Source organism: Papaver somniferum, chromosome 7 (genome assembly GCF_003573695.1).
Source record: "Papaver somniferum cultivar HN1 chromosome 7, ASM357369v1, whole genome shotgun sequence".
Classification (NCBI taxonomy): Eukaryota; Viridiplantae; Streptophyta; class Magnoliopsida; order Ranunculales; family Papaveraceae; genus Papaver; species Papaver somniferum.
In genome coordinates, this window is record NC_039364.1 from 104,967,949 (window position 1) to 105,040,037 (window position 72,089).

The 72,089-nt window shown below is 36.3% G+C and overlaps 1 protein-coding gene and 1 long non-coding RNA gene across 2 annotated transcripts; both read left to right on the forward strand.

Moving 5' to 3' along the window:
- Positions 1–20,814: 20,814 nt before the first annotated feature.
- On the forward strand, positions 20,815–22,726 carry LOC113295038 (sister chromatid cohesion 1 protein 3-like). Its single transcript, XM_026543398.1, has 8 exons — positions 20,815–21,023; positions 21,130–21,176; positions 21,289–21,338; positions 21,450–21,523; positions 21,617–21,825; positions 21,900–22,011; positions 22,088–22,224; positions 22,323–22,726. Exons 1-8 carry the CDS (start codon positions 20,815–20,817, stop codon positions 22,724–22,726), a joined length of 1,242 nt encoding a protein of 413 aa, XP_026399183.1.
- Positions 22,727–22,755: 29 nt separating this feature from the next.
- LOC113296955 lies at positions 22,756–24,427 on the forward strand. Its single transcript, XR_003333214.1, has 5 exons — positions 22,756–22,831; positions 23,034–23,070; positions 23,699–23,874; positions 24,003–24,124; positions 24,213–24,427. It is a non-coding gene; the product is annotated as an uncharacterized LOC113296955 (long non-coding RNA).
- Positions 24,428–72,089: the final 47,662 nt, after the last annotated feature.

The following is a 72,089-nucleotide window of genomic DNA, read 5'->3' on the forward strand; positions in this document are numbered from 1 at the left end:
TTTGAGAAATAGATAAGCGAGATAAACTCGGCTCGAAATAACAAATGTGTATAATTGAAGTCTATATAGCAATACGACTTTTGTCTCAAAATAGGAGATAGAATAGATAGACTTTTGAGTGATAGATAAGTTCAAATCTCCACATACCTTTTGTCGATGAAGTTCCACAATTTCCCTTGAGTAGTTCTTCGTGTTTATTCGATGAACGCCATGGAGTCTAAATCTCAACTACACTTACTATCCTTATCCGAGACTTAGCTATAAGAAGACTAAAAATCAAGACTTATAGTTTTGGCAACTAAACTTGAGAAACAAGCTTGAGATGGAAAAACTTGTGAGTTCGACCGAGCAATGCTCTAACAATCTCCCCCTTTTTCAATTTTAGTGACAAAACTATCAATACATATAGAATACAAAATAAATAAACTTTGTAGCTTCTCATCCAAATGCTTGATCTCCTTGAATCTTCAACATTACTCGGAATCTTCGTCACTTCCAAGTACTCCAATGATTTTAAAGATGTTTAGTTCAGCATCATCGTTGTTGAAGATCCGTAGCTATAACTATGAGAAAACAATAGCTCCCAGTCATTGTTTTACAGTGTCATAGTATTATTACATAGCATCAAAGTTCAATTGTATCACAACTTTGACAACAATACTATGGTGATATGTATCACTCCGGCTTAGTCAATACTTCATCTCACATGAAAACCACTCCCCCTTACATAATGATCCGAAAACCATATGTATTTGTAGTGTGAACTACACATTAATTCTCCCCCTTTTTGTCAATAAAATTGACAAAGGTACGAAAATTAGTGGGATCCTAATGAAATTTCCATAAAGATACTTCATGCCCAAAAGAAAAGCACATATCAACTTTTTTAGATGCAATCATATAGCCGAAACTAAATGCACTCATCAAGGAGTTTATAAAGTTACAAGATAACCCCTATAATATTCCACAGCCGCTCTCCCCACAAAGATTTAGCAATGAAGCACAAGTTCAAAAATAACTCTCCCCCATAGAATGTCATTCCCGAAAGACCAACAAGAGCGACCTTACTTTCACAAGAAAAGAAGGATTTTCAGCGAAAAACTTTGATGCGGAACAAAGTTGTTATCTAGGTAGAAACAAATACGAAATTGAAACAACACTAGACTGGCGTTCGAAACCTTGATTGCCCAAAGGATATAGATGAGTCCAGGGGTAGAGAACTAATGAGCCAAAACAACACCTATAGACTGTCGTAAGTGTTGAAACGTAGCAGTGTATAAAGGTTTGGTGAGGATATCATCCAATTGTTGTTCTGAAGGCACAAATTCCATATTGATGATATCATTTTCATAAAGATCTCTAGTAAAATGATACTTTATATCAATGTGCTTAGTTCTTGAGTGCTCAACAGTATTCTCAGTGATGCGAATCGCACTTGAGTTATCACAAAAGATCTTCATTATTCCAGTGTCAATTCCATAATCAGCAAGCATTTGTTTCATCCATAGAAGTTGAGTACAACATGAACCTGCAGCAATGTATTCTGCTTCGCATGTAGACATGGATTGTGAGTTTTGTTTCTTGTTGTGCCAAGCCACAAGATTCAACCCAACATAGTAAAATCCCCTTGAAGTACTTTTTCTGTCTTTCACACATCCCGCCCAATATGCATCTGAATAGGCAATAAGATCAGTGTTAGTACCAAAAGTATAGGATAGACCATACCCGCTAGTATGTTGAATATATCGTATGATCCTCTTCGCAGCTGCAAGATGAGATTCCTTTGGATTAGCCTGAAATCTAGCACAACAACCAACACTAAATGCAATATCAGGTCTAGTAGCTGTAAGATATAAAAGGCTACCAATGATAGATCGATAAAGTTTTTGATCCACATTTAATCCTTTCTCATATCTATGTAGTTTACCAGTGGGCATAGGTGTCATTTTTGGAGTTGACTTATCCAGACCGAACCTTGAGACAAGATCCTTAACATATTTTTTTGGGGATAAGTAAATTCCATCCTTATGTTGCTGAATTTGTAATCCTAAAGAGAACTTTAATTCACCAACATTGCTCATTTCAAATTCTTTGCCAAGAGAGACTTGAAAATCTTTTGCAAGTTTCTCATAAGTTGAACCATAGATGATATCATCTACACTACATATACTTGAGCAATGACAACATCTTTCCCATTCAATTTGGTAAACAAGGTTTTATCAACTCCGCCTCTCGAAAAACCTTTCCTAAGAAGAGAAGTAGTTAGTTTTTCGAACCAGGCACGAGGTGCTTGTTTTAACCCGTATAATGCCTTTTTAAGCTTAAGGACATGATCTGGGAAATCAGGATTTTCAAAACCCTTAGGTTGAGCGACATAGACCTCTTCCTTCAAATTTACGTTTAGGAAACCAGATTTTATGTCCATTTGAATCATATTAACCTTGAGAAAACAAGCATGATCTAATAACAACCGAATGGACTCAAGGCGTGCGACATGAGAAAAGGTTTCGTCAAATTCGATACCCTCAATCTGTGAATATCCTTGAGCGATAAATCTGGCTTTATTTCTGACAATTGTGCCAAATTCATCAGACTTATTCTTGAATATCCATTTGGTACCAACAATATTTATATTTGAGGGACAAGGTACTAGCTCCCATACATCTTGTCTTTGAAATTGATTTAACTCTTCATGCATTGCATTCACCCAAAAGGGATCGCTAAGAGATTCATCAATATTTCTCGTATCTACTTGAGAAAGATAACAACCGAAATTGCAAATATTTTGAAGTTGTCCTCTTGTCTTAGTAGTAGAATCTTTTCCTCCAATAATACTGTTGGGATCATGATTCCTTTGAACCAGAGGTGTCGTGGAGGGACACGTTCTTGTTAAACAGGAGTAGCCTGATCAGAGCTCTTCTCCTCGTCACTAGAATTATCAGGATCAGTAATAGTAGGGACAACTTCAAATGATTCTAGATTTTCTTTGACTTTCTCAATTGTCTCAGTTGGAAGCAATTCAGCAGAAGGATTATCATGTTGAAAATTACTAATATTATCAATGATAAAATTAGCAGACTCCATCATAACTTGGGTTTTGAGATTAAAAACTCGAAAACCACAACTATCAAAAGCATAGCCAAAGAAGATACCTTCATCACTTTTAGTATCAAATTTCCCTCTCTGTTCTCGATCTTTTAGAATGTAACACTTACTTAAGAACACTCTGAGATAGTGTAAGTTGGGTTTCCTACCATACCACAACTCATAAGGAGTGTTTAGGGTTTTAGACCGTAGGTAGACAAGGTTGATCAAATAACATGTTGTGAAAAAAGCTTCTCCCCAAAACCTTAAAGATAAGTTTTTGTAATGGAGCATTACCCTAGACATTTCCTGAATGTTCATATTCTTTCAATCTGCAACTCCATTAGCTTGAGGAGTAATGGATGGTGAGTATTGTTGAATAATCCCCAGTTTGTCACAAAATTCAAACACCTTAGTATCCTTGACTTCAGTTGCACGGTCGCTCCTAATTTTCTTTAGTTTGCGACCTTGTTCATTCTGGATTCTATTAACAATAATCTTGAATTCATCAAGGGTTTCATTCTTATGAGCTATAAATGTTACCCAAGTGAATCTGATGTAATCATCTACCATAACTGAAGCATACTTCTTACCCGCAACCGTAGATTGTTGAATAGGTCCGAAGAGATCCATATGAATTAAATCAAGTGGAGCTTTAGTGAGAATATCTCGAGATGATTTATGGAACACTTTTGTTTGTTTAACCTTTTGACAGGCACCACATACACCATCAATATTTGCATTTGGGAACGCCTCTAACAAGTTCTTTGTTAATGATCTTAGTTAGAAGACGATAATTGATGTGACCAAAATGCTCATGCCAAAGATGCGTAGATTCCACCTTAGTCAAATTGCAACCGTTGCTAAACTGAGTATCAAGAAGATAACAACTATTTTTACCACGAGTTCCCTGAAAAGTTACTTTCCCAGTTTTGTCTACAATGTCACATCCATTCGCATTGAAGACAACTCTATGGCCTTTGTCACAGATTTGACCAATAGAAAGAAGGTTTGCAGTCATGCCTTTAATGTATACTACATCATGGATTTCAGGAACGCTGGGAAGTTTGATCGTCCCCTTCTTGCTTATGTAGCAACACCTCCCATCTCCGAATATCACCGGCCCTCCTTCAAATTCGCTTGAAGTTACAAACCACGAGAGATCACCAGTCATATGTCGGCTACATCCACTGTCAAGAAACCATTGAAAGGGCGATGTTGATTTTAAAACAAAAGATCCCATACTAACAATATTATCCCGTCTAGGATTTCTTGTTAGTTTTGTACACCTTTTTAGAGAAGCAAACAGTTGTTCAGCTTTCTTATGAATATTACTCGCAACTTTTAAACTTTTCCGGAAAGATATACATGTATGTTAAAAGTGATTGTTAGAGTCATAGAATATACATGGACCAACATCTTTAATCTTGTTTGAGTAGTTTTCAGTCCCATCAGATTTCACAAAGGCTAAACCTCGTTTATCACCTGACTTGCGGCCATTCTTCGGAGAAAAATTAAAGGAGTTATTCAAATCCATTTAAGGAATTTTTACAGACTTCAAATCCATATACATTGCAATTTCTGCAACAAGATCAGAGTTGATCCGGATTTGTTCATCCAACTTTTTCTGGAGAATAACAAGTTTTTCAGAACTTTCCCTAAGATCAGAATTCACTCAAATGAAGCGTTTATAGATACTTTACTAACCATAGAGTCAGATCGCTATAAACACAGACTTATGAGGTCTTAAACGTGTTTGCCTACTCTGATACCAATTGAAAAAGCGGGGGTATAATAACCTCACCCAATATTTCTCTTAGCAATCTGTATGGACTAACTCCAATATACTTTTAAGAGAATCAACTAGACAGTCAAACTCAATCTTAATAAAAAGTTTATCAAAGAGTTATATCTCAATTTCTCTATTCAATCCACAATCAAACAAATAAAGATTTGCGAGCCTAATTGAATATAAGAGAAATAACTTGAACGGTACCAAATACAATATTCAAGGATCAATCAATTTCAATCAACAACCAAAGGTTGGGTTTACCAATTGATCGATACAACACACAACCTGTGATATTTCAATTATATAACAAAATATAATGCTGAAAAAAAATAACACAGACACCAGAAGTTTTGTTAACGAGGAAACCGCAAATGCAGAAAACCCCGAGACCTAGTCTAGATTTGAACACCATATTGTATTAAGCCGCTACAGACACTAGCATACTACAAATTAACTTCGGTCTGAAATGTAGTTGAGCCCTAACCAATCTCACACTGATCAAGGTACAGTCGTGTTCCTTACGTCTCTAATCCTAGCAGGATACTACGCACTTGATTCCCTTAGCTGATCTCACCCACAACTAAGAGTTGCTACGACCCAAAGTCGAAGACTTGATAAACAAATCTGTATCACATAGAAAAGTCTATAGGAATAGATAAATCTGTCTCCCACAGAAATACTTACGAGTTTTGTTTCGTCTTTTGATAAATCAAGGTGAACAGAAACCACTCGATAACTCAGACTTATATTCCCGAAGAACAGCCTAGTATTATCAATCACCTCACAATAATCTTAATCGATTAACGAAACAAGATATTGTGGAATCACAAACGATGAGACGAATATGTTTGTGACTACTTTTCTATCTTGCCTATCGGAGATATAAATCTCAAGACAATCTTACGATTGTACTCACACATGATAGAAAACAGCAAGATCGGATCACACAACTACATAGAAAATAGTTGGGTCTGGCTTCACAATCCCAATAAGTCTTTAAGTCGTTAACCTACAGGGTTTCATGAAAAACCTAAGGTTAAAGGAGAATCGACTCTAGCTTATACAACTAGTATTACACATAAGGTGTGAGGATTAGGTTTCCCAGTTGCTAGAGTTCTCCTTTATATAGATTTCAAATCAGGGTTTGCAATCTAAGTTACCTTGGTAACAAAGCATTCAATATTCACCGTTAGATGAGAACCTGATTAGATTTAAGCTAATATCTTTCAACCGTTAGATCAAACTTAGCTTGTTATACACAAATGAAATGCACCTTCATTTAGGTTTGAGTAACCGTACCTAAACGTGTACACTTAGTCGGTTCAACAATAGTTAACCAATGGTTAGCCATATGAGCACTTTCATATCAACCTTATTCATCTTCACCATAACTAGTTCAAATGACTCAAATGAACTAGTTTGAGAGTTGTTCAATTGCTTAGATCTCATAGAAGTATACAAGACACAATCGAAGCAAAATCGATTTTGATTCACTCGAATCAATTCATGAACATTATATACATGGTTTCCAATGATTGCATTCCTTATTATATAAATGTTTTAGTTCATGAATAAATCGATTTTAGAAAGTAACCTACTGAAGTATGCCAACGGGTACACATACCTAAGTAGCCGGACCGAGTTTGGTTACGCCAGTACGCGTACGAGAGCGTATACCTATTCACACTTCCAAACTCCAACATAAATTCACGGACGTGAAACTTACGCATACTTGCCCAGATTTCCAATAACCGCTGGTACGCGTACGGGTACGCATACTTTAGGTTCCCGTTTATGGACTTTTACACAAATGTGAGAACACACTATGTTTATATCCAAATATGGTTACTTTATCTAAACTCTAATTTCAATCATTGAAACTTTCTTAGAGGATGTTAAAATAGTTGTTATCCACAAACTATTTTCATCAAAGCGATTTTCAAGTTATTGAAATACTCTCCATGACTTTCGTCACGAGTAAAGATGAACTTGGCCAAAGCGAAAGCTCACATATTTTAAGAAATAGATAAGCGAGATAAACTCCGCTCGGAATAGCAAATGTGTATAATTGAAGTCTATATATCAATACGACTTTTGTCTCAAAATAGGAGATAGAATAGATAGACTTTTGAGTGATAGATAAGTTCAAGTCTCCACATACCTTTTGTTGATGAAGTTCCACAATTTCCCTTGAGTAGTTCTTTGTATTCATTTGATGAACGTCGTGGAGTCTAAAGCTCAACTACACTTACTATCATAATCCGAGACTTAGTTATAAGTAGTCTAGAAATCAAGACTTATAGTTTTGGCAACTAAACTTGACAAAGAATCTTGAGATAACAATGCTTACGAGTTCGACCGAGCAATGCTCTAACAATAGTGGGTACCCATAAAAATCGTCTACGCATAAGATTCAAGACCATACTAAGTAGATTAGATATTAAGTAAGCATTTATATTAAGATTAAGCAAATATAAGAAAAATAAGCTACGTGCATAAATATATAGTAAAACTTTGACAAATTAATAATTTCTCTACTTGCTAAATGTTATTAATTTAGTGAAGTGATTACTTTGTTGATAGATTAAGAAATTATTAAATCAGTGAAATATAATAAATTTAAATGTCACATCTAAAATAAAATATCGAAGTAAACTTTGATCGCAAGAGAGCGGATATGTATAAATTGTTCAAGATGAGGGTATCGATATACTTGAATTGGTTATTACCGCAAATTAGTAAAATATAATTTGGATTTGAATTACCGTAATTAAATAAATGTCGATATTTCGCTAGATTATTTAGGTGAAAATGACACCATTAGGTAAGTTTTGACAAACAAAAGGATTTTTTTGAGAGTGTTATATCAAACCCCTAAAAAGAGGAACTAGAAGATAATAGTTGTGTTATGGAGCCGCTTCCTCGTAAAGAACCAATACTTCTCCTAAAATATGGGAAAACACTCTATAACTTTCCTAGTGACTACAAAAAATTAGAGAATTCCAATGTTGTACAAATGTGAACAAGAAACAAAAAAAATTAGATAATCCATACAAATCGATGAGATTTGTCTCTACAAAATCTCTCAAGAAATTCACCGAAAGTCTATCAAATTTTATGACTTTACAAAGACTCTCTTAGATTCTCTCAAATCACAAGTCTCTTGTAATCTCCATGAATCCTAATCCCTATGTAAAACCCTCTCCGATGGTGATTCTAGACATCCTTTTGATGTATGCTTTCCATATAGGGTGATAAGTATCTTACGTATAAGGAGTAGGAAATAATCCTCTCCGACCAATAAGATGTAAATATTTTTTAAAATATAAGTATCATTCGATGATTAATTAAAATCATTTTTCAGTTTTCTTTTGAATCGATTTTTGGAAAAATGATGAGTTAGATGGGAAACCATCCTCTATATGGACTTCTAGATCAGTTCACGTATAGGTTGTCTACCCAGAAACTATGACACGCCATCTTAACATTAGTTGTAGAGGTTTGGGTTGGAGAAACATTTTAAGGAAAATTAATATGCATAGTATGTGGATTAAGACTTTCTTCTTCACACACATCCTATCGGAGAAGCTATCAAGGAAGCATTTAGATAAGGCTTATCTACAAAACAATATTGCGATTTATTTCCCTTTTTTGTCTGGAGGGAAAACTTACATATTCATTTAGACCGTAATACACCTTGAACCATGTTTGATATAAAATCAGATAACAATATATTTTTTAATGATAATAAAAATTACAATAAAGGCTATCTGGAGGTGACAGTATCAAATGCTGCCCTAGACAGAGATCCCTATTGGTTACCCGTTTTAGTTTACCTAGAGTTGAAACGTATATAAAAGAGATATTGCATGAAAAGAAATATAAACAAGCACACAAAAGACAATAAATAGTAAAACCTCTGATATCCCCAAAAAAGGATATGATACGGTGTTGGACATGCGTATGTTGCCTCGTTAGAACCTTGATAAGACAAATCTATAGGGATAAAATTTTGACGATAGAAGAAAAAAAAAGGTACAACACGATAAGTCATAAAGAAAATTCGAAAACTAAAAATAAAAATATAACCAACACATTTATAACTCTTCAGTAACCTACGAGGTATTCTTTCTCCACTGATACCCTATGAGTAGTCTTCTAATACTGGAAGCATGCACATGTTCACATGCAAGTTGTGAGATTTGAGCGTCTGTTCTCGTGATAGAAATATCAAATGGATTACGAATCCCTTTTATAATAACAAGAGTCGAGACTGATAGAAGTGTCACGCCATCCCATCCAGGAAATGGGGTGTCCTATTAATGATTGTGGATGACGGTTGAACCATTACCACAATCGAGAATTCATTTGGTGAGAGTTGAGGTTGCCTCTTCGAAAAACACACAAGCATTCGGATTACCAGTCCTTGAGATTAATGCACTAAAAGAAGACAAAATAGCATAACGAGTATTGATTTCAACTTTATGTAATTGCACGCGCAGGAGTTCACTTGGAACGGGTTGTCTCTGGTGCTCGTGCTTCCCTGCCTTTAATTAGATTGAGTTGGTAGTTCTATCATAGACGGTTGTTTCTTAATGGATAATACATGGTTTTTGTGTGTTGGTTGGCTCTCTACTCTGCAGTCAAACGACAAGCTCGATTACCTCTTATCAAGAGGGCCACAACCCGCAAACTCGTGAATTCAAGATCCGGTCAGGGAGTTGGTTAACCCCCTCCCCATGCCGAAAAAGTGAACCCAATGTGTGAAAAACACCAAGGTTTAGCTGCGCATTGTAGTTTCTTCCGGCATACCCTGTACTCATCTAGGATAAAAGGATAAAGTAGTGACAGATTTGGTGAGCCGATGTAAAAATCCATATTATCATGGGATGAAACCAAGATATAATATTGGGTCGTTGGGCATCACTCTCTCTGCGAAGCGTTATGCTAAAAAAAAGCGAGACCAACCATCTTCTTGATTTATATTATGGCTTTCATTTCTAGCCTACCATGGGACTTAAAGGCTTAATTCTCGGATCTTGGTTGTTTCACAGGAACTTTCATTTCCTTATTCAAAGAAAAGGAACTAATAGAGATTTACACACTGACCTTAAATACGGACATAACACTATACTTCAAGGGGTACATTAATTATATACCGTTACTTTTGACATCATACAAATATACCCTTTTACAAAATAATTATACCATTCCTCTTTCTAGAAGCCAAAAACCCAAAATGTTACATTACACTACTACCCCTCTATATATTACCAATTATAACTTTACAGACATACTAAGTTCATTTAGACGTTTCGTTCTTTCTCTCTCTCTTCAATTTTCTTCTCTCCACTGCTTTGCAAAACCACGATCTGAAACTGGCAAAATAAAATAAATAAAATAAATTGTCGATCTAAAAAGGAGAAGCAGATTTAATACAAACCATAACATTAAGATCATTTGAAGGTTGAAGAACATCAGAAATCGTCACCGAATTCATCAAAATTAGGTTTCACAAAAATCATTTAAAGTTCACTATGATTTTAATAGTTTGAAGATTAAAAGCTAGATTCAAAAGGTAAAGCACAGATTTCCTCTTCTATTTACTGTTATCTTCATAGTCGATTTACTAATTTTGTTTAAAAACTAGTTTGATTTTGATTTTTTATTATTTGTTTTAGAGCCTAGCTCGGTTGAACCCACCAAGCATTGGTATGTCAAGTTTGGTTATCATATTTTGGTGAATCAAAACTCATTTAAAGAGTCGCTTGATTATTTACTAGAGTCAACTTCGTATAGGTTAGATAGAAAGTTACTAGGATATGAGACTTACAAGTATTACGTGAAGACTTGAAGAATGTGAAGAAGTAAGGAGCTACATCGACGACATCATCCTTCCACTTGAGGTTAGTAATATTTGACTTGAACTGTTTCATCCCTAACATATCTTTCAAGTCGTGCATATTGATAACATAACTGCGAAGCTGTGAATGATTATACTCTAGTTAGACATAGTATTAAGGAATTACAATACGGAGTATAACGTCTATCTTTTGAACTTCGTATATAAGACATCGACATAATCGTATGAATGCTATTGTGATTATGTATGGGTATGGGTGAAGATTTCGTCCTACGAAACAATGTTTTACATTCGTTTAAAGGAAGTACAATTCATAAACTTGTTTTGTGAATCGAAAGGGAAATCGCTAGGCTTATCGGTATTGCTATTCATTGCAAATCTTTGGATTACCAATATGTGTGTTTAGTATAACCGCTCATAAATTGTTTATGTATCTTGGTAAAACTATTCACAATGACTTTTGTATTGGTATGACTTTTATTAGTGAAACCGATCTTAAGTAATCACCTGAGATGGTATGATCGATATGTTGTAATTGGTATGACCAACTCTAGACATTGGGGAACCGATCCTAGTAAGAGGTGCAACCGATCACAAGTTTGTGGAATAGATCCTTGTAAGAGGTACAACAAGTCTTAGTAATTGGTAACCGATCCTATGACTTGTGCAACCGATTACAAGTAAATGCCATAATTATGTGGTAACCGATCCTAGTACCTAGTCAACCAATTTTTAGAAAGCTAATGTGACCGATTCTAGTACCCACATGGAGGTAGAACCAAAGCTTTGTGTTTTGGTAGAACAGTGAAACCCATTAATGGTGATTTGATAGGATAATCAATCACATAGTTCTTGGAAGTTAGATGAACCAATTCTAAACTCGTTTAGAAGTGTGGCAAATCGGTTCCAAGATTGTAAATATGAAAAATAATTTACAAAGTAAAGATGTCGACATACTTTGAACATGTGCAGTAATTCTTATCTTTTATTGTTCAAAGATATTCCTTAATAACTAAAGGAGAATCCCGGATCGGAATAAATTGAGAATTTTTTAATTTAGGTTTTTAGTTTTTATATGCTTTTACTTTCCAGCAAATAAATGCATATCTTTAGAAAATAAAATTAGTAATGTGCATTTACTAATCAGATATTTTCTACTGAGATTTCGGTCAATATTTGGACAGAGCATTTCCAGGAATTATGAAAACCGATTTTGGCGTTTATTGCATATCTTTGAGAATATTCGGTTTTGGAAATTCCTTGGTGTCCAAACTTCCTTGGTCTTTAAATATTGAAGTTTGCATCTCTAGCAAACTAATCCTCAGAGCCAGCAAAACTACCTAGTTGTGGTGTTACTGGTGGAGCCGTCTATTCGGAGAGGAAAGTACTCTAATTAGGCGAAATCTCTTACGACCGCTCGTTCTAAAGACTTCTTTGGGATTGGGAAGATCTATGAGTACCGTTGGTGGGAAGCTAGATAATTGTAGTTTATTATTAGTTTTCGATTGATTTGATTAACTAACGGTTTTTGAACTTTGATTGCACCTAGTTTGTTTATGCTTGAGAATCTTCTCTTCTGATATAAGATTCACTCAAAGATCGAAGTATCGACGGGGATCTTTAGAACTGTTTGTAGATCTAAAGACGTCTTGTGATAATCCATCGTTAACATACTCCGTTCTGTGTGTGATTGATCATATGAGATTCAAGTTGGTTGTGTGCATGTGTTTATTGAAGATCTAAGAAGATCTGAAAACAAAGAAGATTTCTTATTTGAGTTCATAATCTTTGGTGTGCACAAAACTTGATTGGCTAGGGATCTAACTATAATCGGTTTATCTTTGTGATAATCTTGATTGATTAGTTGAGTAGATCGGCATCAATACAATGCTTTGTGATTCAAAGTATTGATTGCATAGTCTAAACAATTACTTTGGTAGTTGTTGAATAGATAAATCTAAGAACCTGACAAAGGAGTTTATTAGGATAAACGGAAGAGCCTTTTGTCAAACTCATATCACGTTATTTGAAAAGAGTTGTTACCGAACAGATTTGTTGTTCCTTTACTGTTTGGAATACGAACCAAAGGAATTGTTCCAAGTGCATGCCTTATTACAAGTTGGAGGCGCATGGATACTGACGAAACTAGATGAACTATATGTTTAGTTGTGTTGTCTCAACTATACAAAGTTGGTTTAGATTTTGTATACCGACTTAATTCCGAGAGTATTCAATTCTGAACAAGCTCCCGGGGTTTTTCTGCATTTGCGGTTTCCTCGTTAACAAAATGTTGATGTGTCTTTTACTTTTCTATTTCCGCAGTTATAATTGTTTTATTATAATTAGAAGTAAAATACACAAACGTTAATTCATAATTACTTGATATCAATCCTATTGTGTTTGGTTAAGTCCGAACCTATTATCAAGTAATCATATTTCGTTGTTGCATTGTCTCGATCTTGTATCCATAGTCAATCACGCAAGTTATCTTGTTGTCGTATTGTCTCGATCTCGTATCCATAGACGATCACACAAAGTGTGAACCAATTAGTTGTATTGTCTCGACTCAGTCCATAGAAATCACTTTCGAATAAAGGACTTATAGGTGGAAAAGTTTTAGATTGAGGTATATTTCGGTACCCTCGTCTTTTAAATTGGATTTTAAATTCAGTTTTAATTTCTGATTTCAAAATCAGAAATACATCTATGATCTGAAATTGATGCATGTTAATTTATTGATTTGATTTAGTGTAACTAATACAAATGCATAATTAATTTGATAAGATCCGATAAAATTTTTGTTTAGTGAATCGATTTTGGAGGTATTTGTTTAAATTTTCTACAAGTTTTATTTAAATTTTCTACAAGTTTTGTCTAAATGATATACGATTATGAAAATAGTCTCTCTGTGGTTGAATTTCAGATAATAGATGATGTTGAAAATAACATATAGGTTGAATTTCATATGATAGATGGTTTAGATTTGCTACAAGTTTCATTTAAATGTTAAGGAATGAGACAACTCACACTGTTAGTTATATATTTGTTGTTGTTGAATGAATCCAAATGTTCTTTGATGAAAAATACATCTGACAGTGTCCTTTACATACTTGGTACCTAATGCATTATATGGAAAGCTGAATCCAGGGACATGTTTTGCCAGTAAATGGTGTCAACAACCAAAGTTGAACCCAATAGATGGGTCAACAATAGAAGTTGATCCCAAAAAACTGAGATTCAGGGACATATTTTCTAGTAAATGGTATCAACAACCAAAGTTGACACCAATAGATGGGATAAACAACAGTAGTTGATCCCATAAAACTGAAATATTGACCCAAAATAAGTTGGATCAACAACCTAAGTTGATACAAAAAATTACTTGTTAAGCTGAGAATATGAACGCTCACTATAATTGTTGTTGAATTCAGGTTGAGAAAAGATAATGTTGAGGAGATCACCAAGAAAGAAAAAAAGCATCAAGAAGAAGATGTCCCGCACGAGATTAAGAAAGTTAAAGAAAGATAATGAATTGGGTACGTGCATGGAAGCCGAAACAACTTCCTGATTAAGTTACTGAGTTTATTCAAGAAATAATCCAATTGCAAGACGGAGTTGAACAATTAGACTAGTGCAAGCCTTTAAGTGCTAGCTAACATAGTCTGTTCATGGTTTGAATCTTAGTGTAGTTTGAAGAATACCTTAGTAAGTAAATGTAAGTCTGTCTATGGTCTGAACAATTTAATTGCTTTGTTAGAAATGGTTTTGTTTATGTTCTGGACAATTTTGTTTGCTTTGTTAGTAATGGTTTGTTACGAGTTATTGGTTTACAAAAAAAAAAAAAAAAACTTACATCGATTGTTATCTATTATGAATGATTGTATTATTGGTATTGGATTCTTATGAAGTGAATGAATGTTGATATTGAAGATTCCAGGTATGTATAGCTAGAGGAGTTAATTTATGTATACAGATACAACCACGCAATTTTATTTTATTTTGAGTATCAACAATAGAAGTTGATTCCATTAAGTGGGATCAACAATGGAAGTTGACCCAAAAAGATGGAACCCAAGAACTATGTCTCCAGATTATAGTGTCAACAACAACAATTGATCCCTTTGAGTGGGATCAACAATTAAAGTTGATCCCATTAAGTGGGATCAACAATTGAAGTTGATCCACAAAAAATGGGATCAAACAGCTGGAGTTGACACCATTTACATAAGTTTGTTTCCTGTAAAACCCAATAAACCTGGAACTTGAAAACTGACATATCTTTAAGAAACACAAGAATAAACATTCGCAAAAATAAATTAGAATGTATATCATTAAAAGACATAACAAGTCCAAATCAAAAAGCACCAAAAAAAAGAAGAAACATCCAACACCAGAACCACCAGAAGATAACACCATTGTGCTACCAATCTCTAACTCAATCATCACCTATAACTTCATAAACAACAACAACTTCAAGTCCAAGCTCTCCATATGAAGCTAAACACAAATCTGACTCCAACCCCTCTGTAATCTTCTCAGCTCCTATAGCAACCATCAGAGCCCATCTATAAACAGTCAACAACATCTTCTCAGCTTCTAATCCAGTACCTCCACCAATAGATGCACCCCTTCCTACACCTTCAAATATACAACACAACCAATTTCAATCTATATTTTTTTTTAACAAACATGATTTAAACTACAAGCATGACTATACTAATCCAAGGAAATGATGTTAATAAATAGGAGTTGATCCCATAAATGAGATCAAAAACTGTAGTTGATCCATAAAAACCGAAGACTGTTACAACTATGCCTGCCACAATCACCACCACCACCACTACAACAAAATCCACTACCACAAGTACAACACCAAATAAACAAAAATCACCTAAATCATTCGTTGATAACAAGCACCATTGCTACTGCTAGCTGCAACAAAACACCTACTACCACCACCACCACATCAATAACAACAAACTATTATTCTTGATTATCCTGATCTTAATGTCGATTAACCAATTAGAATAAAAATTAGAAAATTGCTTTTAAAATCTAGCACCACCAACATAAACCAGTCGCAAGAACTTTAATATGACTTACTAAATCAACAATTCCAAAAACGAAGACGAAAAACAACTTAATCCAATTCAAACATAAAACCTAGAAATCATTTTTAACACATAAATCAACTCAATTAAAATAAAAAAATCACGATTTTGATCAATTAAAAATCAACTCAAGTAAACTTAGATAATACTCATCTTTTGATTCATTTTTTGTCGGTGAATCTTCGTTTGCAGTTGTTGTTAGATGAATTTCATTGACTTTTCTTCATCGATCCGACACAAATCTTTTAAAAATGTCGTTTTTGATGGATATGAGAATTAAAAATCTGAACTGGATCTGAGATATGAATTTGAATCAACAGATACATCCGAGTTTTAGGGTTATCGATTCATGAATCTATTTGCAGCGGCGAAGGTGATAACAGAGGAGGTGTTCCTGAATCTGTTTGGAGCTGCAAAGGTGATGGGAGAGGAGGTGGTAATGGTGGTGGTGGATGTCGTTGGAGAGACAGAAAGAGAAAAGATCTCAAAATAGAATTTGTTTAATTTGTGTAGGGAGGATAAATATGGAATGAAAAAAAGCGTTAGTAGACCCCTGATGGGCTTTAGATTGACAAGGGTATATTTATTGTATGATAAGGAATAAGGATATTTATGAAACCCATCAAAACAACAAGGAACAATTATATACTATTTATTTGATTGCCCAATAAACACTATTTACCACTATTTACCAAATAAACACTAATCACCTAAATCATTCGTTGATAACAAGCACCATTGCTACTGCAAGCTGCAACAAGATACCTACTACCACCACCACCACAACAATAAAAACAAACTATTATTCTTGATTATCCTGATCTTAATGTCGATTAACCAATTAGAATAAAAATTAGAAAATTGCTTTTAAAATCTAGCACCACCAACATAAACCAGTCGCAAGAACTTTAATATGACTTACTAAATCAACAATTCCAAAAACGAAGACGAAAAACAACTTAATCCAATTCAAACATAAAAACCCTAGAAATCATTTTTAACACATAAATCAACTCAATTAAAATAAAAAAATCACGATTTTGATCAATTAAAAATCAACTCAAGTAAACTTAGATAATACTCATCTTTTGATTCATTTTTTGTCGGTGAATCTTCGTTTGCAGTTGTTGTTAGATGAATTTCATTGACTTTTCTTCATCGATCCGACACAAATCTTTTAAAAATGTCGTTTTTGATGGATATGAGAATTAAAAAATCTGAACTGGATCTGAGATATGAATTTGAATCAACAGATACATCCGAGTTTTAGGGTTATCGATTCATGAATCTATTTGCAGCGGCGAAGGTGATAACAGAGGAGGTGTTCCTGAATCTGTTTGGAGCTGCAAAGGTGATGGGGGAGGAGGTGGTAATGGTGGTGGTGGATGTCGTTGGAGAGACAGAAAGAGAAAAGATCTCAAAATAGAATTTGTTTAATTTGTGTAGGGAGGATAAATATGGAATGAAAAAAAGCGTTAGTAGACCCCTGATGGCCTTTAGATTGACAAGGGTATATTTATTGTATGATAAGGAATAAGGATATTTATGAAACCCATCAAAACAACAAGGAACAATTATATACTATTTATTTGATTGCCCAATAAACACTATTTACCACTATTTACCAAATAAACACAAATCACCTAAATCATTCGTTGATAACAAGCACCATTGATACTGCTAGCTGCAACAAGATACCTACTACTACCACCACCACCACAACAATAACAAAAAACTATTATTCTTTATTATCCTGTTCTTAATGTCGATTAACCAATTAGAACAAAAATTAGAAAATTGCTTTTAAAATCTCGTACCACCAACATAAACCAGTTGCAAGAACTTTAATATGACTTACTAAATTAATAATTCCAAAAACGAAGACGAAAAACAACTTAATCCAATTCAAACATAAAAACCCTAGAAATCATTTTTAACACATAAATCAACTCAATTAAAACAAAAAAAATCACGATTTTGATCAATTAAAAATCAACTCAAGTAAACTTAGATAATACTCATCTTTTGATTCATTTTTTGTCGGTGAATCTTCGTTTGCAGTTGTTGTTAGATGAATTTCATTGACTTTTCTTCATCGATCCGACACAAATCTTTTAAAAATGTCGTTTTTGATGGATATGAGAATTAAAATCTGAACTGGATCTGAGATATGAATTTGAATCAACAGATACATCCGAGTTTTAGGGTTATCGATTCATGAATCTATTTGCAGCGGCGAAGGTGATAACAGAGGAGGTGTTCCTGAATCTGTTTGCAGCTGCAAAGGTGATGGGGGAGGAGGTGGTAATGGTGGTGGTGGATGTCGTTGGAGAGACAGAAAGAGAAAAGATCTCAAAATTAAATTTGTTTAATTTTTGTAGGGAGGATAAATATGGAATGAAAAAAAGCGTTAGTAGACCCCTGATGGGCTTTAGATTGAGAGGGGTATATGTATTGTATGATAAGGAATAGTAGGAATTACTGGCTAGTCCAGTTCTAGCAGACCCAGTTAATGGCTAGTCCACCCGTGGAAAAGATTTACTATCTAGTCTAGTCCACCCGTGGAAAAGATTTACTCTCTAGTCCAAAACATGTTTTTGGACTAGATTATTTACTCTCTAGTCCAAAAACTTCGTGTAGACTATAAACGGTATTTTATAAATTCCTAAAACACCCTTCCAGGTCTAATTAGTATCAACACATGTAAATGTTACTAATAGTATGTTACTACATACTAGTAGTATCAATACGGTGATACTACATATTAATATATATTGTACTAGTAGTAATAAAAATATCTTATTGTTACTAGTAAATTATGTAACTACTTTACTATACTAAACTAGTATACTACTATAGTATAGTATACTAGTAAACTAGTACTAGTAGTAAAATATGTAGTATCAATACAAAACAATTTTTTTGATATGTAGTATCAATACATAACATAGTACATATCAAATGTAGTATCAATATATAACATACTACATATCAAACATACTACATATCAATATATAACATACTACATACTACATATCAATATTAATATGTAGTATCAATACATAACATATAATACATATCAATATGTAATATCAATATATAACATACTACGTATCAAACATACTACATATCAATATATAACATACTACATGTCAATATGTAGTATCAATACATAACATATTACTACTAGTATAATCAATATGTAGTATCAATATCAAACATACTACATATCAATATATAACATACTACATATCAATATGTAGTATCAATACATAACATATTACATATCAAACATACTACATATCAATATGTAGTATCAATACATAACATACTACATGTCAATATGTAGTATCAATAAATAACATATTACTACTAGTATACTAGTTACTACTAGTATACTACATACTACATACTACATATGTTATTACTACATACTACATACTAGTTACTACTAGTATATTACATACTACATATGTTATTACTACATACTGCATACTAGTTACTACTAATTACTACTAGTATACTACATATGTAATATGTAGTAACATATGTATTATTATACGTAATGTTATATACTAGGGTTAGTAGAGTAATTTTATTCTTTTCAAAACTTTTTTGGACTAGAGGGTAAATATTTTTTGGCGCTGGACTAGCCAGTAACCCGGGTCGGATTTTCTGGACTAAATAGTAAACCCCTCTAAGGAATAAAGATATTTATGAAACCCATCAAAACAACAAGGGACAATTATATACTATTTATTTCATTGCCCAATAAACACTATTTACCATTACTCAAGAGTCAAGAGGGAGGTTCCTTGCTCTAAAAATTCCAGTTTTCCAATTTCGCGCCCAATAAACACTATTCCAGCGCCATTTCCACTTTCCAAAAATGATGCTTCTTATCTTAAATATATCCCGAAATCCCCTCTTCTTAATACTATCAAATATACAACCCCTAAAAATCCCCAAATCCATCCACGATCTAAGAGTTGTTAGAGAAGGAGAAGAGACGGAAGATGTTTTATTACTCACATCAACTGCTTGCTAGAAAGCGTCCTCTTGGAACAGTATGGATGACAGCTCACTTACAGAACATAATTCGCAGAACTCATATTGAAATCACTAACATAGCTTCTACAGTTGGTTCATTTTTCTCTTATTTCCTACTTTCGCTTTTTTTTTTTTAGTTATTTTAGATTATCAACTGCTTAGAGTTATCAACTTTTTGATACCTTGATGGACTTTATTTGAAAGATGCAGTCTTTTTTCTCTCTCTCTCTTTTTGTAATGTTGTTTCTTCACTACCTCGAGAGATTTGGGGGTTGATTTTGTGATTTCAACCAGTATTCATCAAACCACACATCTGATTTGTAGTTTTGGGGTTTTGTTAGAATTTTAGGGAGAATTTATCTGGTTTAATGGATGAATCCTTTGATCGACAACCTAGGAGTTATAACCATACCATGTATTGCATTTTTTTTTGTTCATAGGGGGGGCGTGCTACTTACTTTGCTTTACCACATTCTGCTGATATTGTTGGCTAATGGTGTTCCCTGGATTGGGAAGATGGGGGTGATTAGGAATAGGGTCATATATGTTTCATCTGCCTTTTAAAATTCTTCATTAGACCCCATCCAAGAACCTAATCCCGAATTGGTGGGTATTCTTACAGCCAAGGTTTGGCTGTGAATGGTGACATGCAGTGACCCAAAATAGTGAATTTTTTTGTTATTGGAATATTTGATAAGCAAGCATTTATTAGGAAGCTTCAAAGTGAAAATATTTCAATCTAGTACACTAAGTAATGCTTCTTGGAAAACCCTTTTCATATTTATTTTACACTAACGACTCGTAAAAAATTTCTTGGCTTAGATTCAATTATGTTCCCTGAAGCACCTATTGCACTTCGTCTATCAGCATTTCTTCTCTTCGGCGAATATATTCAAAGAAAGTTGACTATTTATATGGCGATTACGATGTATTCAAAGAAAGTTGACTATTTATATGGTGATTACGATGCACTCTTAACCGATATTAGGACTGCATTTGCTCACATTGAAAACCTTAATTTACCCGAAAATGCATCTGCTGCACCATTTGAATCTGTTACTATGCCATTACGAACTTCTGAGCTTGATGCAGTGGATCTGGATGACAGCATTAACTTTGAGAGGCAAGATATTCATCATTTGCATTCCTAATAACAAACATATCTGACACAAAACTGCAACTGCGAAAAGCTAATATTTTTTATAATAATAATTATTTTCGGTTTCCAGAACTTCAGATAATCATCTCAAGACACCCGCAGATATCACCCTTGAAGGTATTAATCGACTATATGTGTTGGTTGTAGTATTGCACATCCACACCATGTTTCTCTAATGTTTTTTTTTTTTTTATAAAGTTGCAAGATTTCGTTTATCTTATTTCTACAGATCAAGTTCCAGTTTCTCAAGATCCTTATCTTGATTTTTTCATTAACGAGGTTTTGACTTTTCCTCTGAGTTAGTTTTTCACAAATTTGTTCTTGATCTCGTATACTCCAGTAATGGAGGTTGCATGTTGTGAAATTACATGAAGTGTCTGTACTTTTCAGGATATAGATATGGATAGGGATACTTCTCCACAAGAACTGATTCCAGATAGCAGTAATAGTCAAGTGGAAGAAGAGTATGCTCCATGTTGTATTTTTAAGTTCTTTATGTTTGTTTTATATATTAAAGGATTTGAATTGATGACATCTTGTCTTGTCATTTTGTACAGTGTTCCCGAAACTTGTATACCTCAAGAAATTCCTGAAATTGAAGTTGTGCGTGATGCTGATCCTAATTTGAGCCTTGCTGAAAAGTCTTCAGAACATCTGTCAATATCTAGAGAACAATCTGAATCTGTCCAACATAATCCTGATCCACCAACTGCTTTTGCACCAGTAGAGTCTTTTGGCAATGGCCGTGTTTCAGATATTGCCTTCGGTAGGTTCATGATCACTTGAGATTTAAAGTTTGGTAATGGTTGATTTTGTTTTGCTGATTTTTTCATGATTTAGGGAATGAATCTTTTCAAATAGCAATTTATCCAACTCCACAGGATGAGAAGGAAAAACCAAAGACACGAAAGAGGAAGCAATTCTTTGATATGCATATTGTCTTGGATAACGAGTAAGCGTCTTTTGTATGAGGTCCATTTTGGTTTATGCCCAACATTTAATTTTATGTTTAACAAAGGATTTTTCAGCATATGTAAAGGAAATATAAAAGATACTAGCATGCTGGTGTGCCAGAGGAGAAAACTCCCTTGTTCATCTTTGGATGTTTGGAGGCTTGGGAACAGGCTAAGAAAGGACCAATTATTCTACCAGTCTTCAATTACTGGTGTGTTTCTTTTCCTCTCCCCAGCATATCAATATTATATGGACTCTAATATCAAGTTTTTTGGGTTAATGAACGTGTAAAAGTATTTCCATCTGCAGGTTTGTCTAAATGTCTTCTAAATTTGTTCGAGAGAGATTATGTTTCTTCCAGATCCCAAATTATAGGGCCAGGGGATGTTCAAGAAAATGCCGGTGCAAATGCTCGTACATCTGTGCCTGATTTTGATATGGAAATTGATAACGAGCAGCCCAATGTTGATAAGGAAGTCCTGCCAGATGTTGGTACGGAAGTTGAGCATATTCCACCGGTTGTAGAAGCTGAAACGGAGCATCTCCGACCTGACGATAATCCTGAAATTGAGTATGGCCGATTTGAAGATGGCTCTGCTGATAGAGATTTCACGACTGAATTTATGGCTACTCCCACTCCTTTCAAAACTTCTAGATTTGAACATCAGACAGGAAGTTCGTTCGAGACTGAAGTGCCAATCTATCCGCACTGAAGCTGTTGTCTCCTCAAGTATGAACACTCCTTTGGTTTTTCAGACTGGATAGGCATGGATGAATCTGCTAGTTTTTCGAATACTCCAGGATTATTGGATTCTGCGGTAAGTTTTTTGGTAGTTACACATGTACCCTGCTCTTTTTATCTCTGGGAGAGTAAGTTGTGTTAGGTCTAATTTTTCACCTTACTCTGTTTGAGCTCTAACTATTTTGTAAACAAGCTTGAATCGTCACTTTGCAAATCCTTTTCGTTGTCCAAAATCTTTAATTAGGCTTTTGAATCGATACCTATCTATTTTTCTGCAGGAGTTAAACTTTCTGGAAGCTGATACAACACGAGTTGGTAAGTTGAAAATTAAAGTAGTTAAATGTTTGGTAACCATTATTTTAATGGATTATCAGCCCATAATCCATTATGCAAATTATAATGGATTCTATATGCGTCTGGTAATCATTATAATAATTGCTTATTTCAATCATAATTAAAAAAATCCATTATTTCCATAAACAGGAAAAAGTTATTTTAAAAATTTATTATAATCAATTATTTTTTCTAAGAAACTCAAATTGGATTTTTTCTTCTTATTTCCTCTAAACTATCAAGAGAGACATCAAAACAACATAGGACTAAAAAAATATCGTAGATCATTGTTCTTTCTTCTCCTTTTCGAGATCATCATTCTATGATAATCAATTATTTGAAAAAGTGTTTGGAAAAATTTATTTTAAAAATGATTATATCAAAATCATTTATCAATTTATGATTATCTATAATCATAAATAGATAATTATAAATTTTACCAAACAAGGCCTAAGTGATGAAATTTGTTTCATTGGAATTAGTACGTCACTTAACTTTCTTGTGTGATAAATAAACAGGGCTAGTAGAGAATAAACCAGTTAATGAACTTTCTGTGAGGGCTAAGTAAGGCAATTTTTCGTACATCTTTTATATTTGATTTATGTTTCAGGGCATATTTGATCCAAGCGTACAATGATGTGTCTCCAGGGGGCTGTGGCTCAATATCTGGAAAATCACTCTCCTGCAACTGAAACATCACAAGACCAAATTGGGAGTCTTTCTCTAAACAAGATTTTACATGGCAAAACCAGAAAGCAATGTGCTCAAATCTTTTTCGAAATACTGGTAACGCATCATTGAAGAATTTCACTGGTAGTCTTTAGTGTCGGTTCACTTGTAGCCTTGTTTCAGCTATCTGATTAGTATTTGTACTCAAGCTTTCATGTGAATAAATTTTAAATGTATAATTGCAGGTTCTGGCAAAATCTGACTATGTCAACGTGCACCAAGAAGAAGCTTATGGTGACATTTCATTGACATTGACTTCACGTTTGAAAACCCCATCTTGAGGTGATATTGTGGTGCTTGTAAATAGGTAAGATATGATTTTATTCTCCTAAATATTTTGCTTTCTAAGAAGAAGATAAAGGTCCTAAATTGTTTGATTGAATTTTGAAAACCAGGTTTTTATTACAAAGCGGAGGATGGTAGCAGCGGAAGCTAGTTTTTATTTGTTAATTTTGAAGGTCCGCAAAAGGGGTTATTGCTTCTCTCAAAGGCATAATGTTGCATCATGTTGCACAACAACACTCTCCTTAGTCTATTTATCCATGAGATATATTGACTGCCTCAAGCTAAGAGTAGGGTGCCGTTAGTATTTTGTTTTCGTCCATTGATATTGTGCAACGTGTCAGTCATCCATTGACGAAACCTTAGGGTTAATCATTGGTTGTTATAAGCTGTAAGAGAGTATTATCTTCTTTTTTATGCATTAATGAAATAGAATTCGTTGGCTGCGCTTCCTAAAGCCAGATATTGGCCTGATTCATTGATTCAGGAGGTGTTTACACCAATCCTTCCATTTCTGTTTGTTAATTTGTTGTAGTAATACAACAATTGGCATCAGAGCCGTTTTATCCATAATTTTTTTTCCAGTGACGCTCAAATATGTTGCTGATAAAGCTGCTGCAAATGAAGCCGCTATCAATCAACTAAGATCGGAACTGAAATCACTTTCCACCGATCTTTCTTCACAAATTGATACTGTGAAGGCTAGTTTCAAGGAACATTTACAGGATAATAATCGAAATCTCATTCAATTACTCAATAAATCCAACATTCATTTTCGATCCGAGGATACAAGTGGTTCACAACACCAGGATGATGATGACAGCCCAAATTACTTCCATCAACATCACTCTAACTTTGTCAATTACCACCATCGAATTCCAAAGCTCGATTTCCCACGATTTGATGGAGAAAATCTTAGAGGATGGATCCAGAAAAGTGAACGCTATTTTCAACTCAATGACATTGAGGAACACAGGAAGGTTGACATAGCTGCTATCTATCTTGAAGGTAAGGCCGAGAAATGGTTTCTTAATTTTCAAGTTAATCGAAATCGCATTACATGGCAAGATTTGTCTACTAATCTTTGTGCTCGATTTGAAAACCCAGTGGAGGAAAATTTTGTTGGCAGTTTCAATAAATTGGTGCAAACTGCTTCTGCAGATGAGTACTATGAAGAGTTTGAATTACTCAAGGCCTTAATGTTAAGAATGAACCCATTTTTGAGTGAATCTTATTTTGTTATGAGCTTTCTAAGTGGTTTAAAGGATGACATTGACAAATCTGTGTCAATGTAATGTGGAACAAGGTAAAAGAAAGCAATACTAGATTGCTATAAGCAAGAAGAGAAGAGAATTTAAGCAAGAAGAGAAAGATAAGTTTTGTGTTTAATAATTTGATTGAGTAATAGATAGCTCTTACAAGACTTAATCTAGCCTTTATATAGGCTTGAAGAATAACTAAACTAGGAAACAGAAAACTAAAAGGAAATCTAAAAGAATCCTAAAAATAAGAAAGACTGAAACTAGGAAACCATGGAAGCCAAACCTCTAAGCGGAATCTTCTGGAATTGTAGTATGCCCTGTATCAGTCCCCCCTTCTAGAGTAAAGCTCGTCCTCGAGTTGTCCAAACAAACCAGAAGTTCATTGTCACCATGAAATGTAAAAATCTCTTGAACATTAAATGTGTTGGAGATATTCCAATCATTTGGTAGATCAATAGCATAAGCATTATCATTGATCTTATTTAAAACCTTGAAAGGACCATATTTCTTCATCTTGGTTTTGTTATTGGTACCCACTGGAAATCTCTCTTTTCTTAGATGTATCATCACGAGCTCCCCTTCCTTGAAGGTTTTAAACTTCTTGTGTTTATCAGCATCCTCTTTATATTTAGAATTGGACTTCTCCAGTTTAGATTTTACTATTATGTAATTCAGTTGCTTTGTCTACAAAAGAGTCGGCTGCAGTGTTTGTACTCTGTGTGGTGGGTAAGGCTACCAAATCAAGAGTATGATTAGGTACTTTAGAGTACACAATCTCAAATGGATTTTTCCCAGTAGAACGATTCACAGAAGTGTTGAAAGCGAATTCCATATGTGGCAATAACACATCCCACTGCTTACTATTATCCAGGCACTTAGCTCTAATCAAATTCCCAAGTGATCTATTAACAACCTCAGTCTGTCCATCAGTTTGCGGATGTGAAGTTGTGCTGAATTGTAAAACTGTGCCTAAGCGCATCCATAAACTTTTCCAGAAATAACTCAAAAATTTTGTATCTCTGTCAGAAGTGATAGACTTTGGAACCCCATGCAATCTTACTACTTCTTTAAAGAACAAAGAAGCAACATTAGAAGCGTCAGTTGATTTCTTACAAGCTACGAAGTGAGACATTTTAGAGCAACGATCAACTACGACCATAATAGAATCATTACCTCTAGCAGTACGAGGTAAACCAAGTATAAAATCCATACTTATATCAACCCAAGGTGCATCAGGAACTGGTAAAGGAGTATACAACCCGGTATTTTGAATTGTACCCTTTGCTCTCTGACAGACCATGCATTTTTGTACGAACTTTTGTACATCACGTTTCAAAGATGGCCAGAAATATCTTTCTTCAATCAGGGCAATGGTTTTATCTCTCCCAAAATGACCACCAAGACCACTGCCATGTAATTCTCTCATAAGATGTAAACGTAAAGACCCTTGAGGAATACATAATCGATTCCCTTTAAAAAGAAAACCTTCTTGTATAAGAAAATCATCAACCCCATGAGTTTGAGAACTGCATTGATCCCATAGTTTGCCAAAATCTTCATCTTCTGGATAAATGTCTTTGATATAGTCAAATGCATAACTCTCATTACGAATTGTTGTTAATAGATGACTTCTTCTACTTAAGGCATCATCAACTTGATTCAATTTGCCACTTTTATGTCTCACGAAGAAAGTGTATTTGTTGAGTGTGGAAAGCCATCGATCATGCATTCTATTAACTTTAGCAGAAGTATTCAAAAACTTCAAAGCATGGTTGTCAGTGTTGACAACAAATTCCCTATGTATAAGATAAGTATGCCACTGCTTAAGAGATTGAACAAGAGCCAATAACTCTAATTCATATGTAGACCATTTCTTTTGTGCATCTGAATTCTTCTCACTGTAATATGCAATTGGATGACCCTCCTGTGATAATACTGCACCAATACCAACAACAGATGCATCACAATCTATTTCAAAAGGCTTGTTGAAATTCGGAAGTGCAAGAATTGGTGTCGTACAAAGCTTTTCTTTAAGAAGAATAAAGCTTTTATCCATTGCTTCCGTCCACTCAAACTTCTCCTTATTGAGACAGTCAGTCAAAGGTGCATAAATATAGCTAAAGTTCTTCACAAATCTTCGATAGGAAGAAGCCAACCATGAAAACTACGAACATCACGAATAGAAGTAGGAACTGGCCAATATTCAATTGCTTGAACTTTAGAAGGATCGACATGAATACCATCAGTAGAAATCAAATATCCCAAAAATGTTACTGAAGAAGCCATGAAGGTACACTTCTTCAAATTAACATATAAAGAGTTGTCAGCAAGAACTTGAAACACTTGTGAAAGATGTTGGAGGTGTTCTGGCTCACTGCGACTAAAAATTAGTATGTCATCAAAATAGATAATAACAAATTTACTGAGAAAGGGTTGGAGAACCTGATTCATAAATCGCATAAAAGTACTAGGTGCATTAGATAACCCAAATGGCATGACCAGCCATTCATATAAACCTTCACGTGTCTTGAATGCTGTTTTCCACTCATCTCCACCTCGAATGCGTGTTTGGTGGTAACCACTGCGTAAATCCAACTTAGTAAAAATAATAGAGCCCGACAGTAAATCAATCATATCATCAATACGCGGGATCGGAAATCTATAAGGAATGGTGATGCGATTTAATGCTCTGCAATCGATACACATCCTCCATCCATTGTCTTTTTTACTAACCAAGAAGGCAGTACTGACACAAGGACTGTTGCTAGGTCGTATCAAACCCTTTGTAAGCAAATCATTTACCTGTCCCTGTAATATCTCATGCTCAGCAGGACTCAAGCGATAGTGTGCTTGGTTTGGTAAAGAGGCTCCAGGAATAAAATCGATGCAGTGTTGAATATTCCGTAAAGGAGGTAATGCAGTTGGTAGTTCATCTGGAAATAAAACATTATATTGAAATAATAAGGGCTTCACCTTTGTAGGCAACTCAATCATAGGCTTAGAATCTTCATGGGAATGTAAAGAATGTTGTGGGTGCAAAGAAAGAATAACAGTGGCTACGACATCATCAGTCTGCGCACAAGAGTTTGAAGTGGAATTGGATGGACTAAGAACCTTGGTTTTCCCATTATGAACAAAAGTGTAAGTATTCTCGAATCCATTGTGAACCGCGTGAAGATCGTATTTCCAAGGTCTGCCAAGAAGAAGATGGGTTGCCGTCATATTAATGACATCACATAGAACTGTGTCTTCATAACCCTCAAAAGAGAATGACACATAACACTGAAGAGTAATCTTATGTGTGCTAGAGGTATTAACCCATCCTACAGTGTAAGGTTCTGGATGAGAAGTTACTGGTAGTTCAAGCTTCTTAACTACGTGATCAGCAATATAATTATCCACACTGCCACTATCAATTATCATCTTGCAGATTTTACCCCCAATATAACATCTGGATTTAAAGATACTGTGTATCTGAGACTTGCATTGTTGAGTAAGAAATAATGGACGAATCATCCCAACAAACTCATCGTCATCACCAGGTGAGGCTTCATCTTCGAACTCATTAAGCGCACCAGTGACTTCATTAATGAACCGAGGTTCACCAATCAAAGCATTGAATTTCCGACAATCACTAGACGTGTGCCCCGATTGCTGGCATTTATTGCACTTATCTCCACGAAATTTTGCATAAGTATTAGTAGTTCTCTGTTGCGGTGGAAATTGTTGTTGACTGTTATGAAACCGATTCCCTGTAGTAGGAGGAGTTGGTTGCAGAGAGTGAGACTGCTGACCCGGCTGAAGATCAACTGGATTGGCTAAGATAGGTGTAGCCAGAGGTGGAGTATAAGGCACAATATGGCTAGGTTGTCGATGTGAATTGCTAACATCATCATAAGGAGGCCTGGGAATAGTCAAAACAGTATCTGGAGAAAAGTTTTGAGATGAATTGATACCCCTGGAATTATTTTGATAATGCCCTTGTCTGGATGGATAAGTCCTAGAAGAACGAAGAAGGCGATTTTCTATCTTAATAGCTTGCTGCACCGCTTCGACCATAGTAAAAACTGAATGAGTCATACCATTTTGTATTAATATATTCATCCCCTCAATGAATCTTGCAACTAACTGTTCTTCAGATTCTTTGAGTTGATTTCGTGCCACCAAATTATAAAAATCGGACACATATTCTTCAACAGTGCGTGCCCCCTGCTGAATGTTATGCAATTTGATGAAAAGTTGCTGCATAAAGTCTCTAGGTAAGAACTTATCCCTGATCAAAGTTTTCATACGTGTCCAAGTACATATTTTCGGTTTGTTAGCGTTTCTACGATCATCACAGATCTTATCCCACCAGGCTGCATCTTCTCCTTTGAGCTTGTAAGTCACAAGTTTGACCTTAGAATCTTCAGGGACTTCCATAAATTCAAAAAAAGCTTCTACCTCAAAGAGCCAATCAGTTAGTTCTTCAATACGAAAATTTCCAGAGAAGTTGGGAATATCAGCTTTTAGCTTATATTCGGGTAAAGAACTGTAAGGGTTGTGACCAGTTTTTAAACGTCGTTCTTCAATCCAATTCTTCTCTAGATCGTTCTCACGTTCATCTTCATATTCACTGTCGAGTGTAGGAGAAACTAGCTTCTTCTTTGAATGACCTATGAACCCTTCATACGGTTTCTTAATGTTTAAAGTACGCAATACATCTTTAGGTACTTCATCATTCTGTAAAAACTGAAGTGTATCGTTTTTAGTTTTGTCTTCTAAGTCTACAAGCTCAGGCATATCCAAATCTATATTTATGTGTTTTGCAACCTTGAAAAGCTGATTCTGCATTGCTTCAAGCTTGTTATCTCTTAACCCTAATTTTTCCTCCATGGACTTCTCAAGAGTTTCAGTAATGTTTTTTGCCAAAATCTCGGTATGAGATTTGATGAGAGCTTCGATTGCTGCTAGAGTAACTGGTTGAGCAGTCATTTTTTTTTTGTGTACTTAAAAGGAATGAAAAGGTGTTGCGGAAGCGAAGTAAAGGATCAAGTGATAGGATGAAAAACCTAAAACTAAGCGGGTGATACCAACTAATGTGGAACAAGGTAAAAGAAAGCAATACTAGATTGCTATAAGCAAGAAGAGAAGAGAATTCAAGCAAGAAGAGAAAGATAAGTTTTGTGTATAATAATTTGATTGAGTAATAGATAGCTCTTACAAGACTTAATCTAGCCTTTATATAGGCTTGAAGAATAACTAAACTAGGAAACAGAAAACTAAAAGGAAATCTAAAAGAAAACTAAAAATAATAAAGACTGAAACTAGGAAACCATGGAAGCCAAACCTCTAAGCGGAATCTTCTGGAATTGTAGTATGCCCTGCATCACAATGTTTCACCCACAAACTTTGAATGATACTTTTCATTAGCTAGACTACAAGAACAAAAACTTCAATTAGTAACTCCATCACCCATGCCATTTTCAAAATCCTTCAATACCCCTTACAACTACAATAGAACATACACTCTTGGCTCCTCATCACCTAAGCCAATTAGCACTTCACCTAAATCCAACCCTACAACACCAAAATATTTTTTCACACCTCAACAAAAGTTTGCACCAACACCTACTACCATTAAAATACTTACTCAGGAGGAAATGGATAAAAGAAGAGCACAGGGGTTATGTTACAATTGTGATGATGTATATAAACCAGGGCATTTTTGTAAAGGGAAACAGAAAATCTATATGCTTCACATGGACTCCACTGAGTCACAGGATACTGAGGAGGAAGAAGAAATTTTTGAGGAGGCACTAGAATCTCCCTTACAATTTGATGTTGAAATATCTCTCCACACTCTCATTGGATCTGCCACTGGTGAGACAATAAGAATACCATGTATTATCAACAAGAAGACTGTTTCTGTCCTTATTGACACAGGTAGCACCACCAGCTTCATTGATAGCAAATTGGCTTCTTCAATTCAGTGTACTGTCACACCAACTCCACCTATGAGGGTCACTGTTGCTAATGGAGACCAGAACACCAGTTCAGGTATTTGTTCTAAATTACAATGGAGCATGCAAGGATATAAATTTGTAGAGGACCTCGGAGTCTTGCCATTAGGGGGTTGTGACATAGTACTTGGAGAAGATTGGTTAAAAACTTTAGGTGATATACTTTTCATTTTTGCAAAACTCAGTATCTCTTTTATCCACCAAAATAAGAAAATCACTTTACAGGGCATCACTTCTAAACACTCATTCTTGATGATGAGTAGTGAAGCAGTAAAGAAGTACTTCTACAACAATTCCCATGGCTTAGTGACTCCATTATTCTCCATATCTTCCACCTCCACAACCCCTAAAACTCCAGAAGCTATACTTCCACTTCTCCAAGAATACAATGATATTTTTCAAGAACCCTCTACACTTCCACCTAAAAGAAGTCTGGATCATTCAATTCCCTTACAACCACTTTCATCACCTGTAAACCAAAGAGCCTATAAGTGCCCATATGTCCAGAAGGGAGTAGTGGAGGAACTCATTAAAGAAATGCTTCATACTGGAATCATCCAGCCAAGCCACAATCATTTTTCTTCTCCAATACTTTTGGTTAAGAAAAAGGACAACACATGGAGATTTTGTGTTGATTATAGGAAACTTAACAACATCACTATTAAGGACAAATTTCCTATACCCATTGTAGATGAGCTTCTAGATGAACTGCAAGGGTCTGTCATTTTTTCAAAGATTGATCTTAAAGCTGGTTATCATCAAATCAGAGTTCATGATCAAGACATCCACAAAACAGCATTCAGAACTCATCAAGGACATTATGAGTTTAAAGTCATTCCCTTTGGCCTCACTAATGCTCCTGCTACATTCCAAGCACTGATGAATGAAATCTTTCAACCATATTTGAGGAAATTTGTATTGGTGTTATTTGATGATATTCTCATCTACATCCACAACATGAGTTAACATTTGGAGCATCTCAGAATAGTTTTTTCCTTACTCAGACAACATCAGCTATTTGCTAAGATATCTAAATGCTTCTTTGGACAACCTTCACTGGAATATTTGGGTCATATAGTTACAGCTGAAGGAGTTTCTGCAGATCCAATAACGATTTCATATATGCAGTCTTGTCCAGTCCCTATAAACCTCAAAGAATTATGAGGTTTTCTTGGCCTCACTGGATATTATAAAAAGTTTTTGCATCACTATGGAGCTATCAGCAAGCCCCTCACCAACCTTCTTAAGAAGAATTCATTCTTATGGAGCTCAGCTGCTACATCTGCATTTGAGGCACTTAAATTAGCAATGAGCACTACACCTTTCTTGGCTTTGCCAGACTTTAACAAACCATTTGTGGTTGAAAGTGATGCTAGTGACCTGTGTATTGGAGTTGTACTACTTCAGGAAGGTAAACCTATATCTTACTTCAGCAAGCCATTAGGACCTAGAGCTATAACACTCTCAACTTATGAAAAGTAATTCTTAGCCATTGTTCTGGCTGTCCAAAGGTGGAGACAATATTTACAAGGCCACAAGTTTATCATCAGAACAGATCATCAAAGTATTCAGTATTTCCTTAACCAAAAAATTACAACTTCTCTACAACAAAAATATCTCATTAAACTTTTGGGATTTGATTATGAGATACAATATAAGAAGGGTACTGCAAATATTGTTGTTGATGCTCTTTCTAGAAGACCAATACCTGAAGCTGCTTGCAATGCCATATCTCTTTCTACACCATCATGGGTGCAGGATGTCCTCCACAGTTATGAACAAGATCATAAAGCAGCCCATCTTGTTTCTCAGCTACTTCTCCAAGCTGATAGTGTTCCTCACTTCACCTACAAGGAAGGCATCTTAAGGTACAAGAAGAAGCTCTACATTGGCACTGGTGGTCAGGTCAGACACAACCTCTTAAATTCCTTACATGCTTCTGTTGTGGGTGGCCATTCTGGTATGCAGGCCACCTATATTAGAGCTAAGATCCATTTTTATTGGCAAGGAATGCTCAAGGATATATTGCTATTGGTATCCCAGTGTGACATTTGCCAGAGGAATAAGAGTGACAAAACAACTAATGATGGTTTACTACAACCTCTACCCATCCCAGATCAAGCATGGAAACACATCACCATGGACTTCATTGATGGCCTCCCTATCAGCAACAGAAAAACTGTCGTTTTAGTCATTGTTGATAGACTCACAAAATATGCTCATTTTATTGCTCTGCAGCACCCATACACTGCTGCTTCAGTGGCACAAGCTTTTCTCAATAATGTGTTCAAACTACATGGTTTACCCTCCTCCATTGTGTCAGACAGAGATAAAGTGTTCACCAGCAGCTTTTGGCAGGATTTGTTCAAAGCATTGTGAACTGAACTGAACTTGAGCACTGCCTATCACCCTCAAACTGATGGGCAAACTGAGAGAGTTAATGCCTGCCTGGAGAATTATTTGAGGTGTATCTATGGCCACAAACCAAGCAGCTGGAGTCAATGGATGGCATTAGCAGAATGGTGGTAATACACCAGCTTTCATAGAGGCCTCAAAATGTCACCATTTCAAGCTTTATATGGACTTACTCAAGGAATCACTAAGCAAGGCTCAAGAACGTATAAAACTATATGCTGACAGTTCCAGAGTGGAAAGATCATTTATGGTAGGAGATCTTGTCGATCTGAAGCTTAAACCATACAGACAAGCCTCTGTGTCCCTCAGAAAAAACTTTAAACTTTCAGCAAAGTTTTATGGCCCTTTCAAGGTACTCCAGAAGATTGGTAATGTAGCCTACAAGTTGGAACTGCCATCTAGTTCTCGTATCCACCCTGTTTTTCATGTATCCCAGTTGAAGAAACACATTGGTCTACAACATACTCCTTCTTCTATATTACCTGTTGTCGATCCAACTGGAACTGTCATTATGTTGCCTGAGAAAGTGTTGCAGACAAGAACTATCCTCATCGGAAACAGCTGGTGTCACAGGTTTTAATCCAATGGACAAATTCTTCACCTGAGGAGGCTACTTGGGAAGCAATCTCCAACATAAAGGCTAACTATCCAAGATTTATCCTTGAGGACAAGGATTTTCTTCAGGGGAAGGCAATGTTGCATCATGTTGCACAACAACACTCTCCTTAGTCTATTTATCCATGAGATATATTGGCTGCCTCAAGCTAAGAGTAGGGTGCTGTTAGTATTTTGTTTTCGTCCATTGATATTGTGCAACATGTCAGTCATCCATTGACGAAACCTTAGGGTTAATCATTGGTTGTTATAAGCTGTAAGAGAGTATTATCTTCTTTTTTATGCTTTAATGAAATAGAATTCGTTGGTTGCGCTTCCTAAAGCCAGATATTGGCCTGATTCATTGATTCAGGAGGTGTTTACACCAATCCTTCCATTTCTGTTTGTTAATTTGTTGTAGTAATACAACACATAACAGGACGTATGTGAATCCATTAAAGTAGACAACCTAGGAATCTATTTATATATGTACACCATAACACCCCCACCTGGCAAATAATCATTCTATAACTTGATCTATTTATTTATTTATTTTTTCTTTCAATTTTAAATTTTAGAGATTACCATGTTTCATCTAAGAGTCATCTATATCTATATTTCCTTTTCTTTGTCTGCCAATTCGATGCGGATTGTTTCCAGTGTCACAAGAGCGTATAACGCTGAATGAAATCAAGTCCAGGATTATCTCTATTTCATGCTATTAGATGCAGAGCAGGGACTTGCATTCAAAAAATGTGCCCACCTGCAACTCAAAGTTGTAATAATTCAAAAGTAGAAATTAATGTTTAATCCCAAATTAGTTGGGCTTTAGACATTCTAGTCCAGCGTCTTCAGGCCTAATACTAGGTGATCCAAATTTCCATAATTTCAGACGAGTCGGTCCATTTATGAACGATTCAGTCCAAAATTAACATTTTGGATGACACAAATACCCATCAATGCTAAATGTGACATTTCTTCTCCGTAATCAGGAAAGAGCTCTCCATGTACTCCTGATATGATCTTGACAAAACTTCAGCTCGAATTTCGATTCACGATCAGGCTTAAATCATTTTACGCATCTCTATATTTCCCCTCTCTCTCAGCCGCGAGGAACCTTTGGAATAAGATCTCAAAACAAACAGATCTGGTAAAATTTCCTCAAAATATTGTTCAAAATTCATTTAATTTTAGATAAATTGTTTGCTTTTAAAATTTTGTTCTAAAATCTTTTGCGATGATATATCAATTAACGATATTTATTTTGCGATGATATTTTGATTGGTAGATGTGAATTTGTGGTTAGTTTTGTGTTTCAATTCACGGATCCGTTAGATGTATAAATTTTGTTTTTTTTGGAAATTCTAGATTTGTATAATATCTATTCAAGGTTTAGATTTTTTTTAAGAAGTTGGTTTTGATTGTTGATCGTCTTCTCTTCAATTCAAGTATTGATACTTAATATTCTTATATACAGATTTGAATGAGTTATTGTAAGAATTCTTATATCCATTGATTTCATTTTAAAATATAAATTTGATTTCTATATATAATTCACAAGGAAATTGAAAAATGACAGATGACATTAATAGATTTAGAGTACCAATTCTAGATCCCTCCTGTGTTAAGTTGAGCATACAGGAATATACTAGGAGAATATATAGATACGTGTCGGTCAACAGGAATATACTAGGAGAATATATAGATACGTGTCGGTCAAATTGTTAGATTGCACAAATAGATAGTGTTTAGTTGGTGTACATTCTGTACCGTAACTTGAGAGATATCAAAATAGCTTTCAATCATTTGTTGTGGCTGCATCATTTATGCCTAATAAGTTCTCATCTAGTTTAGTTTTTATTATAAACTGATTGTTTTTGATAGACCCTTTATTTTACATTTCTTTGTGCGTGACAATTTTTCTCTCCCTATTATGTTCTTTTAAAGCTAGCTTGATACTTTCAATAAGTACCTTCCTTTTAATATGTTTGCAGAACGAACACCAATTTGTTGTTTATATGATTACATATCTTAAGTATCACCATGTTTAGCGGTCCTCTAACATGTTCTCACTTGATTTATCTGGTACCGTTAGTTAAATGAACGTCGGCATACACTAATGGAAGAATTTTCTAAGGAGTATATGCATGGAAATAGTGCTCCTGAACTTGAAGGGGAGAACTGGCCGGTAAGGGTAAATAAATTATTTTAATAAGTGTATATATTTTTCTATGCAGGCCAGTATCTTCGAATAGTTTGGAGTTGTATCCAGTGTGTTGCTGCTTTGTTTTCTTATCATAGTGATTATTTTAAGTTGTAACGTTGCTATTTTCAGTACACAATTTAGAGGCGGATGTTGCCCAATACATTCTTCATCGCCGTTAGGTTGTGTTTAGTCCAGGCTCTAGCCCAAATTTACCAGTTGTACCACAGACAACCATTACACTTTTTAGGGACATAAAGATTTACCAGTTGTACCACAGACAACCATTACACTTTTTAGGGACATAAAGATTATATTATGTTTGGTTCCATTTGTATCTAAGACTATTTTCGAATTAGAAGGCTTGCTAAATAACTAGATTGTAGATAGTTGATTTACAAAGGGTATGCCCCTTTCTATTAGTTGGGTTTCCTTTCCTTTAATTTCTTGCTTTCAGCAAAACCATAATAAATATGTGCAAAAATTGAGTTCGGTGGAAGGTGCAGGAATAAGATCAGGACCTTAGTGGGAGGATTTTCTTTTCATAGATTCGTTTAGCAGTAGGGAGGCTTAATGTGTACATAATTGTACACATTTTGATTCTTAATGTTTACATAATTGTACACAGATTGATTCTTAATGTCCACATAATATTTAACACCTCTATTAGTTTCACTTAGTAAATTGAATCGGAGATACCTTTGTTACACGAATCCAATGGTTCTATAAGAGAAAATAGTATATATCTTGGATAAAGCATGTACCATTTCATAAAGTAAATCTTTTTATCTCTTTTATCGGAATTGTTTTTTTGGAAAGATATCTTTTAAACATGAATATTAGATTTGTAATTTTTTTCTCTCGCTTTTGGATGGTTTAAAGACTTAATTGTTGCCTAATGTAACTGTCATTCTTTCACAGGTTCATTGTGAAGGATATATCTATTGTATCCCATGTATTCCAATTGCTTGATAAGTTTTAGGTTGAATTCCGGTCAACTTTTTTCTTTCATGTATTCCCCACTTGTGAGGTACTCCAAACTTGACAAGATGCAATTTATTTGTTATTTTCTGTTTGCATCTCTAATGTGATATGTGATGTTAACTCAGGGGGAAGCTGGTGTTGATGACGACGGTGAAGTTCCTGACATCTCTAAATGAGAATGTATAATATGGCTTGCAATTTTGACAGCTTAAGTGGATCTCAGTCCTCCGTGAATACCTGGTTCAAGTGACAAGGTAAACCAGTTTTATTTCACTATACGATATGTACTTATTTGTACACCAGTTTTACGCGGTGTACTTTTTAGTGCACCAGTTTTATCATACTAGTTGTAAGTCGTGCACTTTGTTTCTGCATTGATTATGTTCCAGAAATTATGAAACTGGTATTTGCATTCGAACTTATCTACTACAGTGATCTTATGACATTCAAGGGGTTTGTTATGTATTTTTTGCTTTTGGATACGTATTACAAAATTTTAAATTTTTATACAGTGGATTGTTTGATTTTAGCACAATTTAGTAGAACTATACAATGGATACGTGATGTTTGTGCTATATTTGGCTTGCTATAATGTTTGTTAAATGGTATTGTTGTCGTGCTTTTGCACCACTAAGACGTGAGTGAGTTTTTAATGATTTCAATGTTGTTTTTGCTATCAGAATTAATTTTTCGAAATCATGACTCAAAGTTGGTTCTATTGCAAGCGATTGCTCATCGTTTTTTAAGCCCGGGGACATGTACGTACTACCTAAAGATGATCGAGAATAATAAGCAATTCAATTGTTCTGGCGAGCATTAATGCTTGCAGTCTCCTGAAAGCTTGAGAAAGGATCTTAGGGAGATCAGTTCCATGTACACCAAACAAGAGTATTTCTCAAGCTTTATAGAGATGGTAATTATATTGTTAGTATTTCAATAAATTGTAGATCATAAGAAATGAAATTGGCTTCGAGCCGATTAATCTGATGATTTTCGGATTGATCCATTCAGGAACCTGCAACTGTTGAGAAATGCTGTGGATTTTCAAAGCAATGGTTTGACACTTGGCTTGCAGGGTAATTTCTCTCTCCTACAAGATATATTATGTCTTTTACTTTTCTATAACATATCTTTTACCTTGCTGATTTTGGTATGCCTATTTTGGTAATGTGTACATAGTTGTACACATGTTGATTCTTAATGTGTACATAATCGTACACATGTTGACTTTATCGTGCACATAGTTGTACACCTGTTAGTTGACGTGCACATAATTGTACACTTGTTGATCGTTAACATTCTCATAGATCTACACATGTTAGTTGAAGTGCACATAATTGTACACCTATTGATCGTTAATTTGCACATAGTTCTACACATCTTGATGGTTAATATGCATATAATTATACGTATGTTAATCGTTAATGTGCACGTAACTGTACACTTGTTGATTGTTAATGTGCACATAATTGTACACCTATGAATGATTGTTTAGAAATGTTCCAAACAAATATTTGTGTACAAAATTATCGACTAATTTTCATCCTTTAAGGTTGAGTTTATCAAAACCAGGCCTAATTCTTTGGTTTACAATAGTAAAACCTTAAGGAAAACATATTTTATTGTTGTTTGCAGTGTAAAACTTAAAGGAAGTAGTAATTTATTGTTGTCTGAAGTGTCTTGTCTTCTTATAACTTAATTTCTTAGACTTCAACAGACACATTATCTTTTAATATCCCGAGTTCTCAAACTTTTTCTTAATCTCAATTGAAGGTGTAATGAAGGTCTAAGATGATAGATAGTCCCCAACTTATGTTGCTATGCTTGTAGCCCAAGATGCTGCAACACGGTGTAAGGTATTTGGTCTAGTTGTATACTTGGTTCCCTTTACAAGATTTTGTGCATTAGGCTTGCTTAGGTGAGTTTGTCATGTGTTGAAGGTATTTTGAGTTTTTCTCATGTGAGTTCGGTATCCTACGAAATACATTGTTCCTCAACTTTTAAAACATAATTTCTCATTTGTATTTCTTGTCGTGACCACATAAAACACTATTTAGATAACTTAGGTTTGTGACGAGTTTTTTTTTTACAAGATTCACACTGATTAGTAAAACTATGCCTATAACAATTATCATTCGGCACTATGGATTTCTTTTGTTGGTTTACTTATTATCTTTTTCATTTGTATCTCATTTTTTCGGAACTCCTCATTTTCTTTCCAATTTTTTTCCATATCGGGTTGTGCAGAAGATGGATATCGTGAACGATGCTTTGACATATTTGTTCGGAACCCCTTATGGATATGTTGCATGTTATGTGGGCCTGAATGTTGGATTTTCTGGATTTTTACAACGGTGTACATAGTTGTACACAACAGTGTAAATTAGAATTCTATAAAAATGAAAATTACATAGTCATATGGGTACTCTTTTTGTAGATCTCGGAAAGAGCTTTCCAAATATATAAAGTTTGTGAATTTTTGACGAGCGGTTTGAAAGATAAATTGTTTTTGAATTATTTGTATATTATTGAAAATTGTTGACGTCATTGTGGACTAAACTGCAAATAATTGGACTAAATTGTAAACAATAAGGGTCATTAGTGTACTTTCTCATACTTTGGACTAATTTGTACCTAGTTGACTCGGGCTGGACTAAACCATATTTTTGGACTGATTTTTGGGCTAAACCGTATTTTTTCCAATTCAAAATTGGGCATCGTATAACTAATTTAAGGAAAATGTACAAAACAGTCCTAGTATTAGGACTCGATTCACAAAAGCATCCTACTGTCACAAACTATTAACAAAATGATCATACTTCCGTTAAAAAGAGAGTTAAGTGGTGACTCACAGTTAAATATGTTAATGAAATTACTTATGTGTCCTTCATATTTATCCCTCCATACACAATTTTAACTTTTGCTTTCATTATAATTTTTTTGACGGTGGTGCTATTTGTAGGTGGTGGTGGTGCCGCTTACATATCGTTACACCGCATTCAGGATCGTAAAACCTCATTCAGGTTCGTTATACCGCATTCAGGATCATTACACCGCATTCACCTAAAGGGTTCACCGCTTCCCCTTTGGGGTTTAACAGAGATTCTTAAGCCTCTACCACCACCACCACCGCTTCATTACCACCACTTCAACCAATTAGTTAACTAGGAAGGGTATTTTGAGGGAGGCTATTTTCGGAAAAGATAATATCGTTTTATTCAAAAGTGTTAAATCGGATGGAAAAAGACCATTTTGTAAATGAATTACAAAAGTATGATCATTTTGTGACCGAATTACAAAAAATATGACCATTCTGTAATTGACCCCTAATTTAAACATTGCACTGCTTGGTATCTAAACAAGATTGTAATCGTTTTGCATTCAAGTTCGAGAAGACCAAGAATCTTCCAGTAGTACAGAGTCTAGTCTGCAGACTAAATTTAGTATTTGTACTAAAGAAAGTATGACTTTTCGTATTGTTGTCAAGTATATCTTGTACGAAAGTATAACTTCTTGTTTGCTTTTGGCCGCTTGGAGGAAAGTATAACTTCTTCTTTCCTCCTTCCGGTTTGTTCTGTATGGTTTTCTGGTTGTTTGTATGGGTTTCCTCTCCGTTGTGGTGGTGAGTTGTCTTGCTTCTGTTAGTGCTTCGCGGTTGTTTGTTTTTGGCAGTTTGGAGGTGCCTTACTGGACGAATCATGAAGACTCCGATTGCAGCTATTAATGAGCGGGTCTGAATGTTGTAGTTACTCTTTTTGAGGCCGGTTCCTATGGGGATGGCTAAACCCTCAATTTGCCATGCCAGCTGGCCTGGCAAACTGGCCACGCCACTATGGGAGAAAAGGCAAGCGGTCGAGTCTCCACCGAACGTGTAGACTAGACCGGTAGCGGTGTAGTCTCAACTGTTCGGTGGATTTGAAACCTCCAATGGCTCTTTCTCCAGCGCTATAAAAAGGGAAAAAAATCACACAAAAATTACACCAAATTTTTTACACAAAAAATTTCTATCTATATCTTTCTTTATCTTTCAAAATGGCAAAGTTTGAATCCCATATTGACTTGGCTACCCAACTTGATTTTTCTGGAGTGGTGCTTGAATCCGCCCTTAGTAAGATATGTGAAGGTTATAAAGAAATAGGTAAAAACAAAAGAAGTCTACAAGTTTTGGATATTAACCAAATCAAACCTCCAACTAAGAAAAGACAAAGAAAAGCTCAAGGGAAGAAAAATTTGAAGGCAAAGAAGATAAACAAGGGAAACTCCGTTCATGAGCGCATTAATTGGAAGTTCGGTGAAATGAAGAAGATAAACAAGATGAAGAACATTGTCCAAATTTTTTTACTTTTAAAGTCTTTATTGTAAGTTATGTCATTATCTAGATGAATGAAAGAGGCACTAATGTAAATTAAAATTCTAAACTTTTAATGAAAAATGCACTAGTTTTATATTAATAATATCTTAAAATTAAAATTTGATACAAATGATAGTTGCATCATACAAATGAAAGATGCATCATATTTGGGCATTTACTCTAAACTGATCATATTTGGGCAACACCCTCAAGATAAGATAACAACCCTCAAATTGAATTTTTTTCCAACTCTGTTGCGCCATTCAAGCCGACACATTTGCTCCACATCAAATGCGTTTTGGCCATTTTGTCGGTTTCGATAGCCTTCAGCTAGTCTAGCATCCCACAACTTCATATCCTTGCTGATTATTCCGAAGCGATGACACAATCCGTCTGCATTTCGATTATTGAGGTTCAATGTTTCTTCTTGAAATCTCTGAAATATACGAATCCATACAACCTTTTGATGTTGATGTTGTCCACCATCGGCCATATCTTGCATAACAAAAATATAGTGCCTGCAAACGAATTCATCTTCAGATATGTTAAATTTGCGAGCTCGAACTCGAACTGACATATTGGATTTGTGGAGTGAAAGAATGGAGATTGAAGAAATAGTGTGAGTTGAAATGAAATTTGATATTTTATTTATAGGCTGATGAAATGATGACCGTTGGATGAGATGATACGAGCGGTCTAGTCTAGACCGTTGGCGGTGGACATTATACCTACAGGTGTTCGCTACACCGAGCGGTCGCTCGGTTGAAACTTTACCTGGCCTGGATAAGTGGCAAATTTTGCCACTTAGCCAGGTCAGTTTTCCAGCTCCATAGTGGGTGCATAAATTCATGTTTGCCACACCCATAGGAATTGGCCTGAGGGACCCAGAGTGTTTCCGATGCTGGTGTAACTATAAACTATTTGTTAGCTAGTGTAGTTCAAGATAACTTTTTTTTTTTTTTTTTTTTTTGCGAAAAACTAGCTGGTACTAAAATCGTAAATATTGACATTGATTGCGTCCGCTACGCGGATTGTGCGTGCTCACTTTTGGTTTTTCAAGGTTACTCCAAGCTAATATCCCGATCGAATACGCTTTATGGAAGTACCTACGCGTTTTCAGAGTATTTATACTGCTTTCGGACACATGAAAAATGCATTTTTCTTGAATTAGATAAATAGTAATAGTTACTAGTTCTTTGTTGGAAATATTAATTATCTTAACAAAAAGAGTTTTTACCGTAATTTCCGGGTGAGTTTTATGTATGTGTTCCTCGAACAGAGAACTCATAAAACAAATTCTCTTGCCTTATCTTACGCAAGTAAAGTGCTTATAAAGGACTTCAAGCTACTTAAAAAAACTCAAGTGAAGCGTTGAAAACAAAGATAAGTAATGTGAAGTAAATAAGCAGAGAATAAATTTAAAGAACAACGAAGAAAAAATAAAAATAATAAAGAGAAGCTAAATGAAACATGACTAACTTTTTCTCGACTGGATAAGATTGAGTTGGGAAATTCCCTTAGTCGGTGCCAAAATCTAATTTCTTAAAAGCTAATTACTACACCTGAATAGAGATAAACTCGTTAATAAGTTAAGAACATAATTAAAGAGATACTAGGGAGAAAACTTGCACTTCATTGATAGGATCTTCAAATTGGGTCTTGAGAGAGTTAAGTATGGGATCCTTAGATTTGAGACTAATATTACATATTTCTAACCTTGAGAAAGCACATCCCCAATGATCTGGTGCTCCTCAATAGGCATACTATTTAAGTTACATACAATCTAGAGTATTTCTACACTTGGACTTGGTCTTGACGCATTTACATATTACTTACCCTTTGGGATTAAGAGAACATATGAAATGACATGGAAAGTTAAAGAGGGAACTCTTTTCAATTTCTAAATCCCATATAAGACCCTTTATCCGGCTCGTCTTCCTTACATTACCCGCCACATCCCTCCATCTTCATACATAAAGAAAATAACAAAGAATGGAACATGAGACCTAAATAGGGAATTATAGGTTTCCAAAAGAAAAAGTTTGTAATAATGCCACATGACACATGAGATTTCAGATATGGAATCTATACAAATTAAAGGCTTTCTTATTTAGTCCTTAGACACACCAAGGATTTACTGATTCCTCGAATTTGAAATCCAATAGGACTGCAAATCTCTTAGGATTAAAATTTACACAACCAAAAGCATCATAATATCATTTATAATGTTTTTTTTTCTTTTTTTTGCAAATAACACATAAACTTCATTAAGGTAGCAAATGTGTAACATGATAAATTAGTTTGAACACTAGTTAGGTGGAGTAACCCAATATTTAGACTTTTTACAACTTATTCTTGTTTTTCTAACTAAAGCATCAACTGGCTTGTTACAAACATGAGAGACATATGCACAAGACCCAACATAGTTAACAAAAAAACATATATTTCGAAACCTTGAGTTGATAATAGCTTGAAAGATAGAATCGTCCATTTCGAAAATAACCTCTTGATAGTGATGACGATGTGACCATTTGATAACTTCAAAAAGAGTCCACTTTTCAGTTTAATAAGGGTTCTGGGCATATGTTGTAAAAGATTTTGTTTCCAAAAGAATGTTATCATCAGTTTATAAAAAGCATTGTTATTCTTGCAAAAAGAAAACGATTAGAAAAATAAGCATCTAGGTTAATCCTTAGAGGTAGTCATCTACTGGTTGTATCTGAAGAAGGCCTTGGATCAGAGTCGAAGGTTGATGTAGAAACAGACTCTAGATGATATTGCTTCACATAATTTTTAAAAAAGATGAATAATAATTTAGGATTATGAGTTTTATTCTAAAAGTGAAGCTGACATATAATATTCCACGGGGTCCATAAAGTGTGAGCTATATAGCGTGGTCTATGAGTGTGCATCTTAAAATTTATTCTATTGAAGAATCATTCTAAATCCCAGGTTCTAAGAGATTGATATTGTTGTAGATATAAGAAAACTTCAGCACAAATTACCATCCATATTACCCTTGCAAATTGACAATAGAAGAATAAATGATCCAAGTTTTCTACTTGATAAGTGTCACATAAAAGATAACGTATTCAGTACAGAAGATAATTCTTGCAGTATTTAATTTCTTCACTGGAATAATGTTTTGAATGACTAAAATGGGGTATTAAGAGGGTAGTAATTTCCCAATAATTATATTACCAAAGTTTAATGTATATAAATTTAGCTGAGGTAAGAGGCCAAACTTATATATCTTATTGATCAGGAATAATGAAATAGATAGTATAACGCAAACTTGAGCAGAATAAAATAACCGATGAAGAATAAAAATATTCCGGAACAAACGATACATCTAGTATGCGCTGACTGAAATATTGACAGATGTTGGAGATAACAGTGGAGTATATATATATCTTCAGCTGGGATCCAATTGTGTCGCCAAATGTTACTATGATACGTATCAACTACTTACCATTTTGAAATTATCTAATCAATTAAATAAATTAAATACCTTGAGTAAGGCTTTTCCAAAGCCAACTTGGCTGAGAAACTGCAGGAGGATCATCAATTGCATATTGCAAAATATGTAGTATATGTCTTGAAGTGTTTGAACCCAAAGAACAATACAGAATTAATGTAAAAGTTTCCAAGCTATTTTACCCAAAAATACATCAATGCAATTATGTAAATTTTTACAACTAATCCAACAAGCCTTTTATGAAGTGTAGTTTGAGGCTAATACAATTAGTGAAGTGGTTTGTGCCCATTATCTTTAGACCACTAATATTGCCTCTCAATTTTACCATTTGCATAATAATACTCTTTTGGAGATTCAAGAGTAGAGGGTACTAAGTACACCACCGACTTTTTCGTTCGGCAACCTGTATAGACAAAACCTAATACAATTTCAAGCAGATTTAAATTAAAGATCCTTGAATAATATGTATATAGAATTTTTCTATTTCTCTTCCACAACCATTATGTTTAGACACAAAGTCTGTGAACCTGATTGTGTAGAATAGTTCTTGGTCTCACAAATCAATACCTAAGATCAATCTAGTCGTATCCAAATCAAGGGGACCCGAGACAAGTACAAAACTTGTAATCTATCTTTCAAGATGAGAATTCAACAAGAGCGAATCTTGTTTTTGATCACAACTAATAAGGACTTAAAATATCTAGATCAATTACATAGTATTTGTGCTATTACTATTATAAAGATAAAAATATATAACGCGGAAAAGGAAAAACACAAAACACCAGAAGTTTTGTTAATGAGGAAAACTACACCTGCAGAAAAACCTCGAGACGTCGTCCATATTTGAGCATCAAATTGTATTAAGCCACCAAAAACACTAGCCTACTATCAGTCTTCGGATTGGAATATAGTTTAGGCATAATTATCCCTCCAAGAAGTTCAGTTGCAGTCGTGTTCCTTATGTTTCTTGAACCTCGCAAGAATCTACGCAATTGATTCCCTTAGATGACGTCCTTTACAACCTAAAAGTTGCTTCAACCTAAGTGAATACTTTTGATACGATCTGCCTCTAACGGATAAGCCTATTTTATTTTCCTTTTGATCTGGGATCTAGGTTTGGAAATCTGTATACAATAGACAAATTCCATCAAACCTCACGAATCCGGAATACTTACACTCAATTAGATATCTATCTTGAGGAATCACAAAGTCTGAGACGAAGAGAACTTTGCGATTTCTATTATCTCATTCCTGATATGAGAATACAAGAACCTCGAAGATCAATAAGAACAAGATCCTGATACACGAACTATCAGGTAAAAATATAGTCAAGTCGGGCTTCAAAAATCCCTAAGTGAAGTCTTTAAGTCGTAACCTAATTATGTTTCTCAGAGGAAACATAGTTTTTTAGAGGACGACTCTACCAAGCAATTCGAAAAAAGAAGTGCCAAGATACTAGAATTCAAGATAAGCTAACTTGAGATCCAAGCAAACACTTTCTCAATTTAGATAGAATTTTTATGTAATCATGTGAGAAATCTATGTTGAAATTACACAAAAGAATATACACTATGGTCCAGGGTTCTGGAAATGTGTATAATAATAATTCATATTGGAAAATATGCCTTTTGAACTTTCAAGCATAAGTTGTCTTCATTAACACTCAATACTTAAATCATGATTCACAAACACATAGTAAATAAATGTTTATAAGAGTTGTAGTAATGCCAAACATAATTGTGAAAATAGTTTATGAGCATCTGCTTAGTTCTGTACTGGGTAGGAATGTGTAGGGGTACGCGCACCTATAGACCAGTCTGTGAACTCAAGTTGTTGGGGTCGCATACGAGATTGTAGATGGGGAAAAACGATTTGTTGGTTTTTAAGGAATCAAGGAGACGACCGTACGGAGGAGACTTCTCGAACCGAGCGAAATGTTAAACCTCACACAGATGCACCACTGCAAAGGGGGTGCTTTAGATTCGAGAGATCAATCTGTAGTACTCCGGCCTAAATCAAGACAATGACCGTTCCATAGTAAATTCGGTCACAAGAGAGGATTGGTTGATCTGTAGGAGGGAAGCTGGGAAATGTGTGGAATCAATGGTAATCAAAGATTGTGGGTGTCTGAATTATGAATATGATAAGCTCTGAATGATTGAAATTGCTCAATTGAGAGTAGTTTCTCAATTGATGAGTTGATGATCTCTTGTTTTCGATGAGACGTGAGATTGATGATACTGATGATGATTCAATCATTATTCAGAGACTTATTTATATTGCTGGAATTGTTGACACCATGATTCCATGAAGTGTGACAGTTGATGGAATCAAGGAGTGGGGAAGTGGAGATCGTGTTTGAAACCAGTTGCTCAACGTGTGGAGACTTGGTCGATTTTCCACCCACTACCTCGTGAATTCCTTCAACTGATTGCACGACTTGCTCACATTCCTTCGTGTGTTTGAAACAGTGTTGTAGACCGCCAGACCAAAACCCTAAGTGATATCCCCCCAAGTGACACGATTGACCTCTCGTGGTTTGTTAGTCAATTTATGACTTCGTGGTTTGATGGGACGATGAGTCCATGTATTGAACATGTCATGAGACAGAGGTATAGTTCTTACGATGAAGTGAGCAAGTATTGCTCATTCGGTGGATCGTTGAATATTGATTGTTGAACCAATATTCCTTGGTTTGAACAAATATTTATCATCTGAGCAAGTGTTGCTCATGTGATGAATTGTTGAATATTTGATCGTCTGAGCATGTGTTGCTCGTCTGATGGATTATTGGCAGCGTACCAAAAATATTAATTAGAATATTGGTCGTTGAACCGAGCATAATTAATAAAATTAATGACCATGAGGTCGTCGTAAAATTATTAAGGTTGGAATCTGGAATGATGATCCTTGGATTCAGAAACCCTAATTTGATCAATTGATGATCAATTCATGGTTCGTCAGAAGTTTAACCATGGGACGAAGGAGGGAGCGACTACATGGGACTGTGGATCAACCATGTAGTGTCCATATTATCACGTGAGCAAATATGAAGAACTCCTGAAGAGTTGACGATTTGTTGGTGGAAGAATGATTAAATGCTGGCTTAATCATTTATTCAAAAATGCTCGTCTGAGCCTTAGGCGAGAAAACCTAATTAATTATGACGAGGCGAGGGACCGACCATGGAGTCATGAAACCGGCCGTGGGTTGTCAAGTGACCGCCTGACGATCACTTCATGAAAACCCAAAGTGTTTGGGAGAGTTTTGGACCTAATACGAGCAATTGTGCAAATTAGGTCAAAACTGTGAAAATTGATGGGACCGGCTTCCGTGAGCCAAAGAGCCAATCTTGGTCGGTCAAGATAGCGTGCACGTGCCCCCAAGGTGTCCGCGTCTCAGTCCTGAGAATTTTGATATTTTCTGGCGTGCAATTGAGCATCCATTCGAGAAAATATGCCAAAATTAGGGTTTCGACGAAACTGAGGAAAACACCATGAGATGATGAAAAATAAGGAATGAGGAGGCGTGGGACCGCCGTGGTCAAGGCATGGTCGGACGGTCGTGACCACGGTCCCGTGGTGTCTTTTTCTTAATTTTATAATATTTTGATGATTTTATGAAAAATTCATGAATTTTGAGAAATTTGATGAATTTTGGGAGTTTCCATGAATTGAAGGAGTTTTCATGAGTTCAAGGAAGAAAAAAATATTAAAATAATAAAACAAGGGAGTGTGGGACTGTGGAAGGCATGGACGGCTGGCTAGGACCCGGTCCCACGAGTTTCCCTAATTTTATAATGATTTTATGAAAAATTCATGAATTTTGAGAAATTTGATGAATTTTGGGAGTTTCCATGAATTGAAGGAGTTTTCATGAGTTCAAGGAAGCAAAAAATAATAAAATAATAAAACAAGGGCGTGTGGGACCGTGGAAGGTATGGCCGGATGGCTAGGGCCCGGTCCCACGAGTTTCCCTAATTTTATAATGATTTTATGAAAACTTCATGAATTTTGAGAAATTTGATGAATTTTGGGAGTTTCCATGAATTGAAGGAGTTTTCATGAGTTCAAGGAAGCAAAAAATATTAAAATAATAAAACAAGGGCGTGTGGGACCGTGGAAGGCATGGTCGGCCGGCTAGGGCCCGGTCCCACGAGTTTCCCTAATTTTATAATGATTTTATGAAAAATTCACGAATTTTGAGAAATTTGATGAATTTTGGGAGTTTCCATGAATTGAAGGAGTTTTCATAAGTTCAAGGAAGCAAAAAATATTAAAATAATAAAACAAGGGCGTGTGGGACTGCGGAAGGCATGGCCGGCCGGCTAGGGCCCGGTCCCACGAGTTTCCCTAATTTTATAATGATTTTAGGTATTTTGATGATTTGAGGGAATTTTTCCTAATTTGAGAGAAATAACATGAAATCAAGGAATTTGATGAATTCAAGGAAAACTAATAATAAAACAAAGGGGCGTGTGGGACCGGCTAGGGCATGGCCGGCCGGCCAAGGCCCGATCCCACAAGTTTTCATAATTTATTTTATTTTAATATTATTTGATGATTTGTGCAAAAATACCATGAAATCAAGGAGTTTTTTCATGAAATTAGAGAAATAATAATAATAATGAAATTAGAGAAATAATAATAATAAAATAAGGAACCGTGGGTGTGGGGCCGGTTGGGACCAAGGCACGGCCGGTTGGCCAATGGTCACGCCCCACACTCCTTTCCTTAATTTTATATTATTTTTTATGGATTTATGGAAATACCATGAAACTGAGGAGTTTCCTCAAGACGAAGGAGATTTGATAAAATGAGAGAATTTTCATCAAATCATGGAAAATAATAAAAATGTATTAAAAATATAAAACTGGCGTGGGATTGACCATGACACGGTCGGTTGGTCGTGCGTCCGTGCTCCCAGCACCCTGGTCAATATTTTTAATTATTTATTATTTTCTTCTCTATTTTGCATAGGTTCATCGTTTCGTTGTATTTTTGAAATACTCGTTCGTGCGGTGACTATTAGTGTATCATCATCGAATACACCTTCACCATTTGAATCGGGGCTTACTTAGAGGTAGCTCAGACGCCCGGTTGTTGATTATTTATTATTAATTGTGGAATTCAGTAGAGAATAATTCACAAAACTGAGTAATAAGATGTTTATTATTAATTCATAGGATCAGCTGAGGATTCGACTACGAATTCAGAATAATAAAGTGAACATTACCATTCCATGGGATCGTAGATTCGACCATAGAATCGGAGTAATTAAGGTTTATCTATTACCATTTATGAGACCAGTTGTGGATTCAATCATGAAATCGGAGTAATGAGATAATATGGTTATTGATATTCTATGAGATCAAGTTGTGGATTCGATCATAGAATCAAAACAATTTTTATTGTCATTCCATGGGACCAGTCGTGGATTCTACCATGGAATAGGAGCGATTGTAATTAAGAATAATTAACTTTGTGGCTCTATACTAGCAGAGCAAGTTGTCTAGGAGCATTAATTATCCTGATACGAGCTTGCCGGTAAGTCATATCCTTTATATAGTCAGGGTAAACTTGTTGTTTGTTCCTGAAGACGTTATCGCTCTATACTAGCAGAGCAAGCTGTCTAGGAGCCGTCCATCTCGTGATTCTATATAGAAATAATCACTGAAAGTATTCAGTATTCATGAGATATGTCGTTGTCCAGTCGTGAAACTACATATCTACATGTATTCTGAGAGAAAGTACTCTCCGTTGAGAATTCGATGAGAGACTCGTGTCTCGATACTCACGTCTGATTGCTGAATCAGAGCTTCGTATAATTATGAGGTTACGAATTTAGCCTTTGTCGAAAATCCACCATCTATAGAGGTATGTGTACCCTTAGCCGTTCACGAACTCAGATCTCAGGGGTACACGTACTGGGTATGCATACCTCCCTCCCATTATCGAACTCAGAAACTTAAGATACACGTACTGGGTATGCGTACTTACCTCATTCCAGAACTCAGATCACTAGAGTAAGCGTACTGGGTATGCCTACCTAGCCTATGTCAAGAATTTTAGTAAGTTCTGAAATCTCTTTTTAAACAAGTTGAAACATTCCAATCGCCATAGATAATAAGTATTATTGCTTGGGAAATTTTCAAATGATAAACTTGAAACAAAAATAGCTCATGAACAATAAACTTTCTTAACCATGATTGTTAAGGATCCATGAACATCCATTGCTTGAATCACACTTCGAGAGATTTATCAAGATAAGCTTGACTTAAAATTTTTCTTTTTAATATTAAATCTACTAAAATCATATGACATGGTCTCATAAGATAGAATGTTAAATACTATGAGCAAATAGGATGGTTCACTCTTTAGATACACCTCTTTGTCGATGAAGTTCTCCAAATATCTTCGTTTGATATTTAGTCTTCAATATTTGAGAGTTATATCATAATATCCAATAGTCAACTACCGCACTCTAATCCTAGCTAGTCAGAGTCTTGACTCTAGTAGACTAGAATAAGCTTGAGATAGAAAAACGTGCGAGTTAGACCGAGCAGTGCTCTAACAGGTGTATTCCCATAAAATTTAAACAACTCTAATTTCAGTGGTATTACCAGCTTAATCAATTAACTTGCTCAGTTAACCATTCAATTTTTCTTGCATTTATTAATAATACTGGCAGCTTTTTTGCCTAGACTTATGTAAAAGCATGCGATGTAAAACAAAGATATTTTTCACCCAATCCCATCTATTTCATCCATATAATATTGGAGATGTCTTTTCTTTGTGTGGGGTATTCTTACTTAAAAATATGGTAGCTACTTATCAAGATTAATAACTTCGACAGAAGCATTACCAAAACTGAGATATGAGTTGCTGAAGATAACACGAGTTAAGAAGTATTAACATTGAGGGGAAAAAGGCAGTCATTCACAAAGAATAAATGATGTATTTCTGGTCCTATATTAGCAACTAGAACTTCATTTAGTTTGTTAGCATAAACTGCAATGACTAATAATTTTAAAAAATTTCCATTATAAGTATAAAATAAATATGGAGACAATGGTTCACTTTGGTGAATTCCTATCAAATGATTAAATGAAGGAGAGAGGCTGCCGCTAACAAGCATAAAAATATTAGTTGTTGGTATACATTAGTAAATCAGTTGGATTAGTGAACATGAAATCCTAGTTCATAAAGAATGTCAGATATATAAGAAACTCCACTTTAGTCATCAATTGGACAAATCTAACTAGCTTAAGTCCAATGTAGGCATGTTAACTTTTTTCAGCTTCATTGTATGCATAATCTCATATATAATGATCATGTTGTCTTGCATATGACTATCAAATACATAAGCAACTTGAGTGGGAAATATGAGTTTGGTAAAATTATTTTGTGTATGTTGGCTAACAACTTGGAAATAATATTATAGATTAATTATATTGCCTGGTTGAGAGTCTGATGGAGAAGAAGGACGATGAACTTTAGGTATCAGGATTTGACAAGTATGATTTAACTTAGTAAGCATGTACCTGACAGGAAAAAAGTGTCGTAGATAATCACCACTTCTTGACCCACAGTTTCCCAACAAAACTGATAAAACTAGCTTGAAATCGATCATTACCCGGAGCTGAGAAAGTTTGCATCTAGAAACAACATATTTTATCTCTTGCTTATCAGGAATTGATGAAGGAGAACATTTTCTTTCACCAGTAATACAAGGCGAGAAATGAGATATGAGTTCAGTATTCTGAATTGGTTAGGTCGAAATTGAAATAGAGCTGAAGTGTTGAAGAAAAATATGTTCATTGTCTGTAATATCATCATGTCAGATTTCAATGCCAGGGAGAACCATCAAGTGGTCTGATGTTTCTCATGCTCCGTCCCACCGCGGAGGTAGGAGTTCGAACCCCGTAATTGCTAGAATCCACTACAATTTAAGGAGTTTAAAAGTAGTCTAGAGACCACTAGTCTAGGGTATCAAAAATAAATAAATAAATTCCAATATCATCTTGAATTGTTGTTATATAATTCTTTCATTTGTTGCAGTCGGCTATATAATGAAAATATTTTGTGTTGCGATCAACATCTTTAACTGCCTAACCTCTATCTTGTTGTTGGTAACATTATATTTGAAGAAGAAGTCAATGTTGCAATCTCTGCTGAAGCTGAACAATTGAAAAATCAATACCTAACATATTGAAATTATAACAATGTTAAAATTTCTGATGTATATTGTTAAGTTGATGCTCAATATTACCCACTACACACTTATAATGAAAAATAATTTTATAATTTTTATATTTAAAATTTAAAACTATAGAAAGAAATCTTTACAAAATAGTAGTTTATTGGATTTCACATACCTATATAGAAAAGTGGTAATTATATAATTTGAAAAGACGAGGGTACCCAAATATACCACAATCTTAAACTTTTCCACCTATAAGTCCTCTTACCGAAAGTGATTGTCTGTGGACTGAGTCGAGACAATACAACGAATCGGTATTCACACTTTGTGTGATCGTCTATGGGTACGAGATCGAGACAATACAACCATCAAAGTGTGATTACTTGATAATGGGTTCAGACTTAACCAAACTCTATAGGATCACTATCAAGTAACACAGAGTTAACGTTTGTGTAATCTACTTTAAATTATAATAACAACAATTATAATTGCGGAAAACAAAAGTAAATGACACAACAAGATTTTGTTAACGAGGAAACCGCAAATGCAGAAAAACCCTGGGAACTAGTCCAGAATTGAATACTCTCATAATTAAGCCGTTATACAAAATCAAACAACCTTCGTATAATTGAGACCAAGCAACTAAACCTATAGTTCACCTAGTTTCTTCAGTAACCCTGCGCTTCGAACATTCAATAAGTGCACGCACTGGAAAATTTGGATCATATTCCAAACAGTAAAGGAACAACAAATATGTTCGGTAACAACTCTATTCAATCTCAATGATATGAGTTAGACAAAGGCTATTCTGTTTAATCCAATAAACTCCTTTGTCGGGGTTAGATCTATCTATCCAAATACTACCAAAGTAGTAGAGTTTAGATTTTGCAATCAAATATAGAATCTACCAAGATGATATATTGTGATGCCGATCTACGCAACTATTCAATCAAATCTATCATTGATAAACCGATTATAGTTGGATCCCAGCCGATCAAGTTTTGTGCACACCAAATATTATGAAACTAATAAGAAATATTCTTTGTCTTCAAATCTTCTTTAATCTTCAATAAACACCTTCACACCACAACTTGAATCTCTTGTGATCAATCACGCACAGAACGGAGTCTGTTAACAATGGATTATCATAAGACATCTTTAGATCTACAAACAGTTGTAAATATCCCGGTGATACTTTGATCTAGTTTGAGTGAATCTTATATCAGAAGAGAAGATTCTCAAGAATAAACAAACTAGGTGCAATCAAAGTTGAAAAACTGTTAGTCACTCAAATCAAATCGAAAACTAATAATACTGCAATTATCTAGTTTCCCACCAACGGTACTCGTAGAGCTTCTTGATCCCACAGAAGTCTTTAAAGGAGCGGTCGTAAGAGATTTCGCCTAATTAGGGTACTTTCCTCTCTGAATAGACGGCTCCACCAGTAACAACACAACAAGGTAGTTTTGCTGGATCTTAGGATAGTTTTCTCGAAATGAAAACTTGGGTATTTATAGACCAAGGAAGTTTGGACACCAATGAATTTCCAAAGCCGAAATATTCTTAAGATATGCAATAAATGCCCAAAATAGGTTTTCATAATTCCTGGAAATGCTCTGTCCAATATTAAAATCTCACTAGAAAATCTCCAATTAGTAAATGCACATTACCAATTTTTATTTTCCAAAGATATGCATTTATTTGCTGGTAATTAAAAAACATATAAAATTAATAACCTTAATTAAAAGATTCTCAACTTATTTCGGTCCGGGATCTCCTTGAGTTATTAAGGAATATCTTTGAACAATAAAATATAAGAGTTACTGAACATGTTCAAACTATGTCGACATCTTTTCTTTGTACATCCTTTTTCATATTTACAATCTTGGAACCGATTATACCACACTTCCAAACAAGTTTAGAATTGGTTCATCTGACTTCCAAGAACTGTGTGATTGATCAAATATCAATACACTAATCATGGGTTTACAGTTCCACCAAACACAAGGATCGGTTCTACCTTAATATGGTTACTGGGACCGGTTACATCAGTTACCAGGATCGGTTACGTTAATTACCATGACCGGTTACCATATTCTCATGGTATTACTTTTGATCGGTTACACTAGTCACTAGGATCGGTTATACCAATTATCAGGACCGGTTACGCCAATTAAAAGGATCGATTACAACTCTTTTGTGATCGGTCTTACCAATTACCAAGATCGGTTACACCAATTAAAAATATCGATCATACCATCTAAGGTGATTACTTAGTGTTGATGGTGGATTTTAGTTCAGGGCTAAAATTGTGAAACCAAATTTATGCGCTGACATCCTGCAAAGGATAAAGCCACTGATAAAATGATGAATACTTCTTCACTTCGCTAATTTACCTAGAATGGAGCATGTGGCAACAATCCCATGTACCCTGTGAATTTATAGCATTATTAATGCATGCTTAGCCTTGTATTTCCTGCAGAACTCTCATTATTAGTGCGGCATGACGACTGAGTGTTTCTCTCAGCAGAGTAACACGAATCTCCAAGTGTTAATAATGAAGCATACACGAAATACCCGTAAAGGCTACATCTTTCGGTGTGTTATACTAGCCCGATTGAGCATATTTGAATATGGACTGTCCATATGAGTCTTAGAAACAATCATGACCAGGTAAGTTGGCCGCATGATTTAACCAGCCTAGACGATCCTCAGCAGGAGCAGACTACCACCTTAATGACCACTAGCGGGCCCATTTATTCCCTGGTCGGTCGAATACATACCACGCCTCCCAAACGGCCACCGAACACCAGCCTAGAATGGGATGGTTGGGATGGTGTGGAGCAGCTTGGAAAAGCTTGTGCGCACAAGACCGCCTGCGGTAGTCTCAAATTCATCACGACCGTCCAACTTCACTAGCATGATGGACGGCGTGGATTATCCCATGACCGGTTGGACAAAGCTTTTCCTGCACACCGGCGGGCCCCCTTCACGCCTGCATAATCAATCCTCCCCTGACCTAGCCACAGAACCATGTATGGTTGCCCGAAGTTGGACCGACGTGAAAGCTTAAAGGGTCGCAGGAAATTCCACTAAAGGTCTCAAATTGATCACGACCATCCAACTTCACCGACATGATTGGATGGATTAGATCGGACCCATAGACGTCAGGCAGGTATTGACGTGTTCATCACCGGCCCAATGTGGGCCCCACATGGTTGGCCTCCCCAAAAGAGGAGTGTGGCTTGCTAATTCGTCCAACCAAAGTAGCGTGGACGTGAAACGCTAATTAGGGTTTGCGGCACATCACATGTGTCGCAAATCAGTCTCAACCATCCATCTTCGCAGGCATAGATGGAGGGTGTAGATGTAGATTCAAAGGGCCCAGATCATGCCAACACAATCACCGTGGTCCCGTCTACATGTGTGACCAATATTCCAAGGCCGACCATGACTAGGTGCCTCAATTCGTGCGCCCAAACTAGGCATGGTCGTGCGGTCCCAATCGCAAAACGATCTCGACCACTCAACTTCGCCGAAAAAATTGAGTGGCTTAGATCACATCCATGGGACAGTGAGGTAAAGACACGAACGCTGGCAAACCGTCTACACACATGCCCGATCGGTTTTTCCAAAAGCCTCTCCCATGCTTGGATTCGACCAAGATGAAAAGGGGTACTTGCGCACCTCCTAAACCCTAATCCGACGATCGCAGATGTGGGTCGCAAGTCATCTCGTCCGTCCAACTTCGCCAGCTTGGACGGACAACCTAAGACAGGAGTTAGGCGACCAGTTAGGAATCACCACGATCACCGTCCACCACTCTTCCACACAGAATGATCGGCCAAGTCATGGCTTACCTGTACAGCCTCCAAACGATCACTCGAAGATGGCTGGACGTGATGCTATTTTAAGACGCTTAATTCGTGAACTTATTCCGTAAGCCTCAAAAACAGCGATGCTTCATACATGCTGAATATATCGATGCATTACATGCCATGAATACACCCGATTTTAAAACATCGAACTTCCTAAATAACTTAGTTATTTAATCTAGCATCACATGCTTACTTCTGTGGATCTCACGATCTACACATTCGAGACATCAACATGTCACAAACTGGGGGATACATACTAGGGTATGGTCTGGCGGTTTCAGCGTGCAGCGCAAACGCGTCATCACAAGAACATGTCAGGAAAGAATGGACGGTTAGTGATGATGGGAGAAGTGGGCAGGACTGATGTGTGACACTAACAAACGCGACTCCACTTCTTCCACTTCCCACGAGAGACGTGGGTAAGGCTCAATGACTTGTATAAATAGGTTCTCATCCCTATTCCAAGACAAGACAAAAAAACCAAGTGTGTTTTACAACCGTATCCAAACACCAGAACTGATAGATTACAGTCTGCAAGCCAATTCAGCTTTATGATACAAGTCATACACAGCCAACACCTTCACAATTCCAACACCTTCTCGCTTCCCCCCTAAGATCAACCCCATCTCCTTCACTTTGTAACCGAAGCAATTCTGGAACGACCAATTCTTGGTTTAGGCCAGAGTTTTACAGATTGATTTCTCGAATTAAAAGCACACCCGTGCAGTGCATTTGTTTAGGGTTTAGATTCGTTTCTCATCCACACACCCACATTTACCAAAAACCGCAGAAACAGTTTTCACCCATAAACAATTGGCGACCACAGTGGGAGGTTAATCTCTCGGTCGTAAAGTAAATTTCTTCAAAATCCGATTCAACTTTACCAATTTCGAAAAGGGTAGATCTTAGGACCAATTCAATCATCAATCCATTTCAAGATGGTAGAACTCAGGTCTGGATCAGCAATCAATTATGATGGAGCTAGTGTGGATAACACTCTCAGTATTGATGTACCTGTCAGTGGAGCTGCTGTGGTCAATACATCTCTTGGAGACGTCACTTCTACCACCAACGCCAACGGAGCAAGAGATGTTCCAGTAAGTGTAACACCTCCCATCACCAGAGCCATAGCAACCGCGAATCCCGACATCTCCTCAAGTGTAATGCCTCCGGTGGTCACCAGAGAAACAGATTCCACTCCTTCGTCAGGACGAGGAGCCGGAGGGACGAGAGGAGGACCATCTCCCATTACCATCGTAGACTTGATGGAGAGGCAGGAAGTTCTTGCTAAGACTCAAATATATATGGATACAACTCAAAAAGAGGTACTCACTTTTCTTAAAACATTAACTGATCGATTGCCACAAGAGCCGCGACAGCCCCTGGAGCCAACAAGGAACGCATTCAACGCACCCGGAGAAGGTACTTCAGCGGCGTGGGCCTACATGAACCTGATTAAAGAAGCAACATCATATATGAACGGTCCTGTCATGGAGACTCCTACACCGGGGACTGATCCTCACAACGATCCTCCTCAAGTCAATAGTTTCACTATGAACCAAAAGCCGGATCAGGAAGCAGTTTCTCTAGAAAAGTTATGCGAACTTTTACACCTCTCGAAGAATCAGCGGGCGAAGACGTTTTGCTACAATCAACCATAGGAAGGTCACAATCGTACCCTACATGTCACCTCACGCATCAAGGATTCAGAGTTCAAGAGGTCCCTTATCGACACAGGAGCATCTTCGAATCTGATTACTCTCAAGACTCTCAGGACATCCAAGGTTCGCCAATGAAAGGTCGTACGGAAGCCTACTACAACGACGAGCCACGAGAGGAAGTATCGGATGCTCCACGACAGCTGTAGGACGGTACCAATTCCACAACTGATGAGCTCGAAGTGGTCAACATCGGGGATTAGGAATATCCTGGGCCTATCTCCATCAGTTCGACCTTGTCTGCGGAGGAACACACGATACTTGTGCAACTTCTCAAGGAATACCAGGACATATTTTCCTAGACATATGAAGAAATGCCAGATTTAGATTGGTCACCCATCATCTACATGTCATACCCGGATCCAAGACGGTTGCAGTTCAGACACGAGGAAAATGGACAGATCAGGTGCTGCATGGATTTCAGAGAATTGAACAGATGCCGCCCCAAAAACGATTCTCATCTACCTAACATCGACATGTTATCAGATGCAACCAGCGAACACGGCATGTTCTCCTCCATGGATGGATGTAGCGGCTACAACCAGATAAGGATATACGATCATGACGAAAGTAAGATAGCTTTTCGAACTCCTCTCGGAAATTTTTATTATACTGTACTGCCATTTGGTTTAAAGAATGCCGGTGCAACGTATCAACGCTCTATGACGGCAATCTTCCACTGGAGTCGCTACCTCAAGAGAGCCGCCTCAAGAAGATAACGATGTCCACGCGTCATGTCGAGCAAAATCCGGGCGAGTCACTCTATCAGACGATGGTGCATGTCTATCGTGCTATGTTGGAGAATCTGCGCTTTTGGTCATCCTCTGGACTTCATGAAGTTGTTGAACGCTCATCTACAACAACATCTGCCCTGCTAGAAAGAACCAGTTTCGCTGAAGCAGCAAGAGGAAAGCCACCGAGATACAACATCCTGCGCGTCCAAAATTGCCAACTTCAACTCTAGTAACACATGCACGACTGCCGCAATATTGAAACAACGTCCAAGATATTTCATATCTGGATCGACGGTAACTACATCAATGAGAGACGCTTTCAGAATTTGTCTCCCATGGAAAAAGTATTTTTGTTACCAAAGGAGATTGCACCTGGGACTTAAGAGGGTGCCAAGTTCGTACAAGTTTCCACCACGCCTCTCCCTTCCAGTCTCTTCTGATCACAACTGCTGCCAAGAACTGTTGTTGCTTGTCGATTTATACCATCCAGAGCTTCACCATATCAACGACCATTATGTACAAAAGACCCATCGGGCATACAAGATAGAACCATGTAAACCACGCTTGGGGACTGAGGCTCAGCACGAAGTTCCTTCACCGCCAGTCAAGGACTTCTTCAACACGAGAGAGATGGTCAATCAAGAAGCATGGAATTCACAAAAGTAAATCAAATTGAAGAGGAAGCCACTTCAACGCTCCCTCTAGCAGAATATGCTTCAATGGTCTATTCAAGAGCCGCCTCAACGTTCTCTCCGGGACCCACGTTCGCTTCAGAATCCTGCTTCAATGCTCTCTCCAGGAGCCATCTCCACATTTTCTTCAGAAGCTGCTTCAATGGTCTATTCAAGAGCCGCCTCAATGCTCTCTCTAGGACCCACGTTCACATCAGAATCCTGCTTCAACACTCTCTCCAGGAGCCGGTTCAACGTTCCCACCAGAAGCCACTTTAACCTCCTCTCGAGTCGTTTCAACATGCAATCTACATCAATAATCTGCGCTTTGGTCAAGTTATCTTTGATGTACTCATTGCTCAACATACGTCTCATCCATCCTTCATAAGGGCCCAACAGAGCATGACAAACCTTGAAGTCGATAGGAGAAGGGTTATCTTGTGGAACACATATTTTCAGATAGTTGAAAGGGCGCGGTGAACAACTCATCATCTATGTTTGGCATATCTTTGAAGCTGTCAACACTCCCTGACTTGGCTTCAGCATTATTCCAGAAGACATCTTAGCAGGACTCCTTTTGTTCATCCTACAATAAAATAAAAGCGGGGGAGTCAATACTTGTATGAAAACGCATGGGATGTGTAGTCACGCACGACATGACATACATTCACGTTAAAATACACCAGGCTGGGCAAAGCAAATAAGGCTGGTATTGGGCCACGTCAGCAAACGAGGCCGGTGTTAGTCAAGTCCGCAAAGCCGGTGTTGGTCGAGATCGCAAGGCTAATATCCCGTCACGCAAGCAAGACTGATATCACGTCACGCAAGTAGGACGGTATTGGGTCACGTCAGGCCGGTATTGGTCAAGGATGATCAAGGTCACAAGGATGGTACTAGTCCACGTCAGCAAACAAGGATGGTATTGAGCCACGTTAGCAAACAAAGACGGTGTTGGTCAAGTCCACAAAGCCGGTGTTGATCAAGGTCAGAAGGCCAAACGAAACAAGACAGCAAGGCCGGTGTCGATCGAAGCAGCGATGTCCGTCAGCAAGGTCGGGGTTCGTCAAATCAGCAAGGCTGGTGTTGGTCAAGGGGCAAGTCTGGTGTTGGGTGAGGCAACAGGTATGGCGTTTGGTCGAAGCAGGCACAACCGACCCCAAGCAAAGCCGGCATGCGGCGGGTCCCACTTGATCAGGCACAGCCAACCCCAGATTGGTTGAAGCAGGCACAACCGTCCCCACGCAAAGCAGGCACGCAGCGGGTCCCACTTGATCAGGCACAGCCATCCCCAGATTGGTCGAAGCAGGCACAACCGAACCCAAGCAAAGCCGGCATGCGGCGGGTCTCGCTTGATCAGGCACAACCAGCCCAGATTGGTCGAAGCAGGCACAATCGTCCCCAAGCAAAGCAGGCACGCAACGGGTCCCACGTTCGAGCAAGGCAGGCATAACAATCTCACGTTCGAGCAAGGAAGGCATAACAAGCCCACGTTCGAGCAAGCAGGCGCATGATGAGTCCCACGATCGAGCGAAGCAGGCGCAACAGTCCGTTGAGCAGGCACATCAGCCCCACGCTCGAGCGGAGCAATCACGAAGCAGGCTCTCGACCGAAGCAGGCATAGCAAGGTCGATCGAAGCAGGAAAGACCGACATCATGCTAGGGGAACACTCGCCTGGGCGCCTCTTGAACGTGACATGCTCCAAGGACAGGACGACTCGTCTCTCCTGGTAACATCTAACTTTGTCTCATAAGTTTTATCTGTATATGTCACCATCTAATGCCTACCCCACAATAGTGTAACCATTATGTGTTAGGCAGGGGACTTAATGTTGATGGTGGATTTTAGTTCAGGGCTAAAATTATGAAACTAAATTTATGCGCTGACATCCTGCAAAGGATAAAGCCACTGATAAAATGATGAATACTTCTTCACTTCGCTAATTTACCTAAAATGGAGTGTGTGGCAACAATCCCATGTACCCTGTGAATTTATACCATTATTAATGCATGCTTAGCCTTGTATTTCCTGCAGAACTCTCATTATTAGTGCGGCATGACGACTGAGTGTTGCTCTCAGCAGAGTAACACGAATCTCCAAGTGTTAATAATGAAGCATACACGAAATACCCATACAAGATACATCTTTCGGTGTGTTATACTAGCCCGATTGAGCATACTTGAATCTGGACTGTCCATATCAGTCTCAGAAACAATCACGACCACGTAAGTTGGCCACATGATTTAACCAGCCTAGACGATCCTCAGTAGGAGCAGGCTACCACCTTAATGACCACCAGCGGGCCCATTTATGCCCTGATCGGTTGAATACATACCACGCCTCCCAAACGGCCACCGAACACCAGCCTAGAATGGGATGGTTGGGCTGGTGTGGAGCAGCTTGGAAAAGCTTGTGCGCACAAGACCGCGGCAGTCTCAAATTCATCACGACCGTCCAACTTCACCAGCATGATTGGACGGTGTGGATTATCCCATGACCGGCTGGAAAAAGCTTTTGCTGCACACCAGCGGGCCCCCTTCACGCCTTCATAATCGATCCTCCCCTGACCTAGCCACATAACCATGTACGGTTTCCCGAAGTTGGGCCGGCGTGAAAGCTTAAAGGGTCGCAGGAAATTCCACTAAAGGTCTCAAATTGATCATGACCATCCAACTTCACCGGCATGATTGGATGGCTTAGATCGGACCCATAGCTGTCAGGCAGGTATTGACGTGTTCATCACCGGCCCAATATGGCCCCACATGGTCGGCCTCCCCAAAAGAGGAGTGTTGCTTGCTAATTCGTCCAGCCAAAGTAGCGTGGACGTGAAACCCTAATTAGGGTTTGCGGCACATCACATGTGTTGCAAATCAGTCTCAACCATCCATCTTCACAGGCATAGATGGAGGGTGTATATGTAGATTCAAAGGGACCAGAGCATGCCAACACAATCACCGTGGTCCTGTCTACATGTATGACCAATCGGCCAAGGCCGACCATGACTAAGTGCCTCGATTCGTGCGCCCAAACTAGGCATGGTCGTGCGGTCCCAATCGCAAAATGATCTCGACCACTCAACTTCGCCGGAAAAAATGAGTGGCTTAGATCACATCTCCATGGGACAATGAGGTACAGACACGAACGGTGGCAAGATGTCTACATGCTGAATATATCGATGCATTAAATGCATAGAATACACACGATATTTCATAAATATCGACTTCCTAAATAACTTAGTTATTTAATCTAGCATCACATGTTACTTTCTGTGGGTCCCACGATCTACACATTCGAGACATCAAACATGTCACAAACTGGGGGATACATACTGGGGTATTGGTCTGGCGGTTTACAGCGCACAATGCGCCATCACAAGAACGTGTCAGGAAGACATGGACGGTTAGTGATGATGGGAGAAGTGGGCAAGACTGATTGTGTGACACTAACACACGCGACTCCACTTCTTCCACTTCCCACGAGAGACGTGGGTAAGGCTCAATGACTTGTATAAATAGGTTCTCATCCCTATTTCCAAGACAAGACAAAAACCAAGTGTTGATACAACCGTATCCAAACACCAGAACTGATAGCTTACATTCTGCAAGCCAATTCAGCTTTATGATACAAGTCATACACAGCCAACACCTTCACAATCTCAACACCTTCTTCGCTTCCCTCCCTAAGATCAACCCCATCTCCTTCACTTTGTAACCGAAGCAATTCTGGAACGGCCAATTCTTGGTTTAGGCCAGAGTTGTACAGATTGATTTCTCGAATTAAAAGCACACCCGTGCAGTGCATTTGTTTAGGGTTTAGATTCGTTTCTCATCCACACACCCACATTTACCAAAAACCGCAGAAACAGTTTTCACCCATAAACATTTAGGATCGGTTACACTAATAAAAGTCATACCAATACATAAGTCAGGCATTGTGACAAGTTTTACCAAGATACATAACAAGTTATGATCGGTTCTACTAACTCACACATATTGCTAATCCAAAGATATGCAATGAATAACAATACGAATAAGCCTAGCGATTTCCCTTTCGATTCATAAAACAAGTTCATGAATGTACTTCCTTTTAACGAATGTTTTCTAGGATGAAATCTTCACCTTTACCTATACACATAATCACAATAGCATTCATACGATTATGTCGATGTCTTATATACGAAGTTCAAAATATAGGCGTTATACTTCGTATTCTAATACCTTAATACTATGTCTACTAGAGTATAATCATTCACAGCTTCGTAGTTACGTTTTCTATATAGCATGACTTGAAAGATACGTTAGGAATGAAACAGTTCAAGTCACAATATTACTAACCTCAAGAGGAAGGATGATGTCGTCGATGTAGCTTGTTACTTCTTCACATTCTTCAAGTCTTCGAGTAATACTTGTATGTCTCATAATCCTAATCTTTCTAGCCTAACCTATACGAAGTTGTCTCTAGTATATAATCAAGCGACTCTTTAATTGAGTTTTGATTCACTAAAATATGACAACCAAAATTGGCATACCAATGCTTGGTGGGTTCAATCGAGGTATGCTCTAACAATCTCCTCATTTGTAAATTTTAGTGACAAAACTCTTAATACATATGGATAAACAAATTACAAAAATTCATTATACATACGCTTGATTCTAAGTTTCAATAGCACAATAACCTGCATATATTCAATCCATAAATGCCGTTGTTGACATTTAAATAACAAAGCTAATACTCCCCCTAAACGTAAGATAGGTAGATTTTCAATCCGTACATCTTTGTTATTTCCCATTTGTAGTCCAAATAACTACAATCATCATATGATATGTTTCTCCCCCTTAGTCAATGCTTTACTCTTTCGTTAGATATAACGTTTAAGCACAATTGTCCTTTCCTTAGTGATTATAAATCACTTGTTTACTCCATATATTTCTCCCCCTTTTTGTCACAAAATGACAAAGGTTCGAGCAAATACCAAAACTGAAAGGATCTTATAAATCTAAAAGAATTGTACAACCTATAAGAGTTAATCACGAAGGTTTCACATACCATTTTAGATAACCAATATCAAAACGCAAACTACAAGTAATTTGGTTTTAATATGTTATCAAGGAAACAATTGCCCGAAGCAATTTTCCCTAATAGTTTCACAAATTGACTAAAAAACTTAGTTCCCTTGCTAAACCGATTGCACAAATACGATCGCTTATTTTGATAAGACCAAAATAAAGATCAGAATTAACTTTATTTTTCTCATCAGATCTAATTATTCAGACAATAACTTAGACCTTTCACTTTAGACAAGACAAATACTAGGTTAGTTAACTAATATTTCTTGTCAAGGCATTTGATTAGACTTGAATAACCGAATCCTTTACTTTTGATAAGTCTAGCTAAGATCAGAATTAACTTAGTTTCTCTTATCCGGAATCGAATTGGACTAAACAAATGATATTGTATTTTGTTAAGCCATAAACAATACATACAAACCAAATAAATTGACTTGCACAATCATTTCTCTTAACCGGAAGCAATTGAAACAAACATAGACATTAAAGCATCATAATTGCACCGAAATTTCGTTAAGTCTAAAACAATTGATACCACACGATAAAGAAAGATAACAAACCAGTTTTTCTTAACAGGAAACAATTGAATCACACACACACACACATCCATACACACATAATGGAACCAATATTAATTGTACCAAATTTTGTTAAGCAAAAGCAAAATATATGCAATAAACTCAAGATTTTCTTAAACAGGAAAACGAATAACTAACAAATTCGTTACCTCAAATTCCGCGTCCTCTTCTCCCCAGAAAGATATATCATTAAGCGCAAGTTCAAGTTAGAACTCTCCCCCATTGTGTTGTCATCCTCTCGCAAGAACAAAAGACCAACAATAAAAGCAACCTTTACCGGAGAAAGGTTGAATCGGTTTTAACTAATGCGTGCCAATAGAAAAAGTTGAAAACCCGAAACACATATGCTTTTATGTTAAACACAAATCGATTCAACATATTGTGACTTTTTCACATATGAGTTTCAATCGGAACACCTTATGATCCTTTGATAAAGCCTACCAACATGGGCAAGAACTTGATCCCGCTAAATTAAAAAGCCACGCAGACCATAAGGGTTCACACATCATATGAGATCGAATATTAAGGTTAAGAAAACCGATATCAAACATCCCTTAAACACATAGCAATAATATAAAGCATTCAAGCAAATGTTATATAATCGAAAAACTATCACAAGAAGAATTATAAAATAATAATTTTATTCATAAATAAGAGATAGTTTTATTCATCAATAAACCTTAGAAAATAATTGAAATAATCAAAAACTGATATCCATTTTGTTCATGAGACAATTAATGGGTAGAACACTCCTTGTCATCAAGTGTTTTTTGACAGTCTTCTTCTATTTCCGATTCTTGGTTCCAGAACTCTGATTCAGTGTTTATAATATCTTTAAGAGTTTCCGGATCTTTTCGAGCAGCAAAGGCCAACTGTTTCTGAAAACAGTCAAGTTGTTTACCAAGAGTTTCAAGATGAACTAGAAGAGACTTGTTGTAAGAATTTGATGAAATCGTTTCAACAGTTTTATTACAGGTTTGACTTCCAAACATCTGAAATATAGTCTTTTTAGAGACAACAATAGTACTTCTCATGTCATCAAAGTCATCTCCTATGATAAATTCACATATCTTTGTAATTATACATGGAAAACCGAGATGTCTCTTGATTCCTGGAGATGAAATAGACTCATAGATCTTGATCATTTGACTGAAAATGATTCCACATAGATCAATTTGAGAATCTTCTTTTAACAGAAAATAGACGAATTCTGCAAAATCCTTGTCCCAAGCTGACTTATCTCCGGTACTTGCAAATAGAGTTGCTAAATCAAGTTTACTGAATACCCGTAGATGAAAGGGTATACCTTTTGTTGGTAATCTACTATTTTCTCAGACAGTCGATCTTTCAATGAGATGTGTTGAAACGATATCGTGTTTAATTTCAACTCCGGTAATCAGATGATTACATTCCGCAATGTATTCGATGATATTAGAAACCGTCTTACGATCGACATAGTAGAGTCCACGACCAACAAGAGTAACAAAGGTAAGTTTTTCATGATTAACATTGTGGATATTAGCATAGAAAATTCTTACCACATCAGGTGAATATTTTTCAAACCCAACAAAGTTTCCCCAGTTTCGATCTTGAACGAACTTCACATATTTGATTTTTGAAACATCTGGATCGAATCTCTTCTCAGCAGTGAAGTTTACTCCTTTTAAAGCTTGGTATCTTTCGAGACATGTACTGTCCACAAAGACTGTAAGATCATGTTTGTCTTTGATTAAGTGAGGATTCTTCATTTTCTCGATGTCACCTTCAGGAATAAAAGGTTTCACAACCAGGTTATCAGTTTCGGTTTCTCCCTTGTCTTTCCTTTTTCCCATACTTTCAGAATTCGAGGAAGTATGAAAAAACCTAGTTTTTGTTCCAGAAAATTTCTCCAGGTTGTTTGTAAAACAAAAACACAAGATAATCTTCTTTTATCGAGAGTGAAGATGTCAAATTCCGGAAGTAACTAGTTTTAGGAGAATTTTCCAAAAACGGAAACCTTGACTTGTGGAGAACCAAATCCGCTTTTGTTTCTAGGTCTTTCTTTTGGAAAACCGATTTTTCATGGACCGGATTTATATTACTGATTAATTCTATATTCATGTCCAAATTTTTTTTTACTCTTTTATTTCTCAAGAAATTTCCAATAGAGTATACAAATCCGAAATTGAACATATAAGATATTTAATAATATCTTTAGGATTATATTTCCAGTAATATTTTGAAAGATCACTTGCTTCATTAAAGCAGTTGTGAGGTGTATGAAGAAATCCACTGTTAATAGAATATTTAACTGAAAAATCATTCTTTGTAACATTGCAAAGATTCCAAATACGCAACCTGATCAGCGATACATTGACAGTCTATGATCTGAAAATGTTTATATATGTATTTGGGTAATCAATCCAAAATATATTTAAGATCCCAGATTTTTCAACAACAAAATATTCATGGTTCATATACAGAAAAATCTTATGTGGAATCTCATGCATTTTCAAGAAAAAATATGTCACATAGAATATTGTATCATTGTTACTAAGCTTGTTAGTACATAATACCATGGGATACAATTCTATGATATCAGATAGATTATGTAGGTCAACCAAGACATTATCAACCATAATCTCAATTCACAACAAATTTAGGAATAAGAGTATTACATACTTCATTCGCGTCTTCCACCACGAGTCTTTGAAGTAGTCAAATCCTGCTATTATGTTAACTGAATCATTCATCAGAGTCAATTCTTATAGGTTGGATCGCACCAAACACAGATTGTTAGATCTTTTCGTGTTTGCCTGCTCTGGTACCAATTGAAAAGACGAGGGTACCCAAATATACCACAATCTTAAACTTTTCTACTTATAAGTCCTCTTACCGAAAGTGATTGTCTATGGAATGGGTCGAGACAATACAACGAATCGGTATTCACACTTTGTGTGATCGTCTATGGATACGAGATCGAGAAAATACAACCATCAAAGTGTGATTACTTGATAATAGGTTCGGACTTAAGTAAACTCTATAGGATCACTATCAAGTAATACAGAGTTAATGTTTGTGTAATTTACTTTAAATTATAATAACAAAAATTATAATTGCGGAAAACAAAAGTAAATGACACAGCAAGATTTTGCTAACGAGGAAACCGCAAATGCAGAAAAACCCCGGGACCTAGTCCAGAATTGAATACTCTCAGAATTAATCCGTTATACAAAATCAAACCAACTTCGTATAGTTGAGAGAATGCAACTAAACCTATAATTCACCTAGTTTCTTCAGTATCCCGGCGCTTCCGACATTCAATAAGTGCACGCACTGGAAAAATTCCTTTGGATCATATTCCAAACAGTAAAAGAACAACAAATATATATGTTCGGTAACAACTCTATTCAATCTCAGTGATATGAGTTAGACAAAGGCTCTTCTGTTTAATCCAATAAACTCCTTTGTCGGGTTTAGATCTATCTATCCAACAACTACCAAAGTAGCAGAGTTTAGATTTTGCAATCAAATATAGAATCTACCAAGATGCTATATAGTGATGCCGATCTACGCAACTAATCAATCAAATATATCAAGGATAAACCGATTACAGTTGAAACCAATAAGAAATCTTCTTTGTGTTCAAATCTTCTTTAATCTTCAATAAACACCTGCACACCACAACTTGAATCTCTTGTGATCAATCATGCACAGAACGGAGGCTGTTAACAATGAATTATCACAAGACGTCTTTATATCTACAAACAGTTCTAAAGATCTCGTCGATACTTCGATCTAGTTTGAGTGAATCTTATATCAGAAGAGAAGATTATCAAGAATAAACAAACTAGGTGCAATCAAAGTTCAACAACCGTTAGTCAATCAAATCAAATCGAAAACTAATAATATTGCAATTATCTAGTTTCCCACCAACGGTACTCGTAGAGCTTCTTGATCCCGTAGAAGCCTTTAAACGAGCGGTCGTAAGAGATTTCTCCTAATTAGGGTACTTTCCTCTCCGAATAGATGGCTCCACCAATAACAACACAACAAGGTAGTTTTGCTGGCTCTTGGGAAAGTTTGCTCGAAATGAAAACTTGGGTATTTATAGACCAAGGAAGTTTGGACACCAAGAAATTTCCAAAACCGAAATATTCTTAAGATATGCAATAAATGCCCAAAATCAGTTTTCATAATTCCTGGAAATGCTCTGTCCAATATTAACCGAAATCTCACTAAAAAATCTCCAATTAGTAAATGCACATTACCAATTTTTATTTTCCAAAGATATGCATTTTAATTGCTGGTAATTAAAAGCATATAAAATTAAAAACCTTAACTAAAAGATTCTCAACTTATTTCGGTCCGGGATCTCCTTGAGTTATTAAAGAATATCTTTGAACAATAAAAGATAAGAATTACTGAACATGTTCAAAGTATGTCAAATCTTTTCTTTGTAAATCCTTTTTCATATTTACAATCTTGGAACCGATTATACCACACTTCCAAACAAGTTTAGAATTGGTTCATCTGACTTCCAAGAACTATGTGATTGATCAAATATCAATACACTAATCATGGGTTTGCGGTTCTACCAAACACAAGGATCGGTTCTACCTTAATATGGTTACTGGGACCGGTTACATCAGTTACTAGGATCGGTTACGTCAATTACCAGGACCGGTTACCATATTCTCATGGTATTACTTTTGATCGGTTAGACTAGTCACTAGGATCGGTTATACCAATTACCAAGACCGGTTACGCCAATTACAAAGATCGATTACAACTCTTTTATGATCGGTCATACCAATTACCAGGATCGGTTACACCAATTACAAATATCGATCATACCATCTAAGGTGATTACTTAGGATCGGTTACACTAATAAAAGTCATACCAATACATAAGTCAGGCATTGTGACTAGTTTTACTAAGATACATAACAAGTTATGATCGGTTCTACTAACTCACACATATTGGTAATCCAAAGATATGTAATAAATAACAATACCAATAAGCCTAGCGATTTACCTTTCGATTCATAAAACAAGTTCATGAATGTACTTCTTTTAAACGAATGTAAACATTGTTTCCTAGGATGAAATCTTCACCTTTACCCATAAACATAATCATAATAGCATTCATACGATTATGTCGATATCTTATATACGAAGTTCAAAAGATAGGTGTTATACTTCGTATTCTAATTCCTTAACACTATGTATACTAAAGTATAATCATTCACAGCTTCGCAGTTCTGTTTTCAATATAGCACGACTTGAAAGATACATTAGGAATGAAACAGTTCAAGTCACAATATTACTAACCTCAAGTGGAAGGATGATGTCGTCAATGTAGCTTGTTACTTCTTCACATTCTTCAAGTCTTCGAGTAATACTTGTATGTCTCATATTCCTAATATATCTAGCCTAACTTATACAAAGTTGTCTCTAGTATATAATCAAGCGACTCTTTAATTGAGTTTTGATTCACTAAAATATGACAACCAAACTTGACATACCAACGCTTGGTGGGTTCAAGCGAGCTATGCTCTAACATAATTGTCCCTCCTTTTCAATGCCTTCACAAATATCCTTATGACACAACAAATATACCACTCTCAATCCAAAGCTCATTAGGGGTCTATTAAGGATTATGCAACATTACGTAATTACCTTCCTATATATTTATTAATCTAAATCAAAATTCAGTTAATAATGGAAAGAAAAACAGAAAGAGAAAGAGAGAGAGAGAAGTCGATCTTCAGAGAGCTGAATATCTGGAAAAAAAACGAATTTTTTTCTAAAAATCTAGGGTTTGATTCAACAGAATACAATTTCTTAATATTCTTCTTCTTCTGCTGAATTTGT

What these genes read in the sequence shown, in the direction of transcription:
- LOC113295038 (XM_026543398.1), top strand. Translation starts at nt 20,815, where the DNA reads ATGGCGATTACGATGTATTCAAAGAAAGTTGACTATTTATATGGTGAT. An exon ending in TTGATTTTTTCATTAACGAG is followed by an intron (nt 21,339 to 21,449) that starts GTTTTGACTTTT and finishes TGTACTTTTCAG; the next exon opens with GATATAGATATGGATAGGGA. An exon ending in CATATTGTCTTGGATAACGA is followed by an intron (nt 22,012 to 22,087) that starts GTAAGCGTCTTT and finishes AGGATTTTTCAG; the next exon opens with CATATGTAAAGGAAATATAA.